Source organism: Emydura macquarii, unplaced genomic scaffold (assembly GCF_026122565.2).
Source record: "Emydura macquarii macquarii isolate MOO-44397 ecotype Brisbane River unplaced genomic scaffold, CSIRO-AGI_Emac_v2 contig_1483, whole genome shotgun sequence".
Taxonomy (NCBI): Eukaryota; Metazoa; Chordata; order Testudines; family Chelidae; genus Emydura; species Emydura macquarii.
Genome location: NW_027131620.1, coordinates 1,115,352 through 1,186,130, shown reverse-complemented (window position 1 = coordinate 1,186,130; position 70,779 = coordinate 1,115,352). Strand labels below are relative to the sequence as shown.

General features: G+C 47.0%; 2 protein-coding genes and 1 long non-coding RNA gene across 6 annotated transcripts; 2 read left to right on the top strand and 1 right to left on the bottom strand.

The window, feature by feature from the left end:
* Positions 1 to 10,493: 10,493 nt before the first annotated feature.
* RPRD1B (regulation of nuclear pre-mRNA domain containing 1B) lies at positions 10,494 to 43,744 on the bottom strand. Its single transcript, XM_067553950.1, has 7 exons — positions 43,464 to 43,744; positions 40,439 to 40,568; positions 38,607 to 38,740; positions 32,127 to 32,239; positions 29,471 to 29,597; positions 27,936 to 28,111; positions 10,494 to 12,998 (listed from the first exon to the last, which is right to left on the bottom strand). The coding sequence occupies exons 1-7, from the start codon at positions 43,612 to 43,614 to the stop codon at positions 12,849 to 12,851; spliced, it is 981 nt and encodes a 326-aa protein (XP_067410051.1). The 5' UTR covers positions 43,615 to 43,744; the 3' UTR covers positions 10,494 to 12,848.
* Positions 43,745 to 44,017: 273 nt separating this feature from the next.
* TTI1 (TELO2 interacting protein 1) lies at positions 44,018 to 64,203 on the top strand. Of its 4 annotated transcripts, none has more exons than XM_067553946.1 (8): positions 44,018 to 44,163; positions 46,995 to 49,351; positions 51,086 to 51,292; positions 52,193 to 52,341; positions 52,858 to 52,998; positions 54,588 to 54,792; positions 55,517 to 55,604; positions 63,162 to 64,203. In XM_067553946.1, exons 2-8 carry the CDS (start codon positions 47,035 to 47,037, stop codon positions 63,394 to 63,396), a joined length of 3,342 nt encoding a protein of 1,113 aa, XP_067410047.1. In that variant the 5' UTR covers positions 44,018 to 44,163; positions 46,995 to 47,034; the 3' UTR covers positions 63,397 to 64,203. The 4 variants fall into 4 exon arrangements, with proteins under 4 accessions (XP_067410047.1, XP_067410048.1, XP_067410049.1 ...); XM_067553947.1 differs by lacking the exon at positions 63,162 to 64,203 and adding an exon at positions 58,790 to 59,051; XM_067553948.1 differs by lacking the exon at positions 63,162 to 64,203 and adding an exon at positions 56,739 to 56,913.
* On the top strand, positions 60,720 to 62,037 carry LOC137156938 (uncharacterized). Its single transcript, XR_010920950.1, has 2 exons — positions 60,720 to 60,912; positions 61,571 to 62,037. It is a non-coding gene; the product is annotated as an uncharacterized lncRNA (long non-coding RNA).
* Positions 64,204 to 70,779: the final 6,576 nt, after the last annotated feature.

Genomic DNA, 70,779 nt, shown 5'->3' with positions numbered 1-70,779 from the left:
GAACTCTCTGGAGTCGGATTAGGGTTTTCTTTGTCATCGTTTTGTGCTGTGACTGCTCAATATCCAAGACCACTTCGATCTTCCAAAACACTCTCAACATGACACCGCAGCTTTTGGCTATTCCCTTAAGTGCCCATCGCTAGGCTCACGTCTCCCACACTTTGCATGAACGCAAGCACGGCCTGACTGTGCTGCAGGGAAGTTTAACTTTTGGCAGATTTAACAGAAGCTGTAGGACGTGGTGGAAAAGGGGAGAGTGGATGTTTTTGGCAAAACAGATCACAGCTTCAAAGGACTGTGAAGACGCCTTTCTTCAGTTACCTTCCCTGGCAGATCAGCCTCAAAGCCTAGAGCAGAAATGGACACTAGAAACTGACATGAACTCATCTTAATTCAGTCTTTTAAGAGGAGTAAAAAACTTCTGGCAAGAGTCAGTGAGGAATTCTCCAGCTGCAGGTTTGTTTCGCAGTGCGCAACAGCAACACTGGCTATTATGCCAGAGGATGTCTTCTTTAAATTCCTCCTTCCCCACCCCATGCATTACTTGATATTCTGAGTTATTTAGACTCGGATAAAGAAAGAAACAGGGGGTGCTATGACAAAAACCATAAGCTTAAGATGAACAGACAAATTGAGTGCTGCTTGGAAATCTTCCGAGTTGTATTTGCATATAGGGATCTGAGTACAGAAAACAGCTTCACAAAAGTGTTTAGATTCCCCCGCACTCACCCAGCCGTAAATCTGTTATTTTCCTAGAAAGCCTACAAGACATGGATGGAGAAGTCCTGTTGGTATTAGGGTCTTATGCCACCCCTCGGGGACCAATGGCAGCATGTGACCAGGCTGCAGGGAGCAGTCTTTCAGCACCCAGTTTCTATTTGCTAAGGTGCCACTGTATCCACAAGGACACATTCTCGAACCAACGGACCTAGAAACTCCCCAGCTTGTGGCCAAGTCTAGCTGCTCCATCCAGGGCCTGGCATGAAGCACGGCAGCACAGAGTACAGGCTCGCTGTCCATTTTAAAAGCAGGAGGCACTCGTGCTCCTGGAAGAAGGGAAGTTACCTTTAATCATTACCATGGGAATGAGTTTAGGCAGCTTCCTCCCTGATCTCCCCCTCCTGTGACCTGGTCCCAAAGGAGGAGCAATGGCTGGATGGCTAGAGATACCAGTGCCTCTGTCTCAGCAGTCATGACATGGAGGGATGTAATGCTCCACCCTTCCGACCAAAGGCGGTCCGTTCTGTGGCACATTCCTGAGTTTCTTCCAGTACCAAAGGGGGCTTCGTTCTCTGTATAACTCAGCAGAAGGGCCCCTGAGCATCACTGGATTTGAATGCATCTCTCAGGCTGGTTCTATCATCCACCCTGCCAAGTGCAGGTGGAGGTTCTGAAATCTTGTCCTGCCCACAGCTCAGTGCATGGACCCTGCCACTCGGAGCACTTCGGCTGCTCTAGCCATCTGGGTCATGTCTCCAAAAGCTGGAAACCAGCTTGTCCTTGGCCGAGTCATTCTGCCTTCCTGTTTGTTCTCGATTACTAAGGGAGAACATTACAAATCCCGGGGGGGACAGGGGAGGGGGCAGTCAGCTGAAGCCAAGCCCTAATGAGCTTGTGGGGAAGGGGAGAGGCTCGTCCAACACATTTTAAGATGCTGGCATGTTGCCTCGGAGAAAAGTTTAACGTGTCTTGGGCTAAACCTGGGTGAGCTGGGGGGCTATGGAGTGAAGGTGGGGTGGAGTTACTGTACAGTGATGGGAGAGAGACCCTGGGCCAACGTGCAAGCAGCAGGGGCAGCTCATGTACACTTGAAAGGCCGGGGAGACATCTATTCAACTCCTCATCTTAAAAGGGGGGATGTCCCCTGCTCCAGCTGGCCGTGAACCCATCTCACACTAGCCCCCGGCACAGCTGGGAGCCTTGGCAGCTGTCTCTGGAGAGAGTCCAAACACAACTGCGTGAGTCATGGCTGCACAAGGCAAACTGGGCCTGCTCGGGGCTGGGCGAGAGAGGACAACCCGGAGAGGGTCCAGCCAGCCACCTCCACCAGCACGAAATTCTCCCCATTAATTTAAAGACAAGTTTTAAAAGAATCCTCAGCGACTTCAACCAAGATGCTTTGCCCACTGCAGAAAACTTTGGAAGGGCCCGCGTCAGACAGGCAGCGCTGACCACGCCAGCCCCAGAGAGAGGAGTGCGTGTAATACTTACCAGTAATGTACCGCAGCATCTCAGCATCCCATTTTCACGCTACAGAGAAAAACATGGGGGGAGGGGGGGAGATGAGACAGTCAAGGCTTGGGGAGAGTTAATGGTAACACCTGGAAGTTGATTGTTTCTGCTGAGTTCAGCTTTGAGGGTTTGGGGCAGGGGTGGGGGGTTGGTAAGTTAAATTAAAGCCACGGAGAGGGATACCCACCCCCAGGGCCCAAGCATAATTTTTTCAGGCCCAGTACTAACTTTTATCTTTTAACATAGGCCAGGTAATGGTGGTTGCATTGTGAAGATTGTGAATCTAGTCTTAAACCTGTTCCCACTGGAGATGAAAAACCTGCACCTGCCCTGGGATCATAACTCACTCCCTAGCGGGGGAAGTAGAGCAGTTAAAGGGTGGGGAGCCCTTTGGATATTTCCACTTCCGTCCCCACCATTGCTCCCCGGAATCTACGTCGGACTGACTTACTGCCTGGCCTTGGACCGCGGTGAGTGTTAAACTGGAGCTGGGCGGTTTCGGGAACCATCGGAGCTGAAGCTGATTTACTGCGCAGCAGGACAATTTGTTTAAGGCAAGTGGAAAATGCAGAGGCTGGCCTCACTGTGCTTTGATGCGGCAGATTTCTCATTCTCATCAAACAATGGCCACCTTCAATCTCTCAGTGCCGCTCACAGCAAAGTGCTTAGATGTCCTAGAAGAAAGGGAAGAATGCAGATCCCATTTCAGGCAGCGTTTGATACAACCGCCCCTGGCCTAGTTCTCTGGCTCCGTTACTGTAACTGTCAACTCCCTTTAAAACAGGCGGAGGGGCATTAATAATAACCGCACAGGTGGAGTTATACAGGGTCCGCTTCATGTAATGCTTTGCCCAGCCAAAAAAAAATTAGCCCCATAAACAGTCCTTTTCCCACCTCCTCTGGGTACGTCACTTTACTGTTAAAGAGCAGGGTGCCCCGCTGGCCAGGGGAGCTAAGCATTGTCCAACCCCAGGGTGTACGGACGTCTCACTTAGCCCAGCTCAGGGGACCACCTGGCATCTCGGTTCCCAGCCCTGCACAGGACAGGGGAAATAGAGAAGGGCCTAAGCTACAAAGTTCCCCCAAGCCTGAGGACAATCGAACCCAGGGCTTCGGTTCTGTCCATAATAGATGTAGGACCAGCTGTGAAGTTCTGATCCAGATACTAATTTCTGGGGAGCCCCAGACCCAGGGCTTTGGTTTGGGCTCACCTCTGAAAACAAGGAGACCGTTTACATTTACCACAGAGACTTCTGCTCTATGGGCCAGTTCAGGGTGCTCCAAACCTCAGCCTTTAAAGACACATACAAGGGGCCACCCTACCCCTCCCACTCCATCTGTCAGCTGAGCAAAAGGATCAGCTTGCCTTTCAAACAGCTGTGCTTTGCTGAATGTGGATTGCTCTCACATGTGCTAATACCACCCTCAAAACAGCAGGATTAGACACACAATGAAGTGCAACTTACCCTTGGCAGCCAAGGGGAGCCACCTCCCCGTGGCTGCTGGCTGGAGCACGTGCCGCCGCCTGGGCGACATGCAGGAGTAGTTCTAGTGCACGGACCCATTTAATTCTTAGTCTCTTCCTTGCTTCTCTGGCTTCTCCAGGGTATTATGCAAACCACAGCCAGGATGGACAGCCACTTCAGGGGGTGCTTCTGCAGATCTGAAGGGTTGGCCTCGGCAATCCACGGTGTGCCAGGCTCCCAAACACAGCCCTTTAGAGTGATGGACACACATCTTCCCCTCTCCCCCCCGGCAAGGCAAGGGATCGTCCGTCTGACCTGCTCCTTTCGAAGTGCGATGGCACCACTGCGCGGCCTAGGAAAGCTGTGCTTGGGGTCTGCAGCGGCTCTTAAAAGGCGCAGGACAGAGGGACGTGTAGCCAGGGAATAAGGGACAGGTTGAAGCTCTTTGAAAGGAGCAGGAAGAGGAGAGCGTGCTTGTGCCATGACATGAAACCAGCTCCAGGCTGGGCAGAGGAGCCAGTGCCACATTTGGTGCTACAGAACAGCCCTTTGGGAAAGCTGTCAAGTGGCTGTGAGGGAATCCCACTGGAGACAGACTTCCTCCCCCAGCGCACAAATCGATTCCTGATGGCCACCCTGGTTCTCTTTTTAGGAGAGGAAGAGGAGCGAGGATCATCAAGATCTTCTCCGGGCCTGCCATGAGCAGGGCAGAGAGCAGACTGTAGACTTTACAGAAGAGCCCGAGGGGGAGGTCCCGGAGGAGTTAACAACTGTGACAGGGTCAGACTGGATGGCTACCGGAGAGTGCTAGAAGGCCAATACATCAGCCCCAGGATCAGCAGGTCCCTTTTCCCCTGGTAGCTGAGCAGGGGTCACTCCAGGTTAATTAACACACCTGAAGCCAATCAAGGCCCCGCCCAGGATATGTTAAAAGCCTCCCCTCCAGAGAAAGGCTGTGGCTGGAGCTGTGAGAGTGAAGCGAACTTCCAGTGTGTGTGAGCAGGCCAGACGCTGTCAGAAACCGGGAGGGTTACGGAGAAGGAGCAGGATGCTGGCAGGAGAGAGCCCTGCCGGTACAAGGACTGGGGGAGGGAAAACCCTGCCCCAAGAGGGCAAAGGACCTTTCCCAGGCCTGGGGGCCCGAAGGAAAAGACCCTGCCAGAAGGGGAAGATCGAACTGGACGTTTGGTTCAGCGTTACCACGCCCAGTGGAGCTGTCAGGGGTCAAGAACCTCCCCCGGCGAGGCAGCCAGGAAGGGCCCCTGTCCAAGCAGGGTGCGGACGGGGAAGTAACGCAGGGAAGCCAGCAGCTTTCTTGAAGCCATAGGGCGAGGCTGCTGCTTGTAGGGTGCCTGGGTTGGGGCCCAGACTTGAGGGACCAGACCTCCTCTGAATCCTCCACCAGCTATTTATTGGAGGGGCAAGAACCGCAGCACAGGGGCAAGGGCCTCAGAGAACCAGAGGCAGGACCGGGAGCCAGCAGGGAGCGGTGATCTTGGAGAGGCTGTGTTACCACCCCAACCGCTAGAGGGTGGAAGAACACTAAGGGGTGAAGTAGTTCCCTGACCTACCCCTCGAAGGACGTGCTGGACCCAGCGAGGTAGAGGAAGAGCTTTATCACACAACTCCATCTCCTCCTTTGTCTGAAACACTCTTCACAGCTGGAAACAATGCACGACCACACTCTACGGCGCATGTGTCACATACACACACAGCTCTGCTGAGCCAGGCTCCAAGCTGCTCCATGCATGGTTTAAAAATAACCTGCATTGCCTCTGCTTCAAAGCCGGGGCCTGATCAAATAAACATTAGCCCAGCTATTTCTGAAGGTCGGTCACATCTAGTTGAGCCACCCTGGGCAGCGTTGCTGCTTTAACAGAACCTGCAGTTCTTAGGAAACAGTTTGTTGAATTCATGACTCAAGGCTGGGTTTCAGCTCCACTTCGGTCAGGTTTCCTCCACCCTGACAATCATCCCACGCCCCCTCCCATTTCCAGGAGCGGATGTTAAACAATGCTGAGCTCTTCACTCACTGCCTTGGCTGTTCTGCCCCCTCTCCCAAAGGCTGCTGGTGTAAGGAGGGAGATGGTAGGCAGAGGAGTCTCATCAGCCAGCGTCTTCCACTGGGGAGTGGAGATGTTCACTCAATGGTGGGTGGGACAGCCGAAGTCTGAGTAAAGCTCTGGATTACAGAATAGTCTGGTAGTTGGTGGGTCGTGATGACAGGGGAAGTCTGTAATTCAACACTGACAAGTGCCAAGGCAATGCGTCACATCTCTGTATGTGGAAAACACAAATACATTGCTGCCAGCTGAGCTGCCAGACACCAGGTACCCCAGGAAATGACTGGTCTTCTCATTCTAGTCTTAAGGACCTTAACTTGCCACGATCAATGGCATAAGCCTGGCAGAAGTATAAAGATACGACTTTGCATGTCAGTAGGATTTCCCATTGCACCCTCTCAAAGACCCTGTCAACCTGAGCCTCCCACAGTCTGTCCAAGGCAGGAAAATATTTTATACTGATCATCCCACTGAGGAACCCAAGACGTGGACACACAGCATAACCAGCAACCGAGCCCAGGAGTTCTAACAGGTCATTGCTTTCACAACAACGCTCCCTCCACACCTTCTTCCAGGAAAACAGGATTCCATAGGAAGCAGCGTCCGCTTATGACCTGCAGTCTGGCCATCAGTCAGAGTCACTGTAGGAGAACAGGATTTCTATGTCCATCAGAAATGATCTCTTCATAAAGGGCCTGGAAGGAGCAAACAGGGAGCAGGGTTTTGGTGCTGGCTCCTGTTCCATACTAGCTGCAGCATGTAATAGATCCACATTGTTTCTGTATTAGCACCATGTTTGCCATGGCTGGACTTATGTACATAAGACAATTAGGAGAAACTAGAGATATATTAAAAAACCCACCAGACGCATGAAAGCAGGTGCCTGGCTTACTGCCATGAGCCTTCTCCTTTTCAAACCACATCGCACATCTGTCTGCTAGATCCCTACAAATGTATGAAAAAAGGTGCCAACCTCTGTTTACAAATTATTGTTCTTTAATTTCCACATGGGCTCTTCTTTCTGCTGCCAGCAGAAACCAATAAAATGGAATTGACCATAAAGCACTTAAGTTTCTAGATACACATTAAACCCCTGGAGTAGGGGAGAACACTGGAAAAAGACATTTACCACCAGATTTTCAAAGGTTGGTGCTACAGTTATACCTGCAAAACGTGTGCATCCAAATCTGGAATTTACAGATGTAGTATTTGTGTGCATGAGCCAGCCATTTACCCCTGAGCAAACACCCCTTTAGGCATGCAAACGCAGAATATAAACAGCACGTGCACAAATCCTTTAGCCATGTTTTAATACCAGTCTTTTTCTTGGTGTTTTAAGAATGTACCAACATACATTTTCAATCCCAGCTTACTCCTCTCTCTACCTTTCACCTTATCTGTATTGTCTACAAAAGGTAACTGGGAGACACAACGGTGATGGTATCTGGGCCCCAAACAAGACCAGCACACAATGCAATATAGAGAACAGAATGGAGATGATGGATGGTAAGTACTCAAGGGGCCACGAGAAAGGAAGGTTAGCAGAACAAGGCATAGCAGTCATCCACCACATCGTTTCTACAAATTTGGATACAGAGACAGTGTCCATGGACCTTAGAAAAAAAAACCTTTGCAAACTGGAAGTGCTAACATAGTAACTTGTTTGCAGTATTGTTGTAGCCATGTTGGTCCCAAGATATTAAAGACAAAGTGGGTGAGGTAGTATCTTTTATTGCTTGGTGTAGCTCGAAAGCTTGTCTCCTTTCACCAACTGAAGTTGGCCCAATAAAAGATATTACCTCAGCCACCTTGTCTATTTTAGCACTTGTGAATTGTTACTTGTACTACTTTGAAGTTTCACTTTGTGAGCTCCAGCCAAAGCTTTCATTCCTTACAGTGCTTTTTTTTTTATTGCAGTAGCACCCAGAAGCCCTGCTCATGGACCCCATTGCACTAGATGCTGTCCAAACAGAACAAAAAGATGGTCCCTGTCCCCAAATGTTTACAGTAAGTATAAAACAAGAGACAACAGATGGATATAGACAGACAGGAAAGCACAAGGAAACAATAAGACAATACTGGTCATGATGATGATCTTAGCCAGAAGTTGTCTCTTCGTCAAAATGTTGTCGGTCTCACAGCTAAGGAGAGTTTGAAGAAGGGATCCGGAGGAGGGTAATGAGGTGTATTTGTGGATGATGACCCACTTAGCAGATACAAGGCCCATCTTCAAGCGCACAGATGAAGGGAGAACAAATCAGGTGATTTAGTTACTAGCAGGAGAACAGGCCAAATATGGACGTGCCAGGAATTTGCGTGTAGTCTATTGTCAGATACAAGGTTAGAGCCACAGAAGGAAATAATTCTGATGCGGCTCCAGCAATGTGGTATTAAGGTAAGTGACGAGAGTTCTCAAAAATTAAAGTCACAGCTAGCTCTGCCAGCAATTCAGATGGAACTGGATCATTCATCTACCTAATTTCTGCTGAGTTTCCCAGTTATCACAAACCATTCTGATTAGAGTGGCTGTGCTTCTGTAAGTCCCGCCTTTTACTCCCTTCCCCCTGGACGAGTTTAACCCCTATAATAGTATTGTCCAAATATCCTCGCTGTCAAATACTTTTCATAGCCCCAGAATGTGAATTTCCTCTTCTCGGAATCAAACAAGGGCCAAGGATGGAGGGCATAGGAAAGATTGAGAGAAGAGCAATGATGGTAGGAATGGACTCTGGAGCTGGCGATGAGCCCTTATATCAGTTTAATTCCAAATAAGGTTTTAATTCCATAATCTCTGCTCCCAAGTACCAGCTAGTCTGGAATCGCTAATGCCAGCAAAGGGAAAAAGAATGAGAAGGATTGATCTATGATTAAGTGAAATCTTCAAGAGCACTGCACCCCTAACCCTCAAAGAGATTGGTTTATCAAATCATAAATCCTCCAACCATTGCACTACTTTGAAGGAGATACTTATGGAGCTTGAGGGGCAAAGTTTGGCTTATTTAATATTTCGTTTGTCATACAAGAAGGGAAAATGTGTGTTTGTTTGTTTTTTTAAAGTCAGTTTTCAGAGTAGATTCACCACTATTTCTGAAGGTATATAACATGCACTCCACAAGTGTGCCTAAAGATGTCACTGTGTGGCTCCACACTTATTGAATCTCTAGGATTTCCATATCAAATCTGCTCTATTTAAGAAGTACAAAGGTTTTTCTAAGCACCATCTCATTTCTGAAAGTCAAACTGTATTCTTTGCGTTTCCAACATCACAAATAAAGAGACCAGGAAGACAAAACTCTGCCTACCAAACTGGACAAATAATGAAAACATGTTAATGTTATTTGAAAAATATCACAAAATCCATTGGATCAATTAAATGAATGTTATTTAGGCAACTCCAGCTGTCAGTTACACTTGTGCTAGGAATAACTGGTGGGATTCAAATGATACACAAATTAGCCTAGAATTTAGTAAACAGTTCTGCTAACACCCAGACCAGACCTCCTCTCCACTCGCTGCTGCTTTAGGGATAGCAGAGAAAGTACTAGTAACAACTTATTTTTGTCACTAAAATAAGCACTGTGATTGAATACACAGATGGGCTGAAGAAGATGACAGTCTTACACAATCATTTTTCAGAGAATTGCACTTTCATTCAACCTCACTGTTTGTCCTGCAGCTACACAGTTCCTTGTGGAGCTGCAGTGGTACCGGCACACAAAGTAAGGAAATACATTTCTGCTCCCTACACAGAAGGGATGTCAGATATTTGTCATAACTGATCAAACATATTTAGGCTTTTAAGAATTAAAAACACAAGAAAGATTTAAGAACTACACAAGAATCTTAACTGTATCCTTTCTCTATCAGTTGAGATGTCTGGCATTCTGGGACTATGTTTTTAAAAAGATTTCCACATGTATTTTTTCCTCGCTTGAAAGGGGATTTCCTCCTAAGATCTGAAGTCTTATCCTTGACTTCAGAAGAGACAGAGGTTTCTAATCTATAATGCTGCACTCCCACGGTTTGCTATTAGCAGTAGTAGTGATGAGAGTGGCTGGTGTTTATTTTAACAAAATAACTAGGCTTTAATTCAATTGTAAAAAATAGAATCGGTTTGGATCCTGCTTTTTGTAAGGTTGTGATCCTCAAAATAATGTTAAGATTTCAGAGCTTGTGTAGCAGCAGTATAGTACATTTCTAAATGCACCTGGCTCTTGCAGAAAAGTCCGATTTAATGGAGCATCTTAAGCAGACGATTGCAAGATGCAAGCTGAGCGGTTACCTTGTGCAATCAAGGAGTTTAAGGAGAAACTACCCAATATCACGAACTCTGTTAACCACAGTTCTTGATGACCGTGCACCAGTGTCAGATTCCAGGTATAGCACTCTAATTACAGTCTAGCTATTTACACGTTCCCCAGTGCAACCAGGATTACCTGTTGACTGAATTTGTCTTCCAAACCTCCTGCCCCTATAAGCAGAAATTAGTTCACTAGAGTTGAATGGTTTTGGTATGGTGATGATCTAAGTTAATCATACCCACGTGTGGCCTGTAAGCAGTTAGAGGGCAACTGTCAATTTATCAAGTTCAAATGATGCTGCAGAGCTGCCGAACTCCGCACAGTGAGGACTATCACGTGGTCATTGCACACTGATCTCACTGCTTTAAACAAAGCAAAACCTGGGGTGCGCCAGTGCAAAATGAAGGCTGTGAATAAAAAACGCACTGCCATTCAACAACACCCTCTTTATTCAAAAATAGATATCTATGAGACATTTCAGAATATACTGCTGCCACAAATGGCTGCCTATACGTCTAAATTAATTCCTAGATCAATTCATGTACAGATTTAAGCTCCCCCCCCCCTTCTTCTCCTTAAGAGACACTTTGGGAAAATCTGTTTGAGGAAGTTGCACCCAGATCACCAGGAACCCTTTCCTTCCCCCATCCCCCTTGCCAAATAAAATTAAAAACCACAAGACTTTATTTAAATTAAGCAAAGTAAAGTAACACACGCACACACACACTGTTGGAAAAATCAAAGCATTTCAATTTAAAAAACAAACATACAACTTTCTCACAGAAAATCCACCCAAAATAACAGTTTGAGATGCCAACACTCATTTGTCTACATAATTTCTATGACAGTTTTGCTTCATTTTTGTCCTGTAATGGTTATGCAGTCAATCACTGGTCAAGAGTAGTTACTGGTTAAATAAAATACAGCCTGGGGTAAACTCCACTGAGCTGGGACAGGGTAGAAATGTATCTTTTGGTTTGTGTTTAAGGTTGGTTTTTGGCAAAAGCAGAGAGTGCACAGTACTTTATGGTCCAAACAAACATTTAGATAAAGGGTTGTCCAATCACATCAATTCATGGAAGAATAGTTTTGCCATCAAGAATTCTCCTCTACAACAAGGGGAAAACAGACACAGCTGGGCAATAAGGAAGTAAGAATAAAGGGCCAAAATGAAGCACATGAATGTTCACAAACTAAATGACCAGAAATCCTAGTTTATTCAGTTTCACTGAATAATCCATTAAATTCCCTGTAAAATAAGTTAATGAGCACACAGAACAAGCTTCATATTTCCATAGGTTTCCTCACATCTTTGAAAACAGCAGCTGAAGACCACAGCGAGGCACAAAGCACATCACTCTGCCTTACTGGTTTCAGCCTCTGTTACAGAACCTATAATATCATCAGATCAAGTGTTTCCGGCAGCTTGTGAAGTTTTAGCAAGACGTGTTTAGTTTAAAACAAAATAGCCAGATTGGAATGGTTTGCAATGCGCAGGCAGACTGCTTGCTAGAACTAATACACAAACATTTAAACCTAATTACATCCTTGGTAGTTCACATTAGCTAGCATGAGACTGGAATTAGATTTAGAATTTTTTTAATTTGTTTTTTAGATTTTCCCAGTAAAAATCAACTCATTACTATGTGATATGAAATTACGTACATCCTCCTAATATATATATATATATGTGCACATATATTGATGTATGGCATACAGGGTGTGTACACACATTCTGGGCGGTATATGTTGTTGCGCTACATAAATAATATTTATACCACATTTAACTTCAATCTATCAAATAAATTCTCTTATTTAAACTAGGGAGACAAATTTCATAGAACAAGATTTTCAACATAGCCATTCTCAAGTTCACAAAGAAAGTTACACAGTACCTATCTGAGACACCACTCATTTTATTCCCTGACTCCAACCTTTTGGCTAGTTAAACTTCTGTAGCACTTACATTTATATTATACAGAGGGAAAATGTGGTATAAATAGAATAAGGGAGTTGGAACAAAATTCACTTCTGCTCATGCCCAATAACCCGTTCTGCATTGCTCAGCAGAGCGTAAGTTATTAAGTTGTTCCTAACTCTCAAAAACGAGCTGTTCATTTCTATTTGCCCATCGTATGTGTCTCAATTTATGTACATATGCACCATGCCAAACAGGACCCACCTTGAAGTCAATCCTACAACAGCAAGGGCAACTGTAGATTTAACAAAAAGTTAAGCTGAGCTGTTGCTCTGTGGACATGTACCTCTCACCCCAGTATGGCCCAGTACACACATACACCTCCCCCCACCCCTTTATAAAGCACATTAGCCACTCTACTGCTTATGGATTTGAACATCAAAAACCCAACTAACACAGAAACTGATTCAGAAATAATCTGGTACTTTTATAGAGAAAAACATAACATTTCTTTGAAAACTTTCAAGGCATATGTACATGATTCTTATGATCTCTGTGGGAATAACAAGTGTTAAGAGCAAACAGAAACTAATTTGAGTATAGAAAACGTGAGAAAAGTTTCTTTTCAAAATATATATGGACTCTATACCCACTCCCTTCAGAACATGGACATACACACTCTCTACCTTCCCCTCAACATGAGACACTGTACACAGAGAGCACACTTGTGCAGCTGGTAGGTTGAAAGTAGGATCTGTATGTTCGTTCCTATGATAGATCATTGGAAGACTGGGTTTCCAGTCAACACGAGAGTTTTCTTACTTCTGCTGGTACTAAGGGGAATTAGCAAATGCGGGCACCATTAGTTCTAGTCGGTTGAAAACAGGTCACCAGCAGATGGCAGAGGTGCCAGGCCTCCTGTAACGTTGGGCAGCAGCGACAGATCTGGAAGGCTCTGAATGTGAGATTTCAACTCCTTGCGGACCTGGGTTACCCGAGCAAGCTTCTGTTTATACTCCTGAGGGGAAAGAGACAAGGGAGTACGATTAGAAACAGATTTTTATATGTGGTCAGCGTGTACTAGGAGAGTTTTCTAGGACAGGTTTCCTGGAGAAGATCCATTACTAATTCTGAGAACAATAATTACAGGGTAGTTGTAGCCGTGTGGGTCCCAGGATATTAGCGAGACAAGATGGATAAGTAATCATTGGTTTATTACAATGATCTGTAAACCACTAACCCCTTTTTGTCCTTTGACTGCAGAGCAGTGGCGTACGGAGGAGGGCGGGGGCCATTTTCCTGGGCGCCAGCCAGACCCTTGGAGGAGGAGCCGCCCCGCCCCATCGCAGGGGGCCAGGGCATCCTCCGGCTCCTCCGCCCCTGCACTGGGTGCAAGGAGGGAGCCACAGGGACCAGAGCCTGTCATGCCCATCCCGCCCCCACAGCAGAGGGCCCCCACAGCAGAGGGAGAGTGGGGAGTGGGAAACGCTCCCCCCCCCCAGCAGGGTGCTGCTGCCGATGGGTGGGGAGGGGTGCCAATATAAAGTATGGCCCCTGGGTGCCGGAGACCCACAGACACCACTGCAGCAGAGGTGTTAACAGGCCACTCTACCTTGTAGGGTCTCTCAGAATGTGCACTAACTTACAAAACATTCTGTCCACCTGGTATTGAGGTGTTTGGGAGTATCTTTCCCAGGCCTGAAGAAGAGCTGTGTATGGCTTGAAAGCTTGTCTCTCTTAGCTCACCCACCGTGTCTCAACAATAATTACAGAAGTCTAGTAGTAGGTCCCCATCACATGGGTCCATATTCCCAGCATGAGACTGACAGGAATTCCACAAGTTTTAGCATTCCAGAGCCATTAATTCTCCTCCTCCTCCATGTACATCTGCCCCGTTGAGGTGGGGTAGAGTCCCCTAGTGCCTCTGTCAATTAGGTCATAGAGTTAGAGTTTAAGGCCAGACGGGACCATTAGATATTCTAGTCTGAGCTCTTGTATATCACAGGCCACCACCACCACACAGCACCTGCACACCAAACCTCAGAACCGAAATGAGACCCACAAGAGACTAGACTATTGTGTGCCACAGGCAGAGAAGAGAAGGCAATGAAGTGCACCAGTGCTCAAGGCCCCAGTAATGGCAGGGGAATAATTTCTCGCTGATAACTAGCAGCGCTCTCATCACTTGCTACAGCAGTCACCACGGAAGATACTTCTTCAAACTGAATCTAAACATTCAAACGGAAAATATGGATTTCCCTTCAGATTTTTATCCTCTCCCCATCTCAGTCAACAAGGTTTTGTGGCTCAAGATCTTATGAGATTGCCTTCATTTGCCACCTGTACTGATATGGGAGTTCCTGCTCCATCTAGCCTTCTACCTGTGTTTGCCATCTTTCTGAAAGAAGGAGAAGCTGCATAGGGGCTTCAACCACACCTAGAAGTAACACATCCCCCTAATCCTGTCATTGCTATTACTGCTAAGAGGGGTTTAAATTTCCAAATAGAAATTATGGCTCTGAAATTTTACCATCTACTGCATGATTTGTGTGTTTAAGTCTGGTCCAGTTACCTTTTTAACATGCTGTAGAATGATGGTATGTTTACAGAAAGCATGTCCCTCCTCAAGCACAACGGAAGGGATTAAAGTTAATAACTAGTTATTTGCTGAAGGTCAATAGAATGCCCTCCTAGAGAAAAATGAGATCAATTCCTACAAAGTATATATGTAAGGGAGAAGCAAGCCCATCACCTCCCAGCTCACAGTACTTCAATCGTTTTTACTCTACATACATTTAAAGAATGTCATTATGAACAATCTAGGTAGATACTCCCTTGTGGGACTATAAAAGTAGCCAAGGATAAAGAGAAATCATTACCATTAGCCAGTCAATTTGTGTTATTAGCACTTAACCATAACATATTAGCCAACGGATTATTAACCGTAACAGCTGTAGCATTATATTGGAGCATTAGCGGTGACTCAGAATTATGCACATAATTACTAAATGTGAGTGAAAATCAGACAGTCAGAGACTGAAGCCACCAATATAGTTTCTGTTAACTTCAGAAACGTGCAACAGGAGAAAGGCAGTATGTAAAAGGAACTGATATTGAAGAGGGAATCTGAAAGGATTTCTTCCAAGAGCTAGGCAGCCAGGACTGTTAACTCAGAGTTAAGAGTTCCAGGGAAATCATCCCAGAATTCCCAGCCTGAAGCTGACCTGAAAAGAAGGCTGACTCCACATTGTGGGAAGCCAGGCCCGACCAGGTGAGGGGGGGGTGTCGATCAGGAGCCCAACAGTCCAGGAAATCACCTTGCATCATCCCCCACATTTTCCTGTCTAGTAATGACTTTTAGAGACGGTCAAAAGCAGACTAGCACATTCACACCCAAATACAAGTAAAATTATCCAACTCAGAAGCTCAGTTAAGATTTAACACATTAACTTTGTAACATGATTCCTGTCAGAGCACTTTGCCTACATACAATAGGTTAATAGAATTAAGATATCAAATCGTCATAGAAGATAAATATTAAATCGTTACACTTGAGTTCCATTCCCAGGCCCATATAATGTCATACGTTTACAATTGCATTCAAGCGTCTCTCTGCCCAATTGCTTATTCTGTATTTTTCAAGTCACATCTGAAATGTGGTGTAAATCTGTGAGAAAGAATGTGACAAGTTAAAAATCCTCAGAATGCTGAACAGGTTTCAATACAGTCAATTGCAATACTAATTTACTTCTGATTTCTTGTTTAATTGGTAGTAAGAGAAGAACGGTTCACTGCAAAATCCTATATCTTTGAAGAACAAGAAAAACTGGGCATTTACTAGAGTGAATCAGCCTTCTGAAGAGTTTACAACTTTAATCTGAATTCAATTCCTCATTTGGTCCTCAGAATGATGGATGTTCTCCCCACCTTCCCGGAATATCAAAGCAAAGCAAAACATTTCCCACATGATCATGAGTGATGGGTTTACATTCTCATCTGTTTATTGCTTTGTACTGGAATAGTGAGAATAGAGCTGACTGCAAAAATGCAAAATATTCTTACGCTTGAAGTGGGTGTATAAATGTAGACTGTAAATTTTCAGTAGACACACAAATACGGATTTCCTTTAACATCCTATTTCAAATCTATGCAGATTCCCCAGGCTATGGGAGTAACAGATCATTGTATCATAAACATCTACATGAACACACACAGGATAATAGGTTGGAAGGATGGAATTCAAATGAGGTTCTGGTGGCTTCATAAACTAGTAGTGGCTGACGCTAAGGCCTGGTCTATACTAGACTGTTTTGTCAACCAAAGTCAGCTTTTTTCAACAAAACAGTGCTGGTGTACGCACTGCAATCACCCCACTGACAAAACTGCAGTTTTTTTTGACAAATTAAAACCACCTCAGCAAGAGGTGTAGGGCTCATGGGTGGCTTAGTTAGGGCGATGCAGTGTCAATGAAGACACTGGTCTCCCTTACATCCGCTTGGTGAAATTGACAAGAAAGCCCCCCTGAGAGCTGAGCAGATGGACCCTGCTCCCTGGTGTAAGAAGCCTGGTCAACTGGACCCCCCCCCCGGGGTCCTGGCTGTGAGCAGGACAAGAAGCCTGGGCACTTCTCCAGTCGGTCTCTGCCAGGAACTGGGCAGCCTTGAAATTGACATGACTGCCTGGTTCCCAGTGGGTAGCAGGAACAAAGAAGCCCCGAGCTGCTTCCCCCAGCTCCTTGCAGGGAACAGGGAGGAGAGAAGCCATGGGCTGCTTCTCCACCCACTTCCCGCTGGGATCCAGGGCACCCGTCTCAATTTCACAGTTAGGCTCCCGGCTGGGGGGATGACAAGAAGCCATGGGTGGCTTCCCCCAAGAACCGGGAGGGAAGCCTCTGGCGGCATTCCCCAGCTCCCAGTGGGGAATGGGGAGGGGAGAAGCCCAGGGCCAGCTCCTGGTGAGGAACAGGGAGTGACAGCCCATCAGGAGCCAGGGAGCCTGTGGAGCTCCCGGCAGGCTCTCAGCTCCCCCACCTACCACTTAGGTCAGCGGAAGCGTCCATGGTGAGGACACACTCCACTGACCCAAGAAGGGTAGTGTGGACATCAGTCACTGCAGTAATTATTGAGGTAGCTCTACGTCAACCTCTGTTAGGCCGACTTATTTTTCTAGTGCAGACGAGGCCTAAGGAATAGCAGAGGCTCAGGAGCAAATGCACTCTTCAACTTACAGGGATGTGGGGTGGAGGGTTGGTGGGAGGCAAAGGACAGAAATAAGAATGTGTCCAACATCCCCAACTAACGTCAGTTTTTGAGAAATGCTTCTGCAATCCTAGGACTCAACATGCTATCCAGACGCACTGGTGAATACTAATGACCTTTCACAGTTGCTTCCTGGGCTACTTCTCTCTCTAAGGGTCCGTCTGAACAGCCCACAGAAGCAAGCCTTCCTGCCCAGGTCAACAGATTTGGGCTAGCGGGCTCATGCTAGCATTCTAAAAATAGCTGTGTAGACAGTGCTTTGGAGCTGTGCCCCAGGCTCTGAAACCCATCCTTTTCCTTAGGCTTCAGAGCCCTAGCTGCAACTTCAAAGCCCTGTCTGTCTACACAGCGATTTTTAGAACACAAGCCTGGCTAACTAAAGACTTTCTGCCGCAGGCTGTGTACCCATCCTTTAAGTGCATGTTAATGTGAAAACAAGAGAAGGTCACAGGGAAAACAGGAGACCCTGCAAGAGTTCCAAGCGGGAAGGGTGCTGAAGGACTTTAGAACCTTGCCTAGGAGCACACATGGGATCATAAGCAGCCAAGGAAGCTGAGAACTGATCCACTGAAGATCCTGTATTGAACTAGTGCCCTGAACTAGGCCAGCATGTGAGCAGCTAGTATTGGAAGCCAAGGCTGTTAAAAAGAGCAGAGAGATTGGGAAGGAAAGAGGGGAAAATATGGACAATATGGGGAAAACAAGGCAAGACAGCTGAGGCAGGGAGGGGAACACTGAATGAGTAACAACAGAGGAAGAGAAAAATAAGAAAATGGCATAAAGTTAAAGGCATGAAAGAAAAGAAGAAATAGGAACAAAAATTGAAAGAGGCAATAAAGCTCTCTAAGGATAGATTTACCAATAGATTCATGTTTCTAGATTTTATTGTATTTCTCAGATAGAAGATAGGTACCAACATAGCAGGAAGGGAGACTGTAGGTCAACCAACGCAGGGAGCAAAGCTGTGCTCCTGCCCTCCCCACCTTACGTCTCAGCCATGACAATCCCAAAACAAATTCCAAGGCTTACTTTCTCATGTGGTACCATTCCATTCAGAGTGAGGGCAAGCTGCATGCTTTACTAAAGCAGTGCAAGTTAATGATGTAAGAAGGGGGCAAAGCATGAGTTCTCATACACCTAGAATAGAGACAGCGGAGGGTCTATTGTACTGGATATGCTCACAGAGAGGAGGCTGATACTGCTGTGTCTACAAATAGCTTTCTGCCAAGAATCTGCAGTCTGAAAATTGTAGTATATGAATCTGCCAGACAGTGATGGATGCCTGGCTAGGGAAGGAGGGAGGAAAGGGCTGCACTTTCTCAAGAATGCTGATTCCACAACACAGACAAGGAAGGGCAACAAGAAGGCCAATCACTCTCTCACACAACAGGCAGGAGAGAAATAAAGAAAGCCAAATGGTATGATATACATGGGGGAGGGGGCGGCGCAAATTCCACCCCTCCACCAAATGAGGACCAAGGGATGAAGTTAACTACTCTTAAGAAATGAAGGAGTGTGCATGCAAGATAGAACTAAATCCAAGCTCACAAACTATTTCTGCCCAGTTGGAAAGAGCAGCTCCCCTCCCCAATCTTTCAGATGCAGGACTAAGCAAGGGGGAGCAGGAAGAAGATGCCAAAACATGAATGAGGAAGATAAAGAACTTTTTATTCCACTTAACTGAAAACCAAAATAATCTAATCTAATCCTCCTTTCCCAGAAAGATTCACAGGCCTGTAAATCTTTGGAATGTCTCAATTAGTCAAGCCTTGTGAGAAAATACTTCTGTATTAATAGCAGTTTTGCAAACATTCTTGTGGGTATGTGCATGTGTCCTGAACTTTGGTGCTGCAGATAAGTGTGCACATGTAAATATGGTTTCTTCTAAGGGCTGACGTCATGGCTACTTGTTCCCAAATGTAAGGTGTACAGCTTCAAACAAACATTTCAACTGAATGACAGGGAATTTATTCTTAAGTTTATCCTTATTTGTAGGTGTGCACTATTTTGAGATATCCCAACACCACCCAGCTCTATGGGCCAAGCATTCTTATCTGAAGAGTAACTGGATTTGAACACGTATCCATGGCGAAATAATTCAAGTCACTGCAAACACCACATCTGTACGATCCTTAGAACGTTCTTTGTCTGAAGGTCAATGGGAGTGTGATCTACTCCAAACCAATATTGTTGCAGTAGCACCTCGGAGCAGAACCCCACTTGGCTGGGCATTGTAGAGATATAAGATGACTGTTCCGATCCTACAAAGCTTACAAACAGGTCACAGCCATGAGAAAGAGAGAGACTGCCCCACAGCAGGCTGAACTTCTGTATCAGAAAGCTTGGCTAGATGATTGAAAGCAAAAAAAAAAAAAAAGGTGATGCCAAGTCTGAACATGAATTGGAGGGGTCTGATCCACTGCATCGCACCGCACCAAGAGCTACCATCCAATTTGATTGTTGACCGCACGTCAGATGTTACCTGCTTTCCACTTAAACACCACTGTCTGTTGTGGTGCCAAGGAGACACTGTGCTCATGTAGAAAATGGCAGCAAGGGAGCAGAAATATTGGAAGCCACAGCTGGAGCAGGAACAGCTGGCAGAGTTGAAGCAACTGACAGGCATAACAAAAGACCAAACCATGCCAACCTTGAAGCTTCTCTGATGAACCCTTCAAGGCAAGAACGGTGCTGAGTCAGTCAGGGCAGTGTGAACATTGCAGCAACAGCAGCAGGTCTGGCTAGCCATCCAAGCGCAGATAGAGGGAGTTGCACAGAAAGATGAGGTGCCAGCCATGCTGCAACGCCCACATGGCTATTTTTAGCACAGTAGCTTGAGAAGAGCTAACAGGAGTCTGTCTACCCAGGACAGGAGGCATGCTCCCAGCTGCAGTGTAAACACACCCTTACTGTACACTGTCAGGTCTGAGGCCTTGTTCTTGGGCTAGGCAGTCATATTAGAAGAGACAGCAGCCATGAGCTAAGCAGCATGTGATCACATCTCCATCTAAATACAAACAATGTAATTCCGGGCTGTTAAGAAGGTGCTACAGCCCTAATAGTATCTACCACCAGCAGATAAAGAAACAACTCTCAATATGTTTAAAGAAAACTTTGTTTGTTCGCATTCTGTCCGGCAAGGAATCACTTCTCAACAGTTGTGGCTGTAAAATCTACACTTCTTACTGTTTTGTCTTTGGTCCCCACTTTATTTATCTGAAGGATTTCTGTCTGGTTCTTGATTGTTTCTGTCTGTTGCATAATTAATCATGCAAGGTTTAATTTAAATCAACTAAAGCAGTGGGATATGATTGGTTGAACTGTTTCGTAAGGAGGTAGGATTGGTGGTTTTTTAGTACTTTAGTTTAAAATGATTAAGGTTCAGCTAAGCAGGACCCAAGTTTTAACTATGTAAATTGAGGTCTAAAAGAAAGTTTTTTTGGCAGCCAACTCCACAGGACACAGTTCAAGAATCAGAATGGCCAGACTTCAACACCTCACCAACTGTATTTACAGAAGCTGGAGTCCCCAGCTGATCTAATCCTGACTGGCCTCCAGGAGAAGTTTGTCTGCCTTATTGGGAGTGATGAGCATTGTACACTTCGCGTGTGTATTCTGTTTTGGTAACTGTTGATAGAGAATAAGGATATTACTGTGTGAGGCTCCTTCACTGGTAAAAGATCCTGCAAGCCCACAGAAGATTACGCCCAGAGCCTTACGAATTGGAAAAGGGTGGGTATTGAAATTAAACCAGGTTACACCCTAAGCCCAAGAGTGTGAATTGGGTAACGGTAGGTGCCTTTTCCCAGGAATTGGGAAAGGGTGGGGTGCCTTAACTGGGTTACACCTGGAGCCCTACGGACTGTGAAAAGGTAGACTGCCCTAGTGTGGGGTAACAATACCCAAGTTCATTACTAAAAAGTTAAGATCTCCTCTCCTTCTGAGGTTCTCTGTGGCCAGCTTCAGGAGTTTACATTGCCTGCAATAGTCGGTGGCTGGAGTGCTCAGTCCTACTTCAAAACAGGACTTCCACTTAGGAGAATGTCATCCTCAAGTCACATTAGGCACAGACTGTCAGGGACATTGTGGTATATTGACAGAAACCTTTTGAACCCTGTCCTTGGCCATAGTGGGTCAATGACAAGCCTGAAAGGAAAAAAATCTATTTAAAACAATTAACTTCAAATAAATGTCCAAAATATGTTTGAAAAAGTTGGATACAAATGAGAAAGTTCCATTTGGACAGACACCAGAGATTCAGAAAACTCAGTGTGCAGAAGAGAAAGAGAAGCTGAAGAGGGACTTTTCTCCATTCAGAGCGGTACAGCGGTACAGAAACCCTTCCCAAGGCCAGAGGTGTTGGCTATTCCCAACTAAACTGCGCAGGCATCCTGCCATGGAGAATTCGGGAGAAAGCTTTTATGAAGAACATGATAGTCTTAAATTAAACCCCCTGCTGCAACATACTTTCAAAATGGTTTCTGTTTAACATCCTTCTAGCTCAAAAAACTGCAAATCCTCAACTATGCTTAAAAGAAACAGTTGCTTTCTGTGGTCTCAGTCTACAGTCTGTGCACCTACCTGACTGCCATGCTGCATAGGAAGGTTTCATTAAGACTGACAGCATTTGGATGTTATTTGCCTTTTATGGTCAAAGTAATGAGAACTGACTCAATATTTGCTGTAGCTAGGCTTTGAGAAGGATATTGGAAAAACTGGCACTACGCATGATGAGTGAGCTTCCCAATCAGTGTTTACTTTGAGAATAAAAGTTAAAATTCTAACTCCTCAGTGACAAAGAATTATTTAGTTCTTGGAACACAAGTCCAGAATCAAAATTTAACACCATTAAAGAGGTGTAATCTGACAGGAAAAATACTCACTTAAAAAAAATAATGTTTGAACATTAAACTGCCAAGACAGGAAATTCAGAGTGAAGGCTACTGCTGAGCTTAACTCACCCTAGAGTGCCGCAGCACAGGGGATTGCAAACTCTTTCATAGCGTGGACTATGTTTTAGTATAAAGATTACACTGACCACTTTTGTCCCAATTCATAGTCATGTAAGATCCCTATATGCAATCACAGCAGTTGCTTATACTACAAAGTGTGTTTATTTTAACTTTAACATAATTTAGTAGGTGAACTGGAGAAGAAGCTAAGCCTCCCCAGACACTCATTTCAAGCACTTCTGTTGTAGCACGTCATATGTACAAACACCCTCTGCTTGAGGTTTCTGATTAAGAACACATGTTATGCACAGTGATGCAAGAGAAGGTGGAAAGTTCAAGCATTAAAAAGGGATCCACAGGTTTAAATGACACTGACCCTGCACTTAAATAACAAAGGGAACATTTAAAAACAGTTCTAATGTTCCCCCCTCCCACCAGCAGTGTGTTTAGCTCCTCCAAACTCACATCAGATGGTCCAGAATTCAATGTTCTGCAACATCACAGCTCCCACTAAACCACACCACGGTTAATTCTCTTTTTAAAATAACCCTTTGAAAGACCCTTTTTAAATTGTCCTATTGGGCATAACTTAACTAGGTCTTAATGCACAGGAAATCAGAACAGTGGATATTTTTTATGTACACTATGTGCTACAGTGCAAGAGTGAACTAAGGACGGTTGCAGGCTGAGCAGTGAATATCTTCTACAGTAGGACCTGAGTTATGCACACCTTGTCAATGGAGGTGGTTTGTATCTCTGAACAAAACATTATGGTTGTTCTTTCAAAAGTGTACAACTGAACATTGACTTAATACAGCTTTGAAACATTACAATGCAGAAAAAAATTGTTTTTAGCCATCTTAATTTAAATGAAACAAGCACAGAAACAGTTTCCTTATCTTGTCAAAAAAACTTTTTTTTTAAACTTTCCTTAGTAGTTTAGATTTAACACAACACTGTACTGTATTTGCTTTTTTATTTTTTTTTTGTCTCCGCTGCTGCCTGGTTGTGTACTTCTGGTTCCAAATGAGGTGTGGGGCTGACTCAGTTTGTAAGTCTGGTGTTTGTAACGCTGAGGTTCTACTGTATTTTGTAAGTTTACAAATCAGATCCTTGAAAATGTACATTAAAATGGCATTTTTATTACTGTATAAAGGAAGGTAGAAGGCCTCACTCAGAAGACAGAAGAGTTTTTAAAAACATGTTCATTAGCTCAAGAGCAATTATTTGAAAAATCTGAAAGTTGTATAAATAGTATAATGTTTAGAGTTTAAATAGTTTGGCATAAGCTTGTTATATGTTCATTTTAATAGGCTGATTAAAATGGTGTAAATATGCATCAGGGATACTCAATGTGTAGTATTTACAAAGCAGTCCAATTAATCATTCCTTGGCTATTCTAGCTTGCCACTCAAGTCTTTGTTTAAAGAGCTTTTAGAAAGTGGGCTCATTAAAATGTAAGTCACAATGTGACTGTCATGAGGACACTGCTACTATAGAAAAAAGCCAGTGAGAAGTTTTGTTGGAAAACAGTTACTGTAACTGATCAATAGCTATTTAAACAAGGTGTTTATTAGGTAAACCCTCCCCTTATGTTTCTACAGCTTTTCAAAAGACAGAACATATTGAAGTCTATGACCATAAGATTTTCCACTAGAAGCCTGTTCTTTATTTATTAGTGTGGATTAACAACAGGCACAGCCAACTAGATGGGTAGCTAGCTGGGATTCTGAACATTTTTAGCATTTACTCTTTTATCACTATTTGTATTGCACAGAATATCTCCTAGAGCCTAATCCTGGTTATTCTGTGTTCAACATCAACCTCTTTTTCAGGATAACTTCACTGCCACTTAACCAGCTGGGAATCACCCCTTTGGATACGTCCTTTCCCTGTTGAAATCCAGCCACTTAACTACTATCTGCATTTAAAACAGCTGACGATTTTCCAATTTCAAGGTGTTTGGTATTACCACTTCCTTCCCTTTCCTCTGCCTAGTATCCCATGTACCCTGACATCCTCTCAGTTGTCCTGGCTGTAGTTTTTAAAATTTTATTTAGTGCCATTCTGTATAGCACCCCAATTGTTTTATAAACTAGTCATTTTCCCCACACTTTTGTGCTGGTCAATGTTCAAGAGTGAGCACATCAGCATGCCAAATAAAATTACTAACAATTAAACAAAGGGAGGGGGAGAAAATGTTCCTCACATCAGTTATAACCCCCGGCTTACTATAAAGTGAACTGCTAAAGAGCCTGTCTGCACACAACAGAGACAAGTTAGCCTTATAAGGAAACATCTCAACCCCAGTAATAAAAAAATTACTTGGTCCAAGAAAGGATGTCTGCACACATGTATACAAATCAAGCAGGGAAAGAACAAGAAACTAAACATTTTGTGTGCATAATTTAAAATCAGTAATAAAATCTACTGTTCAGTTAGTCATCCGACCAGGACCCCCAATTCCTTTTCAGAGTTACTGTTTAAGACAGAGTCCACAGTATGTACGGCCTACACTCCTTTCCCCCAGATGTCTGACCATCACACTTCTCTCTCAGACTCAACACCCTGTACTACCTTCCCTTTCAAACCATCAGTTTGTGGGTTTCTTAGTACTACAGCAGCCTTTGAATTCACTCATGCAAATCTTTATCCAATTTCATCTTTTCCAGTATATCATGTCGTGATGAATGGATTTTATGTTACTGATGACAGTAAGAGCTTTTGGTGCCCTAGAGTTATTTCAAAATCTCTTGAGTAACAGCCTAAGAGTTAATATTCCCATTCAATGTAAAAAATGTTTGTTTGCAGAATTTGCCATGGTTCAAGAATGGCAGTAATACTGGGCTACTTAAACAAGAACTCCAGTATTTAGACAGCAAAGTTCCTTTCCCACAGACATGAATTAACTATTTTTATTACAATCTCAGAGAAAAAATTATTTGTGTGCACAACCCGAGTACCTTGAAGATTCACAATGATTTACATTTTTTGACCAGACAGATATACTGGCACTTCTCATGACTCGTTGGAATAAAATCCTGGTTCACATTACCAACAAGGAGCCGCCCCGGTCACTTATCTAAACCATAAAAGCTAATGAAGTAGACAGTCCACCCTGAAACACAGAATTTTGCTTTTAAATGCATCTCAGCAGAAAGCAAGGTTTGTTTGTTTTTGTAAATAAACACACATGCACACACACAGAGCCAGCAATTCCAGAGATTTTTGGAAAGAGGTCATAATGGAGCACAACATGTCATGGAGAAATATTAGGAACAGGGTGGATAAAAATCATTATTTTTTTAAATTTAAATCAGAGTATTTACATGTTGCTAGCTCTTTACTTTCTTCTTATTTTATAGACAAATTGCTAGAGTAGATGTTTTGTACTTCTTTCTTTACTATCCTGGTTGTTTGAATTTCAGATTTTTCTAAGGGATTACACACTTAAAATGCCCATCTACAATGAATGAGGTAAGTCCAGAGCCTCATTAACATTGTTACTGTGAGAACACCAAAAACACAAAACCGATAAGCAAACAGCCTGGGCTACATTTGCAACCAACACAATTCTCCGATATATTAAACTTACACAAGTCAGGAAAGCTAAATGCTTGTAGACCATACTCCATAAGGGTTTGCAACAGGACGTCACTGTGACTTGTGCGTCTAATGTCACGTAAGTGCTTTTGAAAATTCCACACTCAGGTGCTTAACCTAAGATTCCTAATTTTTTTTTAAGTTTTGGACCGTGGGTATGCTGTGTGAGCATGCTGGAAGTCTAATTTTCATTGTTTACAATGAAGCAATTGTGCTCTCAAGTGACAAAGATTTCATGCCATTAAGAGACATTTTAAATAAAAATACAGATTGAGCCCTTGATGCTTCATACGCTTTTGCACACACACAAAGTCAAACATATCACTAGTCCCACTGAAGTCAATGGGACCATTCATCTGAGTTAAATTACATCCCTGCTTAACTGTTTGAAGGATCAGTGCCTGAATTTTCATTTTTTTAACCTTATAAGAAAATTACTAAACTGATATAGAAGACCTTACTAGAAGTGTCAAAAAACCAAAACCAACACCCCAGCGTTCGTAATATGGTTTAATCTAAAGTTTATAATAAAGTTGCCATAGCACAAGTTTCTGTATTAGTTTTACAACATCTCAAACTGATTCAAACCTAGGATTTTTAAAATGCATGTTGTTGAACTTTTTAGGAAGCATTCTGCTTTTTATTGTAGGTACCATAAAAGCAGTTAAGATACAAATAAGGGGCTCACAATCCTGTTCCTGCTGAAATGAACTAGAGTTTTGTCACAGACTTCAGTGAAAGACGAACCTAACCCAAAGTTTCTACTGGCATTTTCAGAAATTAAAGTAACTTTTAAAGTAACTTTTACAATTAAAGCAGTTTTTATGGCTTTTTTTTTATATACTCGTGATAGCTAAAGTGCTTTAAAATGAACTAACCATGGGGAAACCACCATAAACCCAACTCTCAATCAGCTTCAGGAGATTAAAGCCTAACAATCTAGCAAACTTATTTAATTATGCAACTTTAGAGTTTTGAATGCAACAGCCCTAAATCTTCTGGTTGATTTTAACTCTGGATGGACAATGTACATACAGCAAGTTATTACGTATGGACGTAGGACAAAAATCCATGGCCAAAACAGAGTGCAAGTTAAACAGTACTGCCTAACATCCCAGGTCAGAAGACAACTTGTGATGGAAATAGGGCAAACAAAGGGTTGAACTGCTCTACAATCCAGTCTCCTTCTAGAAAAGTGTGTCCTCTACGGTAACTCATGTCCCACCCAACAGCAGCTGCTCATAATAATGAGCATCCGACAGTGTAGAGGAAGCCCTTAATGTGTCGCCAAGGGGCAGTTCAACAGATGGCAGAGTGACATACAACCAGAATCATTAATTAAACTGCCATATTAGTCCCACGACACGGTGCTGGAAAACACTTCCTCCGTGAAAGAAGAACATTTCAGATAAATGACCGTCTGCTGTTCCCATGTACTCGCTCCAGGGCTTCTGGTCACTGCTAAGTTTCAGTCAGAACAGTCTCACTTTTACAGCAGTTTCTTGCCCTCCAAGTTCAAGCTGGCTACGGCATGAAGTCACCACTATCTATTCCTTCATATAAGAACTGCAGGTAAAGGCAATTATTAAGGGCACCACCATTTTTTGGCTATGGCAGTACTAAAACACATGTTTGACAAGTCATCTCATCAAATAGGACCTTCAAGCCAGACTAGCAGTAACCACAGACAAAAATATACAAAAAGCACCAGTTACTTGCAGAAAGGCATGCATGGACACTTGATTTCTTTTTGGGGACAGGGATTTCATCCAAAAACAAACCCTCAAACAAACCTAGACTGAACAAAATGTTTGGTGGTAAAAACTCTCTCTCAAAAAAGATTTAAGTTCTAGAACTTCCTTTTCCATCTACTGTTGTGCTTTTCATGTGTCCAATTCCTGGACAATAGGTCTCAGATTGAACATCTGAGTTCAGCAGTTACATTTATTTATTTACAGAAAAACATTTCCTCATACCTGTTTTCTTCCAAGAGTAAAGCGCTCCAGGGAGAACTAAACTGCTACATTACCTCACCAGTCTACATGTATGTGAATGATTCTCATTTAAAAGAGAAAATGTTTAAAATCAAGCATACGTGTTTGGTAGAAGAATAAGGTTTCAGTATTGTTGAGCAGTACTCACGTCCAACTTTTTCTCTTTCTCTGTCAATACATCCTTCTGGTTCTGCGTGTACTCAATCAGCATGCGTGCCAGCTGGCGTCGGTCTTCCAGTTCTGCCGCCAGTCGCCCATTATACTCCGCTAGTAACAAACATGCTTCATCCACAGTCTTTGAAAGACGTTCTGCTGCCTCTTTGTCTACATGCAAAGATGGTAAAAAGTTTACATGGACTCAAATAAAACCTTTTAAGCTTTAAAAAACCACATGCACAATAATATTTCATTCATAAGGGTTATCTAGGATTTATAAGAAAATGAGTTCTAATCAAGAGATTTAAGAGGCACCCAAAAATGGCTAGGATTCTAACAACCTGAAAACAGAAGAAGATTTTAAAACATCAAATCAGTTGATCACGTTTTTATTCTTGCAGAACTGACATTAGTGAGGTCTGATCTACACTGAAATAGCTCAACCTAGCTACTCACTCAGGGCTCTGAAATAATTCATACCCTGAGTGCCACAGTTAAGTTGACCTAACCCTCAGTGTAGATGCAGCTGGGTTGACAGAAGAGTTTTTCCATCAAGGTGGATTAACTACATTGACAGAAAGCCCCCTTCCTTCGTTGAAGGAAGAGTCCACACTACAGAGCTACACTGATGCAACAGTGGCACTACTATGGTGCTGCAGGTGTAACTGTAGTAACTCTCCCTTAGAAGCTGTTTTTGTGGCTCTTCTATGAACTGTTAATTTTACCAGAATATTAGATTACATTAACAGAATGTGTTTTGTCACATCCTGGGACTCTAGTATTTATGCAAGACATGCACTGTATGATGGATCTTATGCCTGTGAATATTTATCAACATACAGAATAGAAGCTTGCATGTAAATGCACACTTGTCCTTCTCACAGTGGGACATAATGAACATACACACTACAAAGAGCTGAATAAGTGATAGTTCTCATATAACTCTAAATTAAAGTTAGGAATACTTGCAAGAACAAGAGTCAAATCAATTCTGTTTGCATTTGCTCCCAGATTCTTAAGCCAACATTTTTCAAACATGGGTGCATAAGTTTATGCACTCAAATACAAGTGGTCAGTACATCTGGAAGTCTGAGCACCAATTTCCTATTGCAGTCAAAGGCAACTGCATGTACTCAGTAGCTCTGAAAAAAAATCAGGCCACTTGATAGATCTACATTTATATTTAATGCTTAACATTCAGTACCCAAGTTTGAAAATTCTGGCTCTAGTTTCTTTACATAACTGCAAAATGAAGCTGTCAAAAGTTGGTTGAGGAAAGGTCAGTGAATATAGGCTCTCCAAGTATAAAAATCTTTGTAAACACATTCTGGCTTGGGCACAAGGAATGGAAGGACAGATGTAACTCTTACCTCCAATCGCATGCCAGAAGATTTTTACCTACTAACCGTTAGGGAGCTATAAAGCTGGCATGCATAAAGGGCATGAGGTGCATCCATCCTACTCATTATAGTTACTTGAAAGTCAAATCCCTCTACGCTCATTTTTATTCATCTTCTAACTTCTTACCTGTAATTTTCTCCAGCAGTGACACATCTTGAACTTCCTGTGGCAGGGAGGCAATTTTCTGTCGCACTGTAGCATCTCCTGATGCTGCATTTTCCAGGTCCTGCAGAGCTTTGATCAAGTCCTCAGTCTGCAGAATGGAAAGACAAAAAAACAGACCCTTTTCAAATGGAGTACCAGATAACTGCAGCACAGCCAAATTCTAAACAGGACTACTGCGAAGCCATTTTCTGTAGATATTGTCACTGCATTACAGGCTGAGATCACTTACCTTTTAAAGTGATCTTTAGTGTCCTACTTTCTCTTTCTGCTCAGTACTGCAGCAAGTAGCTATATATAGTATCCACTAAACTCTAAAATATCCAAAAACTATGGACTTTCGCTAAATACAGCATAGTCATTTTAACTGGGACGTTGCAGTGGACAGTCATTCATCCCAATTAAGAGGAGAAGATGCCATTTAAAACAAGGCTGAAAAAATTAAAATTAAGGACAGCACTATACTCCAGGGAAATAAAAATATTCCCTACATTTCACTTTTGCGTTTGGTCTATTTCTTTTAATCTGGATATTTTGCCTTTGAGGATTTTTATTTTGCCTTGAGCAACAGGCAAATTTACATGTGAATTTATTCAATTGCATATATGCACCTTGCGATAATGTGGAGAGGGCATATTTTATAAATCCAAAAGATTAAATAAATCAGATTATCTGAACAACACTTCGTTAAGCACCACATACTCACTTGGCACCAGCTTAAAAAGCATCCCTACTAAAACAGACTTTAAAGCCACTGCCAGGCTCTCACTAGCTCAACTGGTTCTTTGGGAATATAATCACAATTAAATGGACTGATCTTGCACTCCATTAATCCCATTCAGCCAGTTTTATTTAGACCTTGTCTACACTCAAAAGATTCACCGCAGTAATCCACACGACCTTCCTCAGGTCAGTGGAGTGTGTTCTCACCAGGAGCACTTCCACTGACCTAAGAGGGGCAGTGTGGGGAGCTGAGAGACTGGCCAGGAGCCCCACAGGCTGGCTTCCAGCATGCTGCCCCCTCTTTCCCACCAGGAGCCAGCTCTGGGCTTCTCCCATCCCCATTCCCCACTGGGAGCTGGGGGAAGCCACCAGGGGCTTCCCACCTACTCATTCCCATGGGAAAGCAGCCCAAGGTTTCTCACCCTTGGGGAGTGGGATCCAGCTGCCCCGGCTTCTCAACCCCAAGCACCTGCCTGCTCCCCACCAGGCAGACTTGTCAATTTCATGGCTCAGCTGTGAAATTGACAAGGCTGCTTGGCTCTGCAAGGGGGAGCTGGTGGAGAAGCTGCCCTGGGGCTTTTCACCTATCCCGGCAGAGAAGCCATCCTGGGGCTTTTCGCCCCAATCCTAGCTGTCATTCTTGTCAATTTCAGGGCTCCAGCAAAGCCCAGCTAACTACCAATGGTAACGCGTTGTCCTATCTATGCATACATAAGCCCTACACCTCTCATTGAGATGGTTTTATTATATCAGCATAACAAGGGAGTTACATCGGTGGGAGGCGCCTTTCAGTGTGTACCCCTCCACTATTTTGTTGACAAAACTCTCTAGCCTCTTAGTTCCACCAGTGCAACTGAACGCACCCACAATGCTTTTACTAACCTAGTCAGGAGAAACTGGGTGATAGAAGCATTAACAAGAACCCATAAAAGGGAGAAGGGGAAATGACATTAAGCTGGAAAACCACAAATGTTCAGAGGTTCTTTTGTTTTAAAAAGTGTTCAAGGATTTAATGATTTTGTTGGCATTAGCAACGCTAATTTTGTGGTGCTGACTTATCTTCCAGTTTCAGACATTAATTTTTAGGTACACATTCAAAACTTTCATTAAAAAAAATACACAAATTTCTTAAGAAAAACCACATTCCCTTAAATGTTTAAGCTGGTTTGAAGAACCAAAGGTGTTCATTGTCTGCTTGACATATATTACTTCCTTGTAAGCTACACAATGACTTCCAGTAAGTGTCAAATTAAACATGTGTTAAGACAAGCCAAAAGCTGTAAGCGATCTGCAGTAAAAGCTCTCGTTTCCTCGGCTCATGTAATTTTGTAGTATTTACAGCACACATGGCACACTATTTAACTCTTCACCTTCCTTCAAATAGCCACAGGTTTAACATAAGGCCAATTGTAGCCTTAAAGAGAAGAGTTTTGACTTCAGTTTCCAATTCCATATAAACCCATTTAATGCTGATCTTTTGTAGCTACATGGTATACAAAACTTGCTGCTAGTTTCTTAGTTGGGCTGTATTCTATCTGAAACCCAAGCGAAATTTCTTGAGTTAGTGTTAGTGCGTTGGATTTTAGAGTGCATGAGTCAGTCTTGATGTGTAAAAAGCTTTTTTTTACATATCATCTGTTTTTTCTTTGTATTTTCTTTTTTCCAAACCGGCAATAGTGTAGGGGCCTTGGTTCAGTCTAGATTAAATCAGATCCCTTCTTCTTGCCCACTGCAGAACAGACAGACAATCTAGTGGTTTAATGAGACTGGCTTCCCAAGCCTAAACTGAATTTCTCCATTAATTACATTTTACTTGTTAATGGCTCCACCTTGTGGCTGTATCTTTACAAGAGGTAACCTTTCATAATTTCTTAGATCCTCAGCCCTCCAAACATACCAGCAATGGCCCAGTGCTCGGGTCCTGGGGTGAGTAGCTCCCAGGATAATCCTCATCTTCTTCCTCTTGTATCTGCTGAAACGTCCGCTTCAAGGACTTCTTCTCCTCTATAACTGTGGGGACACATACAGTGTCAATACAAGCCATTCAAGTCGGATGCCATATGTGCATGCTTCATGAGAATCTTAACTACCTATATTTTCAAAAATTACACCAGATGCTTTCATGATCTCTACAGAGGGTCAATCTACAATTTAATTTTCTTTACAGAGGGCTAATCTATGTATCACTTTCAGAATGGCATAAATGGCAAAAGAACGGTCATTTACCTTATAGTAACTGGAGCTCTTAGATTGCTTTTATCCACATAGATCTTACTACAGATGTATGCACAAACCTGTCCAGAATATTCCAGAAGTGCCCATTGGGGCAACACATTCACCCTGTACACTCTTGTGCTCCCTATAAAGGGCAGAGCAGCCCAAACCACCACTCCATTTTTTCACTAACACAGAATATCTAGGCCCGCGGCGGGCGGGGGTAGGGGGGGTGTTGGTTGGTTTCGCACAGGGTCTGTGTCTGGACAGAAGCATCTCAGATATAGTAACTATAACATGGGTTCAGAAAGAGGGCCCATCTAAGACAGGAGCACCACATTCAAGTCCCAGACAGGCAACTATGCCTCACTGGTGGAATACATGAATCGGGCCCTTAAAAAAAAATCCAGATACCACTGAGTGGGAAAAAACTGAATAACCCTCAACAGTTGAGTGATAGCTATAGCAGCCACATTAATTCTATTACAGCTAAGCAATCACGTGTTTCAAAAACAATAAGCAGTTCAAGAGAGATGGAATAGGAGATTCCACAGCCTGAAGATGTCTCTGAATGGGACCACAGTGAGAAATGTTTCCACTTAGCTTGGCATGTCCTTCCAATAGAGGCCTTTCTGCTATGGATCCAAACCTCTTAAGCAGCTTCTGTCAACAGAAATTAGCCCAGGTAGCCTCCATGCTGTCAAATGCACAGGTGCAGCACCAGGCCTTGGTTCTCATTAACATCATCTGGGAGTTTTGGGAAGTTGAAGAGGTCGTCTGATTGACGGATGTATCAGGTCAAAATACTAGAACTGGCATACCCTTCTGAGGACTGGGAATTAGTGTAATGAAAAGATGACATAAGCAAGTTATTTTCCCACCAAACCAGAAATACATCTGCCATAGACCCTGGGCTTATGTCTCTTCAGCAGCAAAACACTGGACATTTTGTGTTCACGTTGGTAGCAAACGGGTCTATTGAGGAACTCCCCGTTTTAGGAATATTTCATCTAGAAGAAAAATTTTTAACTTCCATTTATGAGTGAAGGAACTCTTCTGCTTAGCTGATCTTCCAAATAATTGTGTACCTGAAAGAGAGGGGGTCATCAGGTTAATCTGATGCAGAATGCACCAATCCCATGGAAGTGTTGCTTCCTGACATAAGGGAGATGACCTCACTCTCCCCCCTTGCCTGTTTATCTAGTTCACAGCCAAAGTATAATCCATCAGGATTTGAGCAGCAGTGCCTTAAAGGAGAAGCATGAACACGTTGCAAGCCAGCTGAATGGCCATGAGCTCTAACATATTTATGTATAATTGAGACTCTGCAAAGGACCATGTGCCCTGTATCTGGAGAGAGTCCAAATGTGCACTTCAGCCTAGATTAGATGCATCTTTCAGAGTCTTTGAAGGAGACAGTGGATGAAACAGAGTACTCCGATGGACGTTTTGAGGGTCTGTTCACTGAAGTGGGTATGACAGTATTACGGAGGAACTTCTAGAGGCAAGTCCATACTGTGTTTGGTTGATGGATAAACATCTTTAACCAACACCAAAGGAGGCCAGAGACATAACCATGCATAGAGTGACACAAGTATAAACTACCATATAACTCAGAAAATTGACGCAGACTGTCACTGTGGTCCCTAGATGACACTCAATGCATGAACTGAGGTGATGCATCATAGAAAAAATCTTTGAAGATACATTCCTGCCAACTGGAAGTGGAGCATAGCCCCTAAAAAGTCTATAGATGAGTAGGAGTGAGAGAAGACTTGTCTCAATTGATCCTGAGGCCTACTCTGGAAAATGACTGTAGAACTATGCAAACATCCTTGGTGACCTGCTGCAATGAGGGACCTCAAATCAGCCAACTGTCATAATAGGAATACATGTGGAGGTCTCTCTCTTCCCAGCTGAGCCATTATCACAGCCAGGCATTTGGTAAACACCCTTAGAGCTTTTGAAGGGCTGAATAGTAGGACTTTGAACTGGTAGTGAAGTCACTGACCATGAAACAGATACTTCCTGTGAGCAGGATGGATTAATGCACAGAAGTAAGCGTCCTGTCAGTAGAATTGCAAACCAATTCATGGGCTCCAAGAGAAAAAATTAGAAGAAAGGGTGACCATCAAACTTGACAGATGAATTTGTTGGGACACCTGTGATCTAAAACTGGACACCATCCTTCTTTCTTCTTTGGGAGAAGTAGTAATAGGAATAGAACTCCCTGCTGCAAAACTCTGGAGGCACCTTCTCTATGGCTCCCAGATAAAGAAGAGAGTATCTCCAAACAGCAGGATTCTGTGAGAAAGGTCTTTGAAATAGGTTTGGTATAACAGCTGCAAAATGAGATATCACAGTCTTTGAAGACTCCCACTACAGATGCAACTTCAAAGGAGCAGGCATAGGCAAGTCAGAGGCACAATGAATTTTAGCCTTCCTCTTGGCCAGGACCAGGGACAGTTATTGGTGCCAAAGCCCATCCAGAGATTTTTTTGCACCTTCCTACCTTGGGCAGCAGTAACCACTGACTGACATGAAGAGACTGATGAAAAGGCTCAGAGTATTTCAAGAAAGCATGACATCTTTTAGAACCAGAAGACCACTTAGTGTCCTCTGCCCCCTCCCCACATATAGCATCTCTTGTAGCCAGATCATTAGCTGAAACCAGCTTTGAGGCAGGAACAGACTGCTTCTGAGGAGGATCTTTGGAGTCAGTCTTTTCCACCCGAGAAAGCTTCAAGCAGGCATTGAGAGCAGTCTGTGTGCACTTGAAAAAAGAGTTACAAATAGAGCACTTATTTGAGATAGGAGATGCCCAAAAATAAAAGAGGCATTTCACAGGCATATCATTCATAAGCATAGCTATCTTACAGGCAGGCAGATTTTAAAAGCCAGGAGACCTATTTTCAGCCACCACACCTACTCCTTGGTACCAAGGTCAGATTCAGAAGAAACAAGAACAGAAAGGTATTTTTTTAAAAAGACAATGGAGTTTAATTAAACCTAACAAATCTAACCAACTATAGAATCCTAATCCTATATAAAAAGGACACTGTAGGCTCTAACTAGCTACCACAAGTGGCAAGAAATGGTTGAGGCTGCTCTGCCCCAAGGATATATAGGGCACATGCACAGCCCAATGGACACTGCTGGCTAAAATACTCTGGGCTCGCACAAATGGAAGCACAGTGGTATCTGTGTGGACAAATGCTCAAAGACCCACCCGGCATTTTAAATCTTGCTCGTTTGTAAAAGAGCCATGAAAACAACAATATTAAATACACAGGTTGCCATCTGCATTGGGCAAGTGAAAGTTCAGTAGGCTTTAGCTTCTTAATTCCAGCAATTTAGCAACTTGAGCCATGTCCAAGGAACCTCAGTTTGAGATATTAATTTCTGGAGAAAAAAAAGATTCAGGCTTATTTGTTTTACCACCAAATTACAGATCCCAACTAAAAATATATCTTTTGGGACTGGACATAAGGAGATCAAAAAAATCAAAGGCCTGGGGAATGACTAAATATGAGAGCCCAAAAGACCTATTACCGATTACGGCCATGAGCTCCAGTGCATCTTCCAATACCTAACCCCTTTCTGTGGTTTTGGGATTGGGGGAAGATTATCTTTTATTTTTATACGTACATTAGCTGGTAGCCTATCCAGGATGGACAATAGCAATGTCGCTCTGCTCCAAACTATCTCCTTCTCCTGTACTGTCACCAGGCTCTCTCATTACAGTTACTGCTGGAGCCAGCCCTCCGTTTTTCTCTTTGCTGTTGTTCTATTCCTTGTCTCCTCCCTTAACTTCAGCAATGGTCTTGCCCCTCACATACCAATCCTGCATTATAGCCATCCTCTGCTGCTGAGTTCAACAGCTCAGATCCTTGTTAAGTTGTGGCACTGTGACTAGAGGTGAGTGAATAATGGATTTTTCAGTTTGATGGGAATTAAAAAAATTTTTGGAGTCAAACCAAAAATGAAACTTTCTGGAAATTTTTCAACAAAGAAATCAAGAAGTCAAAAAAATTTCAAGTCACAATGTTTCGTTCCAAAAGATTGTGTTTAGAGTCTCAAACATTTTCACAAAAGGGAATGGAAGGATTTACAAAATGGTCAAAGGAGGAAGAAAAACATCCCTTGTAAGCTTTATCTCCACTGGGTTCAACCCACCTGGGATGTGGTCACAGCATCATACTGGGAGCTCATGTTCAGCTGATTATCCACCATGACTGCCAAATCTCTCTCAGAGTCACTGCTTTCCAAGATAAGATTCCCCCATTCTGTAAGTATGGCCTACATTCTTTGTTCCTAGATGCATACATTTAAACATATTCAAGCGCACATTTGCTTGTACCCAACTTATCAAGTGATCCAGATAACTCTATCCGTGAGTGGTCCTCTTCATTATTTACCACTCCCCAATTTTTGTGTTATGTGCAAATTTTCAGTGATGATTTTTTTTCTTCCTGAACTCACGCAATCCATTTTGTATCATAAGGATATGCCCCCCAGGATATGCAACCAGCATGTGTCTCAAATTAATTGATTAGAAATTAATTGCAATGGTGTCAGGTAAATGAGAGGAAGAAGAGAGGGGCTACATCACATAAGCATCAGTGGACAAGCAATACTAATATTTCTGCAAGACAAAGAGATCAGCGTTGATACTTTCCCTACTCAGTCTTCTACGGTATCACCACATTTGGACAATTATCACAGGTTCTTAAGCATACTGAATGCTCTGGAATTAATTCACAGCCATCCGGCTCAGACGGTATCTATTCAACCACAACTCAACAATCACTGTGGCTCTGCACAAAGGGGCATATTGACACACAGAGTTACCACACTGTCTTGGACTAAAAAGGGAAGTGTATTCATTATCACAGTATCAAATACATGCAAGATTCCCAATAATTTAGTTTTAATGGAATCACCTTTTGCTAACCTAAAGATATTTATACTACAGATTTGCAACTTTCTGTTTCCATAGTAGTTTGCAAATTCAGAAATCACTGAAGTCATAGGTTTTTCTGAATGCTAATATTACCTCTGCTGTTATATACCTTCAATCATACTTGCATTTGAAAAGCCACAAGGAAAACAAGCAAGACACTCAGTGTTTTATTTTATGATCCATTCAATCTTGGATCTGACTGCCAATTGTAATGGTGGCTTTTGTGATCTAGATAATTACCCACCAGGAACTAGATTGAAGCCAATTTATGTCATGAGGCCACTAAAAATCCATCACATGAAAGCCAGTTTCAGTTGCTACCAACCAGAGTTGAAAATGAACCAGCCCAGCCAAGTACAACATGATTTTCTAGCCTTCCACTTACATTTGTGGAAAAGTTGCTGTTAAATCATGGTGAGCTGTAAGGATAATGCAGAATGAGGAAGAGCATTCAAGTGTCAAAGTATTGATGACTGTGGAGAACAGACCATTGTAATGACCCACCTAACCATCCACACTCATGCCTGGAGGCAGGACAATATTAACAGTCAGAGTGTTTTGGAAACCAACAAGTTCCACTGTCTCCTTGGCTGGACCATCATTGTAGCTGTCCACTTCTTCAGGAGAGCAGAAGAGTCCTTAGCACAATACAGACTGTTCCCTATAACCCCAAAATCTACACTCATGTCTATAAAGATCCAGAGTGTAGCCACTTGACCGTGTAGAGTCAGAAATGACCTGGTGCAGATCCATGGTTGGTAATAGAGCCATGAGGTCTCAGGCTTAACAAACTAGATCTGTCATCTCTACGAATGCAGAAGTCTCTTCAAGACAATTAGTCTACAGGTACTCCTAAATAGAAAGCAGAAACCCGGAGCAGCAAATCAACATTCAGGCTTGGAAGCCTAGGGAGAAGAGTGGGCTTCAGAGCCCAGCTCAAACATCTACACAGCTGTTTTAGCACCAAAGCGTCAGCCCAGGTCTTTAGACCCAAGCTCTGACACTTACTGTCATGGATTTTAAAATGCATTGTAGACTTACCCTTGGTTCTGTCAGCAATTCTCCCAACCTTAGAAACCCATGATGCCAGGAACTGGCTTGTTTGTTACAAGTGTTCTAATGTTAGTTAGTGACACATTAACTTTCCAAGGAGGGTTGTGTTATTGTTTTTTGGGGGAGGTTATTAAGCTATGCTTTTACCTTTTGGTGGAGGGCTACTGGTGTCCTCCATAGAAAGTTTCAACTGTTGTATGAACTCGCTGCCATACACACTCCTTTCTTGCCAGATGTTAAGCAATCGCTCCAAGGGCTTTTTGCAGCCCTCATCTGCTTCTCTGTTCAAATATTAAAAAAAAAGAGTTAAAACTTTGGTTAAACAACATGAGCATGTTTTTTAAAAATGCCATTGTGCAAATTAGACACTGTACCCATCAGAGGATGATGCAAGTTTGGGACAGACTTTCTTGTGCTATCTGGAGTACACTGTGCACATTACATAGGTAACATTTTTCCCTTAAGCTGAAACCCAACAGTGCTGAAAAGTGCCCCACTCTTTTCTCCCCTCTATTGCAAAGGAACTTTTGCAGGGGGGAGAGGATAGATAGTTGTTCCTTCTACAACAGCAGAAAGATACTATGAAAGCCCTACAAAAAAAAGTTACCAGGTTTACAGTTTAAAATGTTCACTTCTAATGATTGTTTCAGTCAATGACATCCTAATTAAAAAGGAAATTGTTTTGGTCCATTAGGCATTCAAATGAGAATTTACTTATTAAGTGTCGAATAAATGAGCAAGACTTCTAAGGAATAAAATAAGAAACAGTGCCAAAAGTTATGTAGTAATCCAGAACACACTGTCATTAGATGCTCTTTAATTCCCCTGTGCATTATAACTGTTTGGTTAAGAGACTAAGCTCTACTCTAAATAGTATAACAATCTTTAACTAGCTATAGTCCGTCCAATGACAGGAATAATATGCAGCTGCTCCCCTTCGCATCGTCTGTCTCCTCCAGATTACATAAATCACCCTTTCCCCCCAGGGAGGAGGTCAATAGCAGTTGATATGAGCCAGTAAAGCTCACAGAATTTGGAATTACCTGATATATAGATTCTGGGACATAATTTAACTCTCAAATCAGTTCTCACTTCGTAGCATATTAAAATGATGTCTACACAAAAGCAAGACATATGTAAGAACTATACTCCAAGCCCACTGATGAGGTAGTATAGAAGGAGGAAGTTTAAATTAAAATTTCTACTTGAAATATTCTAGCTAGTAACATGTTTCAGACCTATCTATAACTCTTCAGGCAACTAAGTGAGATCAAGAAATAGATTTAGTACTTAAATATGATCATTTTTAAACTGCACATCTTTTGGAAAACCAAATATAACAGCTGATTAACAGCGCAGCAGCAGCAAAGCAAAACAGCAGTGGTGGGTGTTCATATTAATAAAGAACTTTGAAATAACACAATTTCAAATTTAATTATAGGAAACACTGGTCTCGTGGATTGACCAGATATATAATAGTCAGAAAACCTGAGATGTGTTTCAAACTCTCCCACTAAGGGGAAGAGTCACTCATTATGAGACACTCTCACCTAGTGACAAATTATGTGACTTTGGACAAATCATTTAACCACTCAATTTCACCATCTTTAGACCAGAGATAAATCCCATCTTTGTACAGAGCTTTGAGATTTATGGATAAGTGTGAAGTATTTAAACTGCATAGGAGCTGCATGCAAAACAAAAAACCCACACAAACTACTCACTGCACAGAACCAAAAACAAAGCCAGCCTCCCACAACTTTACTTATGTTTCTCAAGAGCAAGGCATAACTAACAGTTTCTTAAACGAAAGGCATCAGAGTCCAGCTTCTAGTAAAGACAATATAACTTCCCTGAGCATACATATTCCTGTAGATGTAAAACACCTGAATTTAAACTTGTAGAATATTTAACACAAAAGCTGTGGAGACAGAAATTGGGGAAAGAAAGCGGAATGTATTAATGTTCAAACAACATACCTGGCAACATGAGAAAAAGCATCCACAAGAACAGATTCAAACTCCCTTGTGAATTCAGGACCCTTCCTTTTACTGTTCTGGATGACATCGTTTGCTAAATATAGAAATGTAAGCTTCCTACTCGATTTTGCTGGGAAAGATGAGAAGACAACTTAACTTGCATTCTTTATTTCTCATTTCATGTTTTATTCTGAGGCTACTTGTTATACATTCTAAAAGTGGTCAGTTTCTCAGCCTAAAATATGGTGGAGTTTTCTGCATTTCAATTTTACCAAAGTAGCAAAAGCTGATGGATGCTTTGGAGTCAAGCCATTCTTGACCCTCTTTGCTTTAACTAGAATTTGGTTTATAATTAATTTTAGAACTATTGTGTTTTTATCACGTGCATCTTTCATCTGATGATCTCATAGTGCTGCAAAAACATTAAGCCGCAACATCACAAGTGAAAGTTAAAAATCAAAAGAAGAATCATTGCAACTTAACACCAAACTAATGTGACACTTATTTTTCAATAATCAAATATACTGAAATAGTGGTATTTTAGTTTTATACTAAGCCTTTTTAATTACTGAATATCCTTGGATGGAAGAGCTTGAACACAGGACCTTTTATTTTTCAGAATCAAGGTTTCTAATCCATGCAAATAACTATTAGCAATATGCTTCTTCTCAATCCAACAACAGTCAGGTATTTCCATGCACCACCACTAGTCAATGCCAGCAAACCCAATATTTCCCAAGGGCAGAATCTACAGGAGACAAGTGCTCTAGAATATATGCAAAGCTATATAATATAACATGACAATTGGGAATTTATATACACAATGGTCAGGAAATTCAGATATGGTTCACACAGCAAGCCCAATCCAGCTCTTTCAACACACAGTATTTTCGATGACCATATATTGTGACAACTAATACCTTCTATAAATGCAGGACTAACAAAATCCTGCCAAAGGCATGCAGCTAGATTATCCATTTCTGCAGATTTTAAAATTTCATTTTTAAAAACGGTTGACGCTTTCAATTGTAACTCCATGCAGTGCCATCTACTTCAGTTGGCAAAAAACTCCAGTGCCTCTGCAACAAGCAGCAAAGTGAAATTAACAAAATTCTGGTCAGTTTCAAACCTGTTCACAGGTTGTGAACAGCAAGAGTGAAACTGATGGTTTTGTTAATTTCACTGTCTTTCTTTGAGGAAACTATAAGTATATAGGATGTGTCTACACAGCATTTTGGAGCAAGCAAAAGCGAGCCTCCCAGACCAGGCTGACAAACTGGCTAGCAGAGCTTGTGCTAGTGCTCTAAAAATTGCTGTAGACAGCCCTTTGAAGTTGCACCTGGGGCTGGAGCTCTGGGTCTGAAGCCTAAGAAGTAGGATGGGCTTCAGAACTCAAGCTCCAGGCCCAGATGCAACTTCAAAGCGCTGTCTATATAGCAATTTTTAGAGCATTAGCATAAGCCCTGCCAGCCCAAGTTTGTCAACCCAGGCTGAGAGACCCACTGCAAAATGCTGTGTAGACACAGACATAGAAAGGCAAACACTGGATGTATTCCCAGGGAAAGAAAGCCCCAAAAATTTCTAGATGAGGCTATCACACACTTCTTCTACCCCAAAGCAGACATTTTTCTCTACCCCAAAGAATAAGTATATTGGAAAAAATACCACATCTCCAAAAACAAAACAGCTGGTAGACTACTTTGACAATGTTTTTTCTAAGATTTTAAAGAAAATGTATTTATCAGTGTTACGATCTGAGTGTCTGATTCTGCAAAGCACTGAGGCCAACTACCATAAATTTTTCAGCAAATAAACCAGTTACTTTTAACAACATTCCTGGGCTCTACAGTTCAAAGAATACAGATCTGTATTAATGGTATGCATCTATATATATATATATATATATATATATACACACACACACACACACTCTAGGTATGTATGTTACAATTATTAAACTAAACAGACCTTAAAATGTTTCCAGTCATTTGTCAGTAACCTCTTTTTCCATTTGGCATTCTGTTCAAATTTAACTGAATGCCTTTTGCAAGTAACAATGAGATATTTAACTGAGTGAGATAAAAGGATCTAAGAGCCCAAATTTAACCACTCAGTCACAAGCTCTCTAAAACCTAGAAAAAGTATTCCTACCCAAGACAACACACTGAAGGCAATGGGGTTCCACAGGTGTCACTGTGGGTACCATTTAAAGACAACAGCGTAACTGAGCCTTTGTTATTTGTGATGATGCTCGAAATGGACATACAGTAAAACCTGCCTTAGAGCCCACCTCTGAAAAGAGACCACTTGTCACAAGCAACTACAGGCAAAGGCCACGAGAGAGACCACTTCCTGGCAAAAGTGGTCACCTGTAACTCCCATGAGTGGTCACTCTTGGCAGGTTTTACTGGGGCACAGCTGGACTCTCAGGGCTTGTCTACACACAGTTTTTGCACCAACTTAGCTAAATCAGTGCAGCCCTCTAGCACTGATGCAGTTACACTGGTTTTAAAGCGGTCACATCAGCGACAGATAGACAAACTTTTAAAACCACCTCAGCATGGGAAGATGAACTGGATGACTGCTTGGGGTCCCCCACAGCCAGCTGCACGTGTCTCTCACTCTGCATTAAAGCTACACCCACGCTGGGGGGCTCGCACCAGTTCAGTAAAGTAGGTTTTCTAAAGCCACTTTTCAGAGTGGAATGGCCCTGGACGGGAAGAGAGAAGCGAGCCGGTAGGAATGAGAGACGAGGGGCAGCTCGCAGGCAGGTAGGGAGGAGAACCAACCCCCCCGGCTCCTGCAAGGAACGAGAGCGAGCCGAGGGGGGAGGGAGCGGGGCGAGCCCGCGTGTGCGGGACGCTAAGTGCCGGCTGCGGCTCGCGCCGGGCCCGGAGCGCCTCAGCGGCGCTGCCGCCGAACTCCCGGGGGAGGGGGACGTCCAATTACCCGGCTGGCGGCGCGGGGCCCGCCCTCTGCCCTTTATAGAGCCCTCAGCATCCCGCCCGCCCGCCCGGCCCGGTACCTTTGCGGAGCTCCCGGTGCCACACGGCGACGATGGGCCCCGCGTGCTTGCGGTGGTGGATGAGCCACAGCGACAGGGTTTGGACGCTCTGCTGCGAGTTGCTCAGCTCCGAGAGCTTCTTCTCCAGGGCCGACTCCGAGAAGGAGGACATGGCGCCCGCCCGCCCGGCCCGGCCCGGCCCGGCCCCGGGGCCTGCTCAGCCCGGGGGGGAGGGGGCGCGGCGGTGCCTCACCAACAACAAACCGCCGCCGCCGCCACAAGATGGCCACGCGACCTCTCACCCCGTCGGCGCGGTGGGTCAAAGGGCCACATGCTACGGGTCGCCAGAGGCGAAGAGAGCCCACCGCGGCTTGTGTCCGGTTACAGCGCACACATCATAGGCTGGGGCCAGAGGGCAGGCACTGAGCGCGGGAAAGCGGCGCATGCGCAGAAGCTCCCGCGCCCTCCCGCTCAGTCTTGTCAACCTTTTCCCGGCGCCAGCGCAGGACGCATGCGCCCTAGGCCTAACCGAGACCTATTTCACAATTCCGGCACCGGCCAGTTCCGCGCATGCGCGATGCGCTCACCTGGGACTTTTCTCGTGTCCAGACCCAGACAACCTGGGGAGTTTTTTCACTCGGCTCCTCCTGAGTGAGATGGTCGGGAGGGTTGTGTGACCTTACTTCCGGCATGTGGAGGTCCCGATCCCCTCTATGAGCATGTGAGTGTGTCTGGAGCAGGGCGGGGACGGGGGAGTTAAGGGCGGCTCGGAGGGTCCGTGGGAGCTCTGCCTCCAGGTTGGGGGAGGGGCGCCTGGGCTCCCCCAGCTCCGTGCTCGGGGCACAGGGGCTCGGGGGGAGTTCCTGGGGGGGCACAGGGGCTCCGGGGGGGGGTCTCCTGGGGGGGCACAGGGGCTCGGGGGGGGGTTCCTGGGGGGGCAGGGGCTCTGGGGGGTCTCCTGGGGGGCCAGGGGCTCGGGGGGGGTTCCTGGGGGGGCACAGGCCAGGAGCAGGTGCAAGTGGGGACAGGGCTCCCCCCAGGCAGAGCGGGCTAGGCGAGGCTCCTGCCGGCTGCAGGGCGAAAGGGGGGCGGGGGGCTGGTTGTGATGGAAGGCCCGGCTGGGCTGCTGCCGGCCTGTCCTGTCCTGGCCTGTCCTATCCTGTCCTATCCTGGCCTGTCCTGGCCTGTCCGTTCCCGCGGCAGCCCCTGGGGTCGGGCCCGTGGGCGGACAGGCGCTGCGCTGGATGCCCCATTGGTCCGACCCAGCCTGGCTGTTCTCCTGGGTGCCCCTGCTCCGCGCCCTGGCACCGCCGGGTTGGGCGTCTCCCCCCGAGCTTACACACCGATGGCTGGCCCGGGCCGGAGAGATTCTGCAGGCTGCCCTCCTCACCTACTCCGGACACCTGTGCACACAGAGCCACATCAGGCCTGGCCTCTCCCCGCTGGGCCGTGCCCCCGTGAACTTCAGGAGCTCCCGCTCGGTGCCAATGCGGGTGATCCCCGCCGCCCGGGCAGGGGTGCGAGGTTTACCTGACAACTTCTCCCTAGGGCAGTGGTCCCCAACCTTCCTCTGCTCCGGCACACCTTGACACCTTTAGTCGTTTTGAGGTGCACCACGATGTAGTCTCCCAATTAGCTCATGAATATTCATGAGCCAGTTCAGAACTCTTCAAGTAGTTTTTCAAAAAATCCCACAGCCCGCCTGCTCAGGCCTGACGGCCCCCTGGTTGGGAAACGCTGCCTTAGGGAGACAGGGTGGGTGAAGTGATATCTGATACTGCACCAACTCCTGTTGGTGAAAGAGACCGGGTGCAAGGCTTACACAGAGCTGCTCTTCAGGGCTGGGAAATGGATTCTGAGCATCTGCTAAATACCAGGTGGAACAGATCGTTTAGCATAGGTGGTTAGCACATACTTCAAGGGACCATTCAAAGTGAAGTGGCTGGTCAACACCTCTCCAGTCATAAGGGGATGGGGGGTAGGGAAGCTGGAGAGGGGTTAATGAGTTATAGGTGGTTATAATAAGCCATAGATCCCATGTCTCTGTTCAGTCCATGATTTTTAGTATCTAACAAAGTTGTGAATTTAAGCTCCCGGGCTCATCCTTTGAAGGTGTTGCGTAGGGTTCCTTCGGGGAGGAGGACTGAGAGGTCACGTACAGAGTGATGGGTCACTTTGTGGTGCTGTGGCGTCTTTCTCTTTTATCATTTTTCTGTTTGAGTTCATTCGGGAGTGTAGTGACTGTCTTGTTTCCCCCACATACTTGTTCTTGGGGCATTTAGTGCAGTGGATGAGGTGCCCCACGTGTTCTGACAGGCGTGTGTAGGACCCAGGGATCTTGACAGAGATGCCACTAAGGCGTTGATCATCTTGGCAGTGGAGATATGGCTACAGGTTTTGCGTCCCACAGCAAGACAGGTTGCTGGGTCCTTGTCTGTGGGGAGCTTGCTTCTGATGATGAGCTTAGAGAGGTGGGGGGTTGTTTGAAGGCCAAAAAAAGGGGTTCAGGAAAGATTTCTTCCAGGATGGCTTGTAACTGTTTGATGACACCCTGTAGGGGTTCCAGTGTGGAACAACACTGTATACGGATGCTCAGACACCAGAGCAAACTAATCACACGGCAGAGGCCTTCCACTACCCCATCATATGTGCACGGGCAGTGTATCCACTCACCCTATATGGTTCTTCTGCACTGTAGCTCAGCCAACTCAAGCTGGGGCCTACAGGCAGATGCTCTACCATGTCCCTGCCGCCGCTAGAATATGGCTTCTGTTCTAACAGTTTGGCCCCATCCCCACCCCTGACCAAAGACTAGAAGTGCCTAGGTCCCTTTGATGCTTTTGAAAATCCTACTAGGTCCCTGTTTGCATCTGGAAGCGCTTAAGTACCTTTAAAAATCTGCCCCCAAACTCACCGCCTTACAATCCTATTTGGTTATACCCATGCTGAATGTGTTTTTAAAAACCAAACTTAACCAGATTTGACAGCACTGTTTGAGATGGAGCCAAACACTAGAGACACGGGGCTCAACACATCCTGCCAGCAGCTCTAAAGAGAAATTTTGAACGAGACAAACATTCACTGTACCTGAGCTAAGAAACTGCCTCCTTCCCCTGGGTCCATAGCTGCTGCTGTTGTAGCTGCTGTGTGAAAAACCAGTCACTTATTTTTCTTAGAGGCAGAAGTGAATAACATAGAGAAGACCATTTTCAATTAACCACATTACGTTATAGATTTCTCTAGGTAAGAGTGGATGGGAGGTGAGTATATACTTTTAGTTCTAATAACAACCACCCAAGCTCTTATATAATATTTTTCATCCATAGGCCTCAAAGCACTTCTAGAGTGGAAGCCTAAAGCACTACTGTATAATAATCTGAATGCTTTTTTATACCGTTTAGAGAGAAATGAGTTGAGTTACCTTTTGCTTTGCAGTATACAGTGTCACACTTTTCTGAGCACAGTAGGTCTGGCTAATCAGTAAGGAATAGATTACAATTGTTTTAATGCTGCTTTATTGAAGAAAGTATTGCTTTTCTTTCCTTCCTGCAGGATGATACCTATAGACAGATAAGAAGAGGATTGCTGGACAATGGCAGTCTTTGATACCCCACAGCAAGCGTTTGGGATCTTGCGCCCAGTTTGTGTACAGCTAACAAAGGTGCAGACTACTGAGAACGTGGAACGCTTGCAGGCTCAGCTGCAGATGGTCAGTGACTCCGCCCTCCAGGAACTGCAGGAGTACGTCCTTTTCCCATTGAGGTTCACCCTGAAAACCCCAGGGCCCAAACGGGAGAGTCTTGTCCAGAGTGTGGTGCAGTGCATCACATCCATCCTTTCAACAACATGTGTGAAGAAGCAGGACCTCCTTCAAGAGCTTTTTTCTGAGCTCTGCACGTGTCTGTCTTCCCCATCCAATTTGCAGCAGCCAGCCCCACTATCGGAGGAATTAAAACTGACTATAATCCAAGCACTCCATGTCCTGATGCATTCAGCTTACGGGGACATTATCCTGACTTTGTATCAGTCTTCTACCCTTCCTCATTTAGGATTTGCTGTATCTTTGCTTTTGGCCTTGGCAGAAAAAGAGAAAGCAAAGCAAATTAAGCTGGCTGCCTTAAAGTGTTTACAGGTCCTAATTCTGCAGTGTGACTGCCAGGAGCATCATAGACTCCTAGACACGGATGAAACAAGACAATGTGGGGATCTGTTTGCTTCTTTTCTACCTGGGATCTCTATTGCCCTGTCCCGGGTTATTACTGGGGACATCAAACAAGGTCACATGGTCACTGTTTCTGCCATCAGACTCTTTTATCACACTGTCAGCTTGGTAATGGCAGATGAACAACTAATCAGAATCACAAAGGACAAAGAGAAGCCTTCAGTGGATCAGAGCAGACTATCTGAACTTGTGGTCCATAGAGGACCGGACTGGGTAAAAAGCACTGCAGACAAATTATCTCTTCTTATCCACAAGATAGTGGAATTTGCTTCTCTTCACCCTCACTGGAAGGTAAGGATGGAATTGGTGGAGTTGGTCCATCACCTTATGTTGAAGTGCAGTCAGTCACTAGTGGAATCCGTTGGTCACCTTTTAAAAGCCTTGGTTGGGCTAGTTAATGACGAAAGCAATGAGGTCCAAAGCAAGTGTCGTGAGATTCTCAGGAGCATTGCAGAGCTGCAAACGGTAGCTGAGAACAGAGCTCTTGCTGACGTTCTGTCCGAGAATCTGCATTCCCTTGCCACAGCCCTTCCCCGTCTGATGAACTCCCAGGATGATCAAGGCAAGTTCTCTACCTTGAGCTTGTTACTCGGCTCCCTGAAGTTGCTGGGCCCCAAGGTGAACATTGTCCTCAACTCTGCAGCACACCTCCAGCGTCTCTCCAAAGCCCTGATGCAAGTTCTGGAGCTGGATGTGGCTGATGTGAAGATTGTCGAAGACAGATGTTGGAGCCCTGAAGGCTCTCTGGGTGAACCCGCCGTATCCTTGCAGCACGGTCTGCAGAAGGGCAAAGGTCAAAAGAAGTACTTCCGGTTCTTCATTGATGAGCGGATTTTCTTGCTCATTCAGCAGGTTTGCCGGGTACTTGGCTACTACGGGAACCTCTACTTGCTAGTGGATCACTTCCTGGGGCTATACCACGAATCCATTGTATACCGGAAGCAGGCTGCCATAGTCCTCAATGAGTTGATCACAGGAGCTGCCGGACTGGGAGTAGATGTTCTTCACGAAAGGGAAACTGCATTGAGCACAGAAGATCTTAAAGGAACCATAACGTCCATCCTCGAAGAATATACTGAGCAGGCAAACTGGTATTTGGTCACCAGCATTGACACCGAGGGAATTAGTGATGAGTTAACTGTGAAACGTTCAAGAGCACATGCCATCCCAGGTGGTGCAAACAGCAGTTCTCTGATTTCGTCCTTCTCCCCTTCTTCAGACCTGAGCCCAACCATCCGCTCCATGAACAGCAACATCTGGCAAATCTGCATCCAGCTGGAGGGGGTTGGTTGCTTTGCTTACGCGCTAGGGAAAGAGTTCCGCTTGCTTCTAGCTTCGGCCCTCTATCCTGTGCTTGAAAAGGCCGGGGACAGCACTCTGCTCATTAGTCAGACGGCCGTTGAAACCATGGTGGATGTCTGCCACGCCTGTGGCTATGACTCCGTGCAATACCTGATTAATGCTAACTCGGACTATCTGGTGAATGGGATTTCCCTAAACCTGCGTCGGGTGGCACATCAGCCGCATGCCTCGCGGGTCCTGGAGACCATGCTAAGACATTCGGATGCCAGCTTGCTCCCATTGGTGGAGGATGTGATCCAAGATGTCCTGTCTACCCTTGATCAGTTTTATGACGACCGAGTTTCCTCCTTCCTTGGGGTCCTGTCCACATTAGTTGCAGCTTTAGGTATCTAAATAACCTGCCTTTTGAATAATTTTGTGTTACTGTCACTTAGAATACTTCCCTCTGTAACCCCTGGAGTTACTGATGGGACGTTCCCGTAGCCCAGCAGCCGTTTCCAAAAAGCACAGCCGTTACTCAGCCCAGCACCCCATGTCATGTAAGCCAGTGGTGCTGGAACTGTGCTCAGCCCCAGGACATTCCAGACACATTCAGTACAGAGCCGGAGAATCACATCTCACGTGCCCCCGGGTTTAGTATTGACGGCTGAGTATCGCTGAGTGCAGCTGAGCCAGGGAGGGAGAGCCGTGGGGAGTACTGTTATCCAGGAGCCAGGCATGAGAGTGGCAGTCACGTTTCCTGGCAAGTTTGAAGGAGGGGGACTAAACTAGCAGTTGCTGCAGTTTGTTTTTGTTAACAAACTAACTTCTCTTGCCCTTATTGCAAAGAAAATGGGAGCTGAGGAGGCCCACAGAGAAACCGTGTCTGGGGCCTTCCATCCCAACAGGGAAAGGAGGGTCTAGCCCAGATTTAGTCAATAGCTGGATCGCAGGCCACATTCGGACTGCCGGATGCTTTTGAACAGACCCAGACATCTTTTTATTTACTTATTATCATTATTGGGGGAGATGGGGGTAATTATTTGCTCTGGAGTCTGGACATTGACTATACCTTGACCAAGGAATTTGGACCTTGACACAAAATAACTGACTGCCCCTGGTCTAGAACATCAGACGTGGATAACCAGACTAGCCAGAGATAGAACATGTAACGCCAAAAAACAAGGTTTGGGAGAGAAACACCTCATGTCACAGACCAGTCTCTAATTATGGGGAGATCTTCATGGGGGTCAGATTATCGACCACAGTTGCCTGCTGCAGGGTGCTTGACCCTTTCCCTTCACAGTCCGAAACAGGACACTAAGCTAGACCTCAGCTCTGATCCAGTCTGGCAGTTCCTGTGTGCCATCCTTTTACTTCCTTGCCTGGCCAAAGAAGTGCAGTTCCTCTGCATTTCACTATTTAATCTGCCACTTGCAGAGGCCCATGTGCTGTTAGAGAATATTCTCTTAAGGTCAGTTTTATAACCGATTTTGGGGGGTTGGGAGGGCCGGCAACGTTTCAGTTACATGCTTCCTGCCAAACTTCTCTCGCTGGACTACCCCTCTCCTCTTCCACTTCACATCTGCACTATGGATTTGAACCCATTGACAAGGGGTGTCAACAGCAGCCCTTTCCACCCCCCAGACGGGGCCACACCATTCTCAGCACCCACTGCAGCAAGAGCGTGGCACAGGAGGCCCCAAGTTCGCTGTCTGTAATAGGCGTTGAACGTTTGGCCCTGTCTGCATAAGCCACAAAACCGTTTTCAGCCCCATTTGAGGGGTTGGAAGGATCCAGTTGTTGCCAACAAGAGGCCATTTTCCTTGTGTAAATGGACTCTTTGGGGCTGCAGGTGAAGAACCCAGCACCCATTTGGGGGAGGGGACAATGACCGAGGGTTAGGTTTACTCCTTGCAGTAATGTTCCCCTCTCTTATGCCAGAACTGGATTTGGGCCAGTTCCTCTCTGTAGAGTCAGGCTGTCTGATTGTAAGGGCCTAGTTCCAGGACTCACCTCTTTCAGGGAGTTTGTGTCTGTCTGTTCAGAACGTCCAGGCTGCTCTCCCCAGGAGGCTGTGCACATCGCTGACGTGGGTAGGGAATCGGGTTTTCAGTGACACTTCCTGCCTCTCCTACAGTCCAGTGGTTCGTGGTGGTGAAGGGTAACAAGTATCCACAAGAGGAAAATCTAGCACAGCCAAGCAGCACGTCCCCCCCAGCACCCCAGCAGCAGGGGGAAGGGTCTGTAATTACCCCCATGGTGCAAGAAGTGGAACAGTTCTTCCTGGACTACATCAAACAGAAGCAGATTGCAGAGGGCAACCTTCCAGCTGAGGAGGAGGAGGGTCAGTACTGGTTGTGTAACTGACGGGTGGGGTGTTCAAACTGGGTAAGGCTACTGATCCCTGGGGCTTTAATCTGGGGTGGGGGGGCTCCAAGCCAGGCTAGGACTCAGAATCATGAGTTCTGTGGTCTCAACTCCATTTTGAGTGGAATTAAATCCATAGAGGACACTGCTGGGAACATGTAGGGCATTGTCCGATCTGCATTCAGTGAGGCCCAGGGAAATCCAGTCAAAGAGTTAGAGACCGAACACTGAGCTTGTAGCAGATAACCAGGAGCCAGATCCCAATGGTCACAGCAACACAACCCAGTTGTACACAAAGTCTGGCTCCAACTAATAATAATTAGAGCAAGGCTTTTAGGAGCAGGAAACACGGTGCATGGCATTCAGAATCCAAAATAGCAATTTTCCAGGATTTTGCTGCTTTTTCCTCCCACCCTTACTGGAATTGTGGTGTGGGCTCTTCCCGGGCTCAGGATCTTCTCCTGCCCCCACCAACACTGACTCCACTCGAGGCCCTTCACAAACTTTCCAGTAGGAGGCATTTGCCTTCTCATTACTGTACCATGCTGCAATTCTGACCTTTAAACACCCAGGTCTTTCATTTTTAATGAAAATCAATTGGAAAGAAAGGAGTCTGTGGGTGATGAGACTGCAAATGCCAGTCCAGTAAAGGAAACAAAATCTTCCTTTCTCCCATAACACTCTCACTACTGCAGCTGAATTTTGCATGCTCACATTTGGCCCAGGAAAGTGCAAACTTTTGCCATCACAAATGCCCACGGTCTCCTTTGGGAAAATAGTTAAGAGCCTTGAACTGGGGGTCAGCCAGTTGCCATGAGGCGCATGCCGATGGCTCCCAGCTCATTCCCACAGCTGCAAACTATGCCCTGTTTTCCAGAGGTGCATCCACCCCCTCCTGAGCCTGAGATGAGCAACACTGGCGCAGAGGGAGAGACTCCATTGCCAGCCCATGCCCAGATAGCAAAGGATGTGCTGGAGAGATGTATCCATTTGCTGTCTGACAAGAGTCTGCGGGTGCGGCTGAAGGTTAGAACAGTGCATGTACTACACTGTACGAAAGGGGAACACCAAAGGGACCAGCCCGGTAGAGGCTGAAGCTGCCCCTATGGGAACTGTTACCTTGTTCGGGTGTGAGGGGCATCACAGGAAGTGTCAGACGTGCTGCTAGGATGAGGACAGTCCCACCTTGGTGTCTGTCTCCGAGTACTGGCCAGCCTTAGCCTGTATAAAAAGAGAGGATGTATCAGAGAGGGAAAGAGATGGCTGCGTTGCCCCAAGGCAACTGAATTCAGCCTCCGGGATCAGAACTTTAATAGCTCGGTTCCCCTGACAGCTAGAATCCAGCCCATTCTCGCCCCCGGGGCAGAGGCTGTGGACAGGCTTTCCTCCCCAACTCCCCTTCCCCAATCCAGGGAGAGGCAGAGGCAGATCCCATGTCTTTAGACTCTTCCCTTCTCCGCTCTCCAGAGAGGCACTGCACTGGAGTCTATTGCTCTAGTTGCTGTAGCAGCCCGTCAGAGCTGTGCCTTCCCCCTCGTGCAGGTCCTGGACGTGCTGGAGCTCTGCGTGACTGTGCTGCATCTTCATGAAAACCATCTGCTTCCCATGGCTCATCGTGCCTGGCCGGCTCTCGTCACCCGGCTGATTAACGACGACCCGCTGGCGGTGCTCAGAGCCTTCAAGGTATGACAGTGAATCCTTGCCAACGGCCTTCAAGCCGGAGCACAGACAGCAAGCCACAGAACTGGTGCCCTGCCATGTGCAGGGCTTGAAGGGGATGTAGAAATGCTCACCGTACAGAGTGAATTTTAACACCCGGTGCAGAGCAGAGGTGCGCCTCTGCACAGTCTAGGTCTGTATCATTTGCAGGTACACGGTCAATACCATGTGCCCATGAATGTGACACTGATGCCTTCCCAATGAGGAAGAGCATTATTAATGGTTATTTATTGGATACCATCATGTCCGGCTGTGCAGGAATAGAAAGGAAGACACACCCTTTTACAGACTAAGGAGCGGACTGTCAGAGGCACTGTATACCCTCCTGTGAACTGTGGGTTCTGGGCACCCCTGGTGATCTAGAGATAGGAGAGAAATGTAACAGGCCCTGATCCTGGAGGGGAGGGATTTCCTTGTGCTTGAGGCATTTGGCAGCTGGTTTTGCAGTTGCACCTAAAGCAAATGCTCAGGTGAATAATAAGGTTAAAAACTGTTCCCACCCTCATCAGTTCTGTAGCACACACTGCCACGTTCCAGCTGCACCCTGCTCCCAGGAAGCCAGGCAATAAAACATACATGTATGAGGACACCGCAAGGTCGCTAGCTCCCCATCTGACTTGCCTTTCTTTTCCACCCAGAACGAGGAGCCTTTGCAGTGAGAAATTTAACAAAAGTTAAAATATGCCATTTAAAAAAAAGAGCCAGCACCCTAGAATGTCAGAGCAGCCCTATGATAAACTGCCAGGGATAAAGGACGAGACAAGTCACTGTACAGAGAGAGATTTCCTTTTCAGATCTTCAAAGGATGATTATAAGCAGCAGGGAGGGGGCTTATTTTAATTATGAAAACTCCTTTGAAGGGGTCATCCTCCTAAATTACAGTGTGGCATCACTGGAACATGCCCAATGCAGAACCCCAGTTCTACAAGCTCACCCCATGCAGGCAACCCCTGCATGGACACAGGGTCTGCCTGTATAGATCAGCTTGCAGGATCAGGGCCATAGCCCATACATTTCCCATTCCACTCCCTAGGAATGAGTTAGCATAGGTTACGCTGCCGTCCAGTATTTAATGCACGGAGTAGTCATGTTCACTGCCTGTATTCAGTGGGCTTTAGATCCCCTTTGCTTACTCGCGGTGTGGACTGTTTTCATGATGAGGTTAATTTGCGTTGCTGTGGCATCTTTTATCTGATCTCAGAGTGCCTTACAATTTTGAATTAAGCCTCACGACCCACTCTGTGCGGTAAGGCAGTGATAGCCCAACTGCAGATGGGGAAACTGAGGCATGGAGAGGTTATGTGACTTGCCCAAGGTAACACAGACTCTAGGAGTAGGACCTGGCTCTCCCAGCCCCATGCTTGAAGCACAAACCCATCCTTTCTCTCCTGTCTGTTCTGCACCAGGCTGCAGATGTGCTGCCGAAATAACAACAGGGCTCCCCTTTCCCTGGTCACAAGGGATGTTGCTGAGTTGTGCGTTCCCACTCTGCCCCACCACATCGCTGAACTCACCTCCCAGTAACCACTGGCTTGGTGCGGTTTCTTTGTTAGGTGCTCTGTACCCTGGCTGAGGTGTGTGGTGATTTCCTGAGGCAACGATTCTCCAGAGACGTTCTGCCCAAGCTGGCCGGTTCCCTTGTCACCCAGGCTCCAGTCAGTGCCAGAGCCGGGCCTGTGTACAGCCACACTCTTGCCTTCAAGTTACAACTGGCCGTGCTGCAAGGGCTGGGTTCGCTGTGTGAGAAGCTGGACATGGGTGAGTACCAAGGAAGGATGAGGTTGGATGTCGGAGATCTCCGCCCAGTCTCACCCCTCCTCTCTCTCTGATCTCGGTCCCTCTGCTCAGCAGGCCTCCTCCCTCCCTCTTCACAGCTGCTAGGAAAGCCCACGCTCTGTCCCTGTCATGTGGGATTCCTTTTATGTCCCTCCCCCAGCCTTACTCCATCACCTCCCTTTCCAGTTGTCTCTCGGCATTCACCTCTCCCCATCCAAGCCCAGCACGGAGGTGCTGGCTGCCCTCGACTCCCTGTGAAACAAGTGGGTGAGGAGGCCTTCTGGTACCGGGCTCAGGATCTGACTGCTGGCCCTTCTCTCCCCTTATCTGGCCTGTCTTTGACCCAACGAGAAGGTGTCACAATGGAATGGAATCCAGACTTCCCTCCCAAACTCAAAGGGCTGGCCACGTTTTGGGGATAACCCTTCTATTCTGGCCCGTTGACGTCCTCCTCCTCTCTAGAATTCTGCCTGGGGCAAATTTCTGGAGCATGCTGCGGTACACTAGGCGCCCCCTTGCCTTGTGCAGGAGGCGAGGCGAGTGCAGGGCTGACAGCTCCTTTTCTGTTTTCCTTGCTGTACAGCAAGCCTCTCTGGGGGACAGAGAGGAAGAGCTCTGGGTTAGATTGTCAGCAGTTCAGAAGCCCTGAATCCCGTTAGCCTGTGTCAGTTTCCTCCAGCCATTCCTTTCTGTCCCATTTCTGCAGGCGAGAGTGACCTGAATAAAGTGGCAGATGCTTGTCTGATTTACCTCAGTGCCAAACAACCCGTGAAATTGCAAGAGGCTGCCCAGAGGTAACACGACACACACACACAGAGGGTGTATTCTGAATGGGGAAGGGAGGGTTAGGTATCCCTTTCTCTTCTCCCCCTACCCCAATGTATTCACACTGAAGCCTGCAGAAGAGCGTGTCCATAAAAGGTAACTTCTGCCACTGGTGAAATCCGAGTCACCACCACCAGGTGGAATCTGGAGAGGCCAGCTCAGCTCAGCTGCAGCGCGCAGTTTGTTTTCTAAATTTCTCTCCATTTGGGGGCAGAAGAATATGCCTCATGTGCTTTACCCCAGCCCTCTTTTAAAGTAGAATGCACAGGGCTCCTAGCACCCTGGGGAGCTGGTTTTATATCTGAGGAGGTACTTTGTGGGGTTGCTGCTTGTTTGTCTGACTTCTCTTACTGGAACCTTGCACTTTTCCTTGCTTCTGTTGGCCAAGTTCACCACAGACACCAGACCTCCTTGCATCCCTCCATTCCCCCACAAGCTCCCCGCGTGCCACCTTCCATGTCCATCTTCAGGGACTCCCTGCAACCCTCCCTCATGCCCATGTGAGCTGCCTAGCGGCTCCGGTGCACGTAGACTAACGTCTACAAGGTGTTAACAGAAGTGATACTTTGAGTTAGGCCAGATCCTGCCCTCTGTTGAGTCAAGCCACAATCTTGTTGCTACAGTGAAAAATTGCTACTGTGCCATTCTGCCACCTGGTGCACTGCCACTGGAGATGAGCAGAGATTTCAGCGGATACGCTTTGCCCAGCTATGGAATACACAGGGTGAATAAGACCAGGTGTTCATTTTTCTGCCAGAGGAAAGAGGCAGAGGCTTTACTCTTGCTGTGGAACTATCCCCTCCGTCCCCAGTGTTAGACTAGGTTGCGCACAACAGGAGAAGGCAGTCGGCATTGTCAGTTTGCAAGGCAGAATGTTCCTAAAAGGGGAAAAAAGCAGGCATTTTTCCCCTGAGAATAGAGTTCCTGGAAAGTCAGCACAGCATGAAAAGCTTTTGTGCAGTTGGACAGCGTCTCTGCCAGAAAGGGAAGCTGCACAGATTTAAGCTCTCTCAGAAGCTGCAGCCTTCCCCTTTCAATCTATATTCCTGGGCTGGGAAATGGAGGGTTATTTTTACCTTGGGGGCTGTTGTCTTTTTCAACAGGCTCCAGTGCCTACGTCCACCGTTCTGTCTCCAGTGTTTCATCTGTGGGCCAGATCCCATTAGTTAGGGGGAGCCCCTTTCCTCTTTGTACGTTGTGCTGGTGCAGAAATCTTAGCTCCAGGCTTTACCAGTATGCTTGCAGCTTTGAACCCTTTACTAGTTCTCGGAGCACATTAAAACACTGTGGAATAAAGCAGGGTTACGTTGAATTAGTGACATCAGTTGGGATCAGGTCATTAGAACCTGTTGTATAGCATGTCCAGGGGAGAGCAGAATTAAGGGCGCGTGTAACCTGTAACTCCAGCAGTGCCTGAGCTGAGTGCTGGCCAGGTAGCCTTTGCGTTCCCCTAACACAGCCATTCTTAAAATGGAATTGTAGCTTTGTTTCTAAGATAAGAGCCTGTTCACGGGCACCATCTGGACTGGCCACCCCTCCCCCCCAGGAGCTCCAGCTCTTAGGTCACTCAGTAAACACCTTTACTGAGTAAGGCAAGGCTAGCTCACTGCGTGTGCTCCTGGCCCCGGGGGCCAGATGAAGACTAGCATAATGGGAAATGTCCTGCCCGGGCATCTGATTGTTTTAACTGTGCACATCGCAACCCTGGACGGTTTCATGAGTCTCATTCAGTGCACAAACCCTGGTGTGTTTTTCAAAAACACATCATTCAGTCCTGTGTAGCGCTGCCCCCAGGCGCTGGGACATGGAGGGGTTTGCAGTTAATGACACCACTCGCATTAGAAACCATTAAGCATGCGTGACATACAGTTACCTTGGGTAAGTCAAAACCAGTTCCCCCCAGAACAGTCAGACGTACCTTTTCCAGTGGCGTACTGGTCACAGGCAGCCAGGGGCTACCGGGCTTTGACATCCCCGGTGGCCGCCCGACCCCAGCTCAGGCCTGCTGGCGGCCGAGGGCTCCCGCTGTGGGGGGAGAAAGTGTCCTCCCGGCCCCTCTGCCCCCACTGGGCGCAGTGAGGGAGCCACAGGGACCCCGGCCGTGCAGGGGCCAGGCAGCCAACGGAAGGGCAAGGCTGTGAGGCAGAGCCTGTCACCCCCCCTCCGCGCCCCCTGGCCACCTGGCAGCCTGGGGCATCTGCCTGTCATTCACACTCCCTGCTGCCCCCACAGCAGGGGGAAGGGGGGAGTGGAGGAGAGCAGGAAAGGGACCCATAGACCCCCTCTCCCTCCCTCCCCCCCCCCCGCAGGGCGTCCCCACCACTGCCGATTGGGGGGGGGTTGCGTAAAACAAATGCAAGTATTGGCCCCGGATGCTGGAGACCCACGGTACTCCACTGACCTTCTCCTCAGTAAAAAGGCTCAGCCAAACTTCAGCTTCCTCTCACCAGCTGCTTCAGCCTGGCTCAGATCCAGAGCTGGTGCGATCAGGTGCGATTCCACTGACATCCTGCACAGCCCATGTCTGGGTGCTTATAAAGACCCAAGAGAAGAGCACGGGGGTCGGTCGGGGCAGAAGAGGGAAGAGGTCAAGTGGAGCCTGGCCAAACCAGTGCAGGACTGGCCATCAGGAACGTCCCCCTGCCCTAGGGAAGCTGTTTAGTCCCATTTGTGGGAGCCCGGCACTGAACGAGTGGGATTAACGGAGTGGTGACTGCGGCTGAGTACAGTCCCTTGCAGGCAGAGAGGGAGTCCAGCAATAGATGAGTCTTGGCAGGGCTGAGGAGGGGATACGGGACATCAAACTTCCTGGCGAGCGACTAGCAGCTGGTAATACTGCCGGCAGGGATTATTGCCTGTCCTGTAATACACACGGGGACAGCAGAGGGGACGGGTGGGGGGAGCTGCGTGGCACTGGATCCACCTTGGCCCCCTACCACAACGGTATCGGCAACCCCAAAAGTTTACAAATGGTGCGTCAGGCTCACCCAAAGCCATGAGATTGTTACTTTTACATCATCTCAGGATTTTAAAGCCAGATGTGGGGTTGTTTTTTATTTGCCCTCTGCTTTTTGAGCTTTTAGGGTGCACTGGGGGTCCCATTTTGAAACTGTCTCCACAGCCACAGGGGCTAGAAACTTACTTTTTCTTTAAGAAGGAAGGCCGAAACCAGCACAGATCCCCTCGACTCCAGGAGCTGGGGCTCTAAGGAGAACAGTAATGATCATGAGACTCATGCCAAAACCATGAGAGTTGGCAACAGGGCCACGACTGCGAGGAAAGCAGCAGGAGACTCCTGGAAGCCTCCTCCCCTTCTCCAGCAGGGCCCGGCTGCAGCGCCTGGCTGAGAACAGGGCAGGGCTCTTTCTAATTGGCAAGCGAGGAGCCGCAGAGGAATCCTCTGCTGTGCCAGCCTTGATCACATGATTGCCGGGGCTCAGCTCAGTGCTATAGGGAAAGGCAAAGGAGTGGAAGAGCCTCGCTCCGCTCTGCACTAATACAACAAATTGTTCGGTGCCACTGGAACAAAGAAGCTATTTTGGGACCTTTTAGCTCCCCCAGTTGATTACAGAGCAGTAAAGCCCCTCCCTCGCCGGGGGTTGAGGGCTGCAGGTGATTGGATGCGTGCTGACAGCTGTCAGTCGCAGGCTGAAGTGCGCTGAAAGCCACCTGCGCCCAGCACAATTCAATAAAATCACATTTAAGTTTACAAAGCCCAAACCCCTGGATTAACCCCAGGATTCTTTGCCATGGAAACAGAGGCCGTTTCTAAGCAACCTAAGAGTAAGTTTTAAAATGTAAAAGTCAAGTTGTTATTTCAGCGGCACAGCGCTCCAGGTTATCAGGAGATAATCACTGGCCTTGAGCCATTATGGGCACACGAGGGAGCCAAGTGCCTCCAGCCCTCCGGGGACCAGATAACGTCTCTCTGGAGCTGCTGATTGGGAAGCGGGGAGGAGAGTGGCATGTCTTTGTTGTGAACGTGAGGGAAGAGGTGTGTGTGTGTGTGTCTGTGTGCTGGGGGCGGGGAGGGGGAAGCTGACACTGGCTGGGTAATATTCCAGAGGTTCAGCTCTGTTACCCACTGTGCTACTGCTGGGTCCTTGCAGCCTAGGCCGTGGATAACGGGGCTGTTTTGGGAACAGCTTTGGTTTCAGCCCGTCTTTAACAGCAAAGCCAAGTTGAAGCTGCTGTGCAGCCCAGTGACATGGACTCTGGGCAGTGACTGGCCTGGCACGGGGAGAGGAGTGATCACACTGGATGCTCTCAGGGCTTGGAGAGAGGTCCTCTGCTCAAGCTTCTGCCTAGCCAGTCTGTGGCATCCTTACAATCTAGCTTCTGGGTCTGTGATTCTCCCCGACAGCTAGTGCCAGATTCTGCTCTCACCCCGTGTCCATCAGGAGTGACTTCCTTTACACCACCAATACAAAGCTGGGGTGAGTGAGATCAGCATCAGGTGCCCAGAGTCGGGCTGTCCCCAACGTGTTTTCCCAGGGCACCATGCAGTGGTGCTGACACAGTCAGTCCCAAGCCAGGCAGCTCTTTGGAAGCCAAGTTCACCTGGCATTCTGGAGGTGCAGCACCGAGGGTGAGGGAGCATTGTGAGGGAGGGGGAAGCAGTGTCGTTAATGCTAACGTTACACTTGCTGCCTGCCTTTCGGAGCCCCAGACTGGTTACTGGTCAGTGACCCACTGATAAAGGGGCATTCTTTAGCTGTTCGTAGTGCAATGGGAGTTACGCAGCAGCAGGAGGATTATTTTGAAGGAGGGAGGAGTCTTTCTAGCATCCCCGACAAGTCCAGCTTATTCCTACACTTATTGGGGTGCCCAGTGCACCCCTACCCTTCAGGGCACAGAGGGGCTCAGAAAGTGGAGCTTTTAACAAGTGCTGCGATCTGATTTAACTGCGTGGAAAGTCCACTGACTTCAGGCATAAAAGCCCAAGCCGAGGACATTTCTGATAGAAGTGGGTCTCGTGTTTGTGTGAGCCACTTAGCAGAGGATCTCTGGCCAGCATTTCAGATGAGAGGAATAGTGTCTAGTGTTTCACAGTGAAACAGAAACCTACTTACCTCTCCCTGGGCTTTCTCACAGTTCCATTCTCTGTTCCAGTTGTCACAGACCGTGCTCTCCTCCCATGCAGCCCATCTTCCTTCCCATGTGGCCCATGTGCCTCCCCTTGGCAAGATGGAAATGAATCTGGACAGCCCAGTCTTTTCCTTGGCTACATCATAAATACACGGTGCTCTCCCTGCAAAACAGCCGTGTTAAATCCAGGTCAGACTGAGACGGTTTTAATCTGTATTTAATATTTAACTAGTGTGCGTGCAGGGGGCTTTACAGAAAGCGAAGATGGGAGTCCCTAAAGAGCTTACGATCAAAGGCCCTGATCCTGCAGTCAGATCTCCGTGGGAGGAGGGGATCCAGGAGTGCAGCTCTCATTACATGATCAGGGCCTAGGAGCGGAGGGTCAGATTTTTCAGGTATTTGAGCAACCTAACGAAGCTCATAGTCACCTAATGCGATTTTCAGAAGTGTCTAACTCCTTTTGGTTTCAAGGGGAATTGGGCACCTAGGTGCTTTAGAAAATCCCAATTAGGTGCCTCTCTGCATCTTTAGGCACTAAAACCCTGGCCCTTAACACTGCCAGGGGGTGGCACCTTCAGCTGCCAGGGATTCACGTAGGAATAGCGCACGCGTGGCCCTTTGCGGGAGGAGCGCCTGAGACTCTGCTGCCAATGGGGCATGGACATTCCACTTTCCTTTACTCTGTGGCCTAGTCTGGAGCTGAGTGCCAGTTAAACCGGGTCTGCTTCCCCGGCATCAAAATCCTGACCCAAGCCACGTCAAGCCCAAAGGTGACTGACAGCAGGAGAATCAAACAGATACACACAAGGACTCGTGCAAATTGACGCTTTGCCTCTTCACTCCCCAGGAGCAACTTACTGCTCTCCAGCAAGATGATATGGAGTCAGACTCTCTTTCCCATGCCAGCTCAGAAGCTGAACCTAAAAGATAGTCTCTGGCCCACAGCAAACGTAACTCCCCCGCCTTGCTTTCATATTAACCTCCAAGATGGAAGCCAGTGGCACGGCAGCAGGAGCACTACAGGAAATTGCTACTTTTCTGTAAAACAAAGGGGTTTTTGAAAGAGTTTTCTGCCCCATGAAAGCTGTAACAGTGGCATACTGAAGGGAGGGGACCAGGCCCCCCCTGCACCGGCCTGCAGGGGAGCACCAGGCTGGCCATTCATGACGCACAGGAGGCGGGGGACGCAGGAGGCTCTGCGGAGTGCCCCCAGTGCATTATGAAGGGTCGGGCCAGCACTCCCCCACAGGCTATGGGGGAGGCCACCCCATCCAAGATGGCACTGGGCTGTGGGGCTGCAGCAGGAGAGGCAGGCACCATGCAGCAGGTACATGCCGGGGACGGGGGGAGGCCAAACCTGCATTTGCACCCCCTGGAGGTACAGACCTCCCCTCCCCAGGGCAGCTGGGGGTCAGTGCTGGGACCCCTCCTGTCCTGGGGGGGGGGAGGGGGGTGAGCGGGGTGCAAATGTAGGAGACCCTCGGTACACCACTGACCTGCGAGTCAGCTGGAAAAAGCTCAGTGGCAGCCAGCAAGGTTCTGCCTTGGGCGAGGCTGTTTGTAGCAAAGGGGTCAGGTAACCAAAAAAACCTGCCCAGCCCAGGAGTCAGGCCTGTCCCCGGAGCCAGGCCTTGCAGCTTCTGTTCCCCCACAGCCGCTCTTGTAACCTGGCACCTGGGCAAGCTGGGCTGGGTGAACCCCTTGTTCTCCAGGGACCCGATCTCACAGGCTCTCTTGAAACTGACATCTTTTTGTTAGTTGTTGGTAGAGACCAGGTCCCAGACATGCCAACGTACGCCATGTCCAGGGTTGTGTACTGAGCTCCGTTGTGTTTGTGCCCCATCTGGGTGGATTTATTTATAACGTCTCACCAGCAGCAGCAAGAAACCAGCAAGTTTCGTCTTAGAAACTCAAAGCACTGTTTGCCTTCAGCCCGTTGGCTTAACCCCCGGAGTTCTCTGTGCTAGTGTCGCCATGCACTAGTAGTATCAGCTCAGCAACCGCACTCCACTTGTGCATGTTTACACCCACACCGGGGTTTTACACCCACACGGGGGCTGGGCTTTTCCTTCCCATGGGGCCAGGCTCAGCTGTTACATTGCCATAGCTCCACTGACATCCATTCCCACCAGCTGAGGAGCTGCTGCTCGGGGCTAGCACCTGCCCCTGTAATTCTCTGGAGTCCCCAGCGTGCGGGACCGATTATTCGCTGGCAGCTGGTTTGTTAATGTATCATTTTGCTTAGCATAACGGCCGGGCTTCCCTCCTGTCGCACTATGGTTTTGTTGGGCTTAGCAACCATCTTGTGTCCCTGCTTATTACGACGCTTCAGAGGGTGCGTGTGCTGCCAGAAGTAGCCGGTGACCTGTCCTCTTGGTGCAGCTCAGGCAGCCCCTCCTCTAACTCTGCTTTCCTTTCTTCCCACTTTATCCCTGAAGCGTTTTCCTCCATTTGATGCGTGTGGATCCTGATGCCACCTGGCTCTTTCTGAACGAGGTCTGCTGCTCTCTCCCGCCCGAGCCCCCCCACACCAGCCTCCACCCTGTGAAGCTAGGCGGGATGGGGAGGCACCGTAACGAGTTCACCGACAATGTCCTGTGCCTGCTGGGTGAGCTGCAGCGCCGTGAGACAGCAGTGAGTCAAGCCACGCCCCAAGAGGTACCTGAGCTGTGAATACAACTCCCTCCCTGCCGGACGCACTGGGACAGTGGCTGGGGGGAAGGTGGAACCGCTGGCGTAAGTGAAATGCTGTCCTGGGAAAACCCATCGCCTCCGAGCGAATCGCTGCAGAGGAAGATGAGATCTGCTCCGGCAGACTCAGGTGCTGGCCTGAGCTGTGTCTCCCGGAGGGCAGAGTTTACAAAGGGCATCTGAGGGCAAGTTAGGCGTAGAACACGGTGGGGCGCACTGCCCTGCATACACGGGGGGCTGAAGGGAAATCAAAGGGTCACATGCATCTCAAGCTCCTTTTTGTCAAAAGAAGGTGATGGTCCCGATAATGGGAACGCTTGGCTGCTGCTTGGCAGAATGCCCGTTCCAGTGGTGCCCCATGCACCGGGCCAGAGAATGCAACTGCATTCTTCCCTGCGTACAAGGCGGCAGCAGGGAAGGAGCTGCTCCCCCCGTGCACACACACCCCCTTCTTCACGGATTATAAATGATCACCTGAAAACCTGAATTTAAATTTCCTCCCCTCACTGACTGTAAACTTTTCCAATATGGCAAAAGCTCTCTTTGGGGTGGAGGACTCTGTCTCTCGCAGCGCTTGGTATTAAAGAAAGAATGTAAAAAAAAAAAAAAAAAAAAAGGTTTCAAAGGAAAACCCTCACCTGCGCTTCTGATCCGAGCTGAGCTGCTCAAAACATCAGGGATTTTTCTCAAGTTCCTTTCAGCAGCATTGTTGTAGTTTATAGTCTGCAGTTCACTCACTTTGGGCAATAAAATGAGACTAGTGTGTTGTACTTCCCGGTTCTCTTAATACATTTTTCAGGACCTTTCTGATGATTTACTCTGACCTCCTGCATCACAGGCCAGAGAACCTCACCCCGTAATTTCTGCATCAAGCCCATAACCTGTGGTTGAGCTAGAGCAGATGTATTAGAAAAACATCCAGTCTTGATTTAAAGACTGCAAGTGTTTCAGACTTCACCACATCCCTCGCCACATTGTTCCAGTGGCTAACCACCCTGCCCTTTAAAAACGTGTGGCATATTTCTAGTCTGAATTTGTCTAGCGTCAGCTTCCAGCCATTGAATCTCGTTAGGCCTTTTTCTGCTTAGTAGCTGTCTCCTATCAGCAGTCTCTTCCCCAGGCAGGTTAGGTGCAAACTATGATCAAGTCACTATTTAGCCTCTCGTAGATAAACTAAATAGCGGGAGCGTCTCACGACACCATAAGGCCTGTTTTCCGATTTCAGATCATTCTTGTAGTTCTTTTCTGAATCCCTTCAAATTCAGCCTCTCGCCCCTCTGAGTCCCAGGCAGAATAACTGCAGGTACACGATGCCATAGCATGGCCTATAGCATTGTGGTGTACAGTTTTACAGTCCCTGGGAATGCTTTTGTGCACCGAGGGTTGTACTCTTTCAGCACCCCAGCACCAAGTGCTGGTTTGTTTGCTTCCACGGGTATTGCCTGGAGGCAGCAGCGACACAGCAGAAATGATTCTTAACCAGAAAGACTGAGCCCTTTCAGAGGAAAAAAATTGGACCTTACAGATGATACAAACTGCATCACAGCTGACAATGAGCGTTCAGAATCAGCATGCAGATTTCCCACAAGTGCTGTACTACATCCCACATTCAGTCACAGGACAGGAGGAGATGGGGCGAGAAGTAAGATTCAGAGAAGCAAAAACAAATGTAGTTTAAAGAGGGTAAAGAAAGGGGCTAAGGACTTATGTTTACCCTAGGGCCTGCACTCATGTGCTGGCCGAGTGCTGCGATGTTTAGGTTCACAGCATTGCAGGCAAACATTTAAATAAGAGGAAAGGCCTGTTGCATTAATGAAAACCAAACAAAACTTGTTGGGTTTTGTGAACTATTTTTTCTTAAACTTAAACTTGGCAGCTAGACCAGTGGGCAGCAGGTAACCCGTTGACATGGCTGAATTGCACTCGCAGCCTAGTTTTGAACATCAGTGTTGCTGTTGTCAGCACAAATTAGTGACTGGGTTTTTTTCTAATTATGTAGCTTGGCGTACGGTTCCAGAGAAAGCCACAGCCACCCTTAGCTGGTTTTTCTGCACCATTCATTCATTAGGAAATACAAGGCTATAAAATATTGGTGCCTTTTAGTGTTTTATTTTTGTCCAGGTCCCAGACACAAAGTAGCCCTTGGTTTTGGTCAATTTCTCAAGGACAGTCTACTGGATTTTTTTATATCCGGCTATTTAGAATTTCTACCACGTTTCTAGTCTAAACAGGTCACATTCTGAAGCGATGAAACCCGAGTCTCATGCTGTCGGTCACATATTCAGGTAGTGAACATCTTGGCGTTGACTCGAAATCCCATATTGAGTGTGGGGCGCTGTTGCTCCTAACTTTCTGCACGTGTTAGACTGGAGCCAGGAGGACGGCTCCTCCACTGCTTTGCAGCTGGTGCGGTAACTTGCCACCCATGCAGAGTGGCTGGAAACACGAGTGAGTTCAACACTCACTCACACTAGTAGCAGCAGCAGCATTGGTAGCGTCCACACTACGTAAACAGCACCACGAGCACAAGGAGTTGTTTGCTCAGGCAAGTCTCATGACCAAGTTGGTGCACACATCCAAGACTGAAAAGCCCAGAAGTGACTGAGTGATGGTCCGTACCAGTACAGCTAACGTGCAGTCAGATCCTGCCTCCTGAGCGATGTAGCCCTGCAAACGATTCGTGTGCTCCTGTTGAGGCATTCCACACAGGACATGGCATGCGTTCCAACGGGTGCCTTTCTAAAGCCCTCCGAGCCCCGTGCCAGCACCGCCATTCCTTAGGAGTGCGCTGCAGACGATAACACAGAGAGCTGTCGGAGTCCAGCGGCAGGCTGATTACTTTATAAATGACACTTACTTTTCTCCCTTCCCCTGATGAAGGTGTGAGAGCAAGGATATTGGGAGTCCTTTCAAATTCCTGCTGAAAAGGTGTTCTGTGTCCAGTTTGGTCACTGCTGTACAGAAAGGATGTAGAGAAACGGGAAAAGACCCAGAGGCGAGCGACAAAGATGATGAAGGGGCTGGAATGCAAGCCAAGTGAGCAACGGCTGAAGGAGCTGGGTGTGTTTAGTTTGGAAAACCGGAGACGAAGGGGGAGACGTGATAGCGGTCTTCAAATACTTGAAAGGCCGCCATAAAAAAGATGGAGAAAAGTAGCTCTGTCTTGCCACAGAGGGCAGGACAGGAGGCAGTGGGTTCAAACTCCAGCACAGCCCATTTAAATTAAATCTCAGGAAAAACTTCCTAACTGTAAGAGCTGTAAGTGCAAACTGCCTCCGAAAGTGGTGGAATCTCCTTCCCTGGAGGCTGGGTAGCCATCTGGCGTGGCTGGTTAGACACAACAAATCCTGCATCTTGGCAGGGGGGTTGGACTGGTTGACTCTTGCAGTCCCTTCTAACCCTATGGGGCTATGATTCTATGGGTCTGTGCTTGATTTCCCACCAGGAATCGTCGTGGAGCGCAGGGGCTTTATCACGAGCACAAAAGGCACTCGGAGGAGGGAGGGAGCCTGGCTGCCCCTCACGCTCTGAGCACAAAGTACTGAGGGGACTCCCTGGTTCCAGGCTATTCGGTGGTTTTGGGGGCTGGTTTGAGGACAGGGTTCTGAAAGGTCCTGCGGGGAGTGTCCACTGGCTCCCGGGGGCTTTACAAGAACGAATCCACCTCTGCATCGCCTTTGTAGAGCTCATTTCCCTTTCTTTTGGCCGGTTCTCCTGACTAGCAATAGCAACCTCTCTCCCTAATGCCCCGTCTCGTCCCCGTCCCCCCCACCGCCACACAAAGCACCGTCAGCATCTCTCTGAATCTCCTGCCTGCCACTCCATTGTCATGTGCCAGGCCGGCCAGCTCTAGCCGGGCAGGGGCTGAGAGAAGGGAGTTTGAAGAAGTGGCGTTCGCTCGCCAAGGTGGCGAGCACGGGACCGAGGGGATGTCTGAGCGCTCCCTCTGGAAGGAGTGGGTAGACAGCTCTCACCAGGAGGGCGGCAGCTCTCAGGCTGCTCACTTGGAAACTAGAAACAAAAAAACCAGCAATTGGGAGGGGAGGAAATGAGGCCTGGCCAGGCGTGGGGGTGGGGGGAGCGGGGGGCAGGAGGTAGCTGCAGTCTGTCTTTTTGTTCTGGGTTTGTACAGCACCCAGCACAGTGGGGTCCTCGCCCATGATGGGGCTCCAGGGTGCTCTGATCAGTCAAACAATAATTGCCTTGCATGCCGATAGGGGCTTCATTCCGGCAGCATCGGAGCACCTGGAAAGACCCAGGAGCCTCGTTCGCACCCAGCTGCGCTCGTGTCACACAGGAACAAGAACCTTATTGCAAATGCACAGGCAGCCTCCGCTGCCTGCAGAACCAAGCTCTCAGCACCGCCCGGCTCAGCTGCTCCTCGCTCTGTCTGGGGGGTGAAATTCACCCCTGGGCAGCGGGGAGGGGACAAGGCCTTGGAACCCCCCCAGAGAGCGGACGGAGGGAAGCGGTGCCTGGACCGTGTGTGTGTCACCATGCAGGATGGATAGAGTAGCCAAGCTCACGGCCCCACGGCTGCAGGCAGTGTCTGATTGAACACCCGTCTGTGGCAGATGGTGCCTAGAACCATGGGTCAGCTCAGAGCCAGAGCCGCGGGAGATGGCTGGAGGACGAACTTTACCCGATTGCTGAGACTTGCCTTTGAGAGTTGGCAAGCCAGGGCATGTGCTAAGAATATCAGGCCCAACCCTCTTCTCGCAGTGGGGAGAGTCGGGAGTGGCGCCGTTACAGCCCAGCGGGGGTAGGGGAATGGGGGGCCTTGGCCCTGTGCGGAAGCCAGCACTGTCACGCTCTGGCCAGGGCTCCTGTAGATGGTGCTGCAAGCAAAGAATTCTTCTGGGGCTAAAGCGCTTCCCGGCCTGCACGGGAACTCACTAATTGTCAGAAGCAGCATGAACCGGGCTCCAGGGTCCGTGGTCTGGGCTGACTTTGGCACAGCTGCAGGGAAGCCTGCATCAGCAGGAAACCTGTCCCTCCCCACACCTCTGGCTGTCGTCCCCCCCTCCACACCCCAGGGGAGGAAGGGGCTGTTTTGTAGCACTGGGGATGGAATGAGAAAAAATGAACTGGAAAAGTTCTTGTAATTACCATCTGCCTTCTCTGTGTGCTAACGCCGTGGCAGAGGAACAGCTAGAACCTGCTGCACCAAGCAGAGACAGAAGCCTGAGGCTGTAATTTTAGTGCGGGCTTCCTGGTGACCTAATAAAACAGCCTTCTGGTTTTTAGGTTAAACTAACATTTACCACTGGAAACCCGCTGAGCTGCGCGAAGGCACGGAGTCAGTGGTGACCTGGGTGTGACATGGAAAAGCTGCCATGGGTTTGGAGCTGCTCCTGTCCTCTGCAGCCCTCGCTGCCGGGGGAGCACCACTCCACAGCAAGGATTTCTCCCCCAGGAACCAAATTCAGCAGTGCCGTAGCCTGCCTGCATGGAGCAGAATCGGAGCCGGGTCCCACGTGCTGCTCACGGGCAGGGGGCTAAAGGCCAGTGCTCTGCCACAAAGAACTAAGCCCAGAGCAGCTCACGGACCCAGACACATCGAATGCAGCCAACGCCGGCAGTTGTCTCATTAACGGAGAAGCACAGCAGCAGCCTCTTTGTTGGAAGCGGGTGTTAACGGCCAGGCCTGGCTTGGCTGGCAGGGCAGAGCAGAGCAATCTGGTCTATGTTTGTTTTTGCCAGCTCATCAACCCACCTCTTTGCTCCTGTCCCTGAGCTGCTCCCAGCCCAGCCACTCGCCTTGGGACGCACTGGGCAGACACACCTGACCAGCAAATGGGCTGCGGTTGAGCAATGGCTGAGCGAGCACGGGGTCCACCAGAGGCTGTGAGGCTTTAAACGCAGCTACATCACAACAATCAAATTAGATTATTGTCCTGTGTGTGCAACACCCCCCGTGACACACACCCCCCCCCCCCGAGGAGGGGCTGCTCCAAACCCCGGGCTCCGTGGTGGGTTAGTGCAGGCGTATCCCGTGGGCGGCGAGCGGCTGGGGGCCGGGCGGAGGCACAAACTCTTGCCATATCAGTGTAAGCACCAACACCAGAGGGCAGAGCCCTGACATCCTCCTTCTAGCACAAGGGTTCTCCAACTGGGGGCCGCGACCCCCAGCTTATTACGGGGAGGTCGTGATCTGTCAGCCCCCACGCGTGCCGGGGCAGCTGGAGAGCCGCGGCTGCTGGCTGGGTGCCCCCAGCAGCGCCGCAGAAGTAAGGGCAGTATGGCAATGGGGGGAGTTGTCACAGCCTGAAATAGTTTCAAAGGGGGTCCCAGGAAAAGTTTGGAGGCCGCCTGCGCTAGCAGAATACGAGTGCCGTCTCCTTCACCGCTGTGCCACTGAGCACCTTTCCTCAGCTACCACCCTGCATTAAATCCCTGACGTGCAGGCTCTCGGCATTCGTGGCCGGTCCCCATTGACTGGCCTGTCAAAGCCCCGTGCACCCAGCCGTTCACTGCATTAAATCCCCAAACTGGCAAGAGCTACATTGAATAAGGTGATAAATAATTCAGCACATTCGACCCGCCTGTCCCACCTCTGCTAGGCACGGCCCTCAACTAACGTGGCCCCTTTAAGGTCTCCCCAAGGTTTCCAGCACAATTTTCTCTGACCTTTAGTTAAAGACCAGCTGTACCAGGCAAGTGGTTCTTGCTAATCCTCAGGTGGCCACTTACAAAAGGTTTAACTTTATATTGCAGTTACAGATCATTCCTCGGGCCCCCGGAAACAGGAGAGGGGAAGACAAGCAGCGTGAGAATCGTCAGACATTGCCCTCAAGGGGTTAATTTCTGAGGCTCGCTGGATCATGGGCCTTATGCGGCGCTGACATTTTCAACAGGAGCCAAAAAGGGTTTTAAATAATCCCGAATATTTGCCCAATGTGGGCGGACGCAGCTAGTGGCAGAGATGGGAGCCAGCCCAGAGCCTGAGGACCCCATGAGTGCGAACCGGGCTGTGGTTTAAAGTTACTAATAGGTACATTGGGGCAGAAAACGGGGGCACACTATAGCACTGCATTGGAGTCAATGGAGAAATGGGCTTTGAAAAGCCAACAGAGAACAGAGACTGCCATAGTGGAACAGGGCTGTTAAGGCAGGGTGTACATTGATTTTTCGCACCCACATTTGCACACACAGCGGATTCCACACGCAGCCAGGCAGTTGCATGCACAATCAAGCAGTTAGGTGCTCAACTTCCAAATCTGCACACACCAATGCCAGTGCAGAGTGCCAAGGCTAACGGAGCAGTTCCCTTCGATGATGGCAGCAGAGCCGTTTCTACAGATGCCCTGCAATGCCTCTGCTGCGCGCTGATGCTCTAATTTAGCTCTGCAGAAGCTTCTGACC

What these genes read in the sequence shown, in the direction of transcription:
- TTI1 (XM_067553946.1), top strand. Translation starts at nt 47,035, where the DNA reads ATGGCAGTCTTTGATACCCCACAGCAAGCGTTTGGGATCTTGCGCCCA. An exon ending in GTCTGCGGGTGCGGCTGAAG is followed by an intron (nt 52,342 to 52,857) that starts GTTAGAACAGTG and finishes CCCCTCGTGCAG; the next exon opens with GTCCTGGACGTGCTGGAGCT. An exon ending in GTGTGAGAAGCTGGACATGG is followed by an intron (nt 54,793 to 55,516) that starts GTGAGTACCAAG and finishes CCATTTCTGCAG; the next exon opens with GCGAGAGTGACCTGAATAAA.
- RPRD1B (XM_067553950.1), bottom strand. Translation starts at nt 43,614, where the DNA reads ATGTCCTCCTTCTCGGAGTCGGCCCTGGAGAAGAAGCTCTCGGAGCTG. An exon ending in ACTGCTGGAGAAAATTACAG is followed by an intron (nt 28,112 to 29,470) that starts GTAAGAAGTTAG and finishes CTTTGCATGTAG; the next exon opens with ACAAAGAGGCAGCAGAACGT. An exon ending in AGAAAGAGAAAAAGTTGGAC is followed by an intron (nt 12,999 to 27,935) that starts GTGAGTACTGCT and finishes CTTTCCCCTCAG; the next exon opens with GAGTATAAACAGAAGCTTGC.